Raw genomic sequence first — 72,089 nt, 5'->3', positions numbered from 1 at the left:
AATTGTATTCCACCCAATCACTTTAAATCTGGAAGTATCTTTGGGTCTGAAATGAGCTTCTTGTAGATAGCATATTAATTTTTTTTTTAAAATCCATTCTCATACTCTGTGTCTTTTGATTGGGGAATTTAGCCCATTTACATACAGGGTAACTATTGAATGATATGAATTTAGTGCCATCATTTTGCCTGTAAGGTGACTGTTAGTGTATATTGTCTCTGTTCCTTTCTGGTCTACTACTTTTAGGCTCTCTCTTTGCTTAGAGGACCCCTTTTGATATTTTGTGTAGAGCTGGTTTGGTGTTTGCAAATTCTTTTAGTTTTTGTTTGTCCTGGAAGCTTTTCATGTCTCCTATTTTCAGTGATAGCTTAGCTGGATATAGTATTCTTGTATTTAATAGTATTCTCGTATTTAATAGTATTCTTGGCTACATGTTTTTCTCATTTAGTGCTCTGAATATGTCATTCCAGTTCTTTCTGGCCTGCCAGGTCTCTGTGAATAAGTCTCCTGTCAATCTACTATTTTTGCCATTGTATGTTATAGATTTCTTGTCCCAGGCTGCTTTCAGGATTTTCTCTTTGTCACTGAAGTAAGTTTTACTATTAGATCACGGGGTGTGGACCTATTCTTACTGATTTTGAGGGGGGATTCTCTGTGCCTCCTGGATTTTGATGCTTGTTTCCTTTGCCATATTAGGGAAATTCCCTACAATAATTTGCTCCAATATATCTCCTGCCCCCTTCTTCTTCTGGAATCCCAATTATTCTAATATTGTTTCATCTTATGGTATCACTTATCTCTCAAATTCTCCCCTGTGGTCTAGTAGTTGTTTCTCTCTTTTGCTCAGCTTCTTTATTCTCTGTCATTTGGTCTTCTATATCACTAATTCTCTCTTCTGCCTCATTTATCCTAGCAGTGAGAGCCTCCATTTTTGATTGCACCTCATTAATAGTTTTTTTGATTTCAGCTTGGTTAGATTTCAGTTCTTCTATTTATCCATACAGGGCTTTTATTTCTTCAGACAGGGTTTCTCTAATATCTTCCATGACTTTTTTGAGCCCAGCTAGCACCTTGAGAATCATCATTCTGAATTCTAGATCTGACATATTACCAATGTCCATATTGACTATGTCCCTAGCCTTTGGTACTGCCCCTTGTTATTTTTTTGTGGTTAGTTTTTTCCAACTTGTCATTTTAACCAGATAAGAATAAATGAATGAGAGAATAAAATACTAAAGAGGTGACAAAGACCCCAGAAAAATGTATACTAACCAAGTCAGAAGAGACCCCAAATTAGGGGTAGAAGAAAGGGGATAAAAAGTTTAAAAAATTTAAAATATATATATATATACATAAAATATTTATTTATTAATTATTTTTATTTTAGATTTTATTTTTATTTTTTATTTATATTTATTTTATACATAAATATATGTATAAAATATTTATGTATTATTTATTTACATATTATTCATTTATTTATTTTTAATTTATATATATAATATATTATGTATATATATTTATGTATGTATATTATATATATATACATAAAAAATACTTAGACTGGTGAATAGAACAGAGCCACCCACTTGATTTTGTGTGTATTTTGTGTGTACGTTATATATATATTTGTGTATATTATATATATATATATATATATATATATATATATATTTAGACTGGTGAATAGAACAGAGCCACCCACTTGATCTGTATGTACTTTGTGTGTATTTTGGTCCCTCAGAAGAAACTTCCTCCCAAAATTTTAAAGAAAGAAAAAGTTATATATATAGAAAAATAAGGGTAAACATGATGAAATAATGGAATATGACTGTAAAGATGAAAATTTTAAAAAATTCTAAAAAAGGAATTGATGAGAGAAGTTGGTTGGAAAAAGAAAGAAAAAGAAAGTGGAAAGAATTTGCTCAGGCTGGAGACTAGAAGAAAGTCCTGTGCTAGATTTAGGGTAAAGTTTGATCTATTAGAAGAAATCGTATCCCAAAATTTTTTAGAAGAAAAAAACCCTATATGTATATAAAAAATAAAGTTAGATACAATGAAGGATAAAATATGTCTATAATAATGAAAGTTTAAAAAGATTTTTTTAGAAAGATATTATTAAGATAAACTAGTTAAATAATGTTAAAAGAGGAAAGAGGTAAAGTTAGAAAATTAGAATAAGAAAAAAATGAAATTAAAAAAATTTAATTGACTTTGCAAGGCTAAAGAAACATGGGGAGAAAGCCATGAATTCCATGCTTTGCTTTCCCCTCCTCTGTAATTCTGCTGTTGTCCTTGATCAGTGAGCTTGGTCTTGGCTGGATCTTCTTGCTGATCTTCTGGGGGAAGGGCCTATGTAGTGATTCTCAAATGTCTTTGCCAGAGACAGAATTGCTCTGCCCTTGGCAGGGGCCAGGCCAAGTAATTTGTTCATGTTCGCTCTTGGGAGCTTTTGTTCCCTGAATACTTTCTGTAGAGCTCTAGAGGATGGGAATAAAAATGATGGCCTCCCAATCTCTGGCATAGAGGATCTGAGAGCTCAGGGCCCAACTCCTCAGTGCACCCTTGGAGAAAAGTGGTCAATCACTCCCATCTCCCTGGTTTCCTGGCCGTGCTCTGGGCTCACCTGGCCTGTGACTGAGCGTTTCTCTCTCTAGCACATAGCCCCATTTGGAGTCTCCAAACCCAGTAGATTCCTGCTGCTCTGCTCTTCCAGTGGATGACGGTGGGTCTCCCCAGATCTGCCACTTGTGTGGTCCTTGCTCAAAGAGCAGTGGTCTGACTGTGCCATGGATCAGTTTAAGGTAACCCCAAGCTGAGAGCTCACTCCTTGGCTCTGTCTCTGTAGCCAGCTTCCCTGCTCTGATACCTGAACGATCTGCTACACTCAGATACCCCCAATCTTTCAGTAACTGTGGGACCTGAGACCACACTGTCCCTGTAAGGGCTCCGCCCTGCTTAGCCTCTGGAGTGATGTCTCTCAGTGGAGCAGACTTCTAAAAGTTTGAATCTTGTGCTCCATTGTTCCACCACTTGCTGGAAGCCAGTCTGCCCCCACAGTATATCTTCCTGTTGCTTTGGATTCACTTCTCTGCACGTCCTACCTTTCAGAAAGTGGTTGATTTTCTGTTTCTAAAATTGCTGCTCTTCTTCTCTCCCTCCCTGCCTTTGCAGATTGGATCTGTTAGGTTAATCTTCCTACAATTGTGTAGGCTACTTACTTCTCCACAGTTAGCAAGCACTCTCAAAATAGTAAGAATTTTCATTCACTGCTGAAGACAGTGAGACTGGTAGCACCAATTTAAAAAACAATTTGTCACAATCAATTGTGTTGAAGACATGTAAAATCTATGATCTAGATTTCCATTATGAACATGTCCACCCAACAGAAGACTGTTACATATGGTTGAGGAAAGAGTGCAAGTATATTAATAGCAAAATTATTTGCCATGTAACAAATAATCTATATGGTCATCAAAATTTCAATAGATGAATGAAGAGTATATCATATGAATAGCATTTTTACTTTATTTAAAATATGTGTATAAAAAAACCTCTACAAAATATTTTACTGGAAAAAGATGGACAAGGGTTTGTTTAATTAGGCAATGAAAAGGTCTCTGGGATGAAATCTTGCCTAAAGACACCAGTGACAATGGCTCATCAATTCTGGCTGAACTTCTAAAATATGTCCCGTAAGGCCTGATTATATTTATCCAAGATGATGGATATGTATTTCATAACACAAGACATTTCATGATCTTTATAAAACCTTTAAATATTAAAAAGGCATTTGTTATATTGAGCTAAAATCTGGTTCTCTGTTAATCCACCTCATTTATTTACAGTTTTGTTTTTGATGATACAGGGAATAAATGAAAACCTTCTCCTGTATTTCAGAACTTCTGTTAGAATCAGCAGATCCTTACCTCATTCCTCACAATTGTTGAGGTTACAAAAAGGAATTACAGTGCAAAGTGAAAGAGTGAAAAATTTTAAAGTCTCTATAGCTTCAGAAATGTTAGTGTAAGAGAAAAGGGAAAGTAGTACTGAAAAATTCACAGCCTTGCTGAAATGTTTTCTGTTTGTCTTTTCTGTTTATTTCCTATTCCTTATGTTAACCTCACAAAGTATCTGTTTTTTTTAATGAACATTTCCTGGGGGTGAAAGTGGGGTACAGAACCAAGAAGAGGTGAGATATTGAATTAAGTAAATAAATAAATAAACAAACAAACAGTATTTTTTAGCATTTTAGAATACCAAAGTCAGGTTTCAATGAACAAGGAAACTTTGTGGAAGAGGGAAGAATTCACAATAAAACAGAACAAAGCATGAGTAATAAATGAGAGATAAGATGGAGATTGGCTTACTCATATTCATTGGGGATGAACAAGAGAGATAGAAGAAGGTGTTATGATGTTGCAAGCTCTCCAGATACCCCTTACTTAGTTATGACTTGATCAATTGAAATGTGTAGGAGTAGGACATCTAGATTTGGAAAAGGATGCTTGCTGATTTCTTGGTTTGCTCTGATATACATAGGAATAGAAAGATTCTAATTGAAAAAAAAAAGGTGAATGCCTTTCCTCTTTCTTCCCTCTGTGGTCTGTACTTCTTTGTGTGTCTTCTTTTCATTCTTGGCATTTCTACTCTGGAAAACAGTATGGAGTTTCCTCAAAAAGTTAAAAATAGAGCTATCCTACAACCCAGAAATTGCACTACTGTGTATTTACCCTAAAGATACAAATGTAGTGATCTGAAGGGACAGGTACACCCCAATGTTTATAGCAGCAAGGTGCACAATAGCCAAATGATAGAAAGAACCTAGATGTCCATAAGCAGATGAATGGATAAAGAAGAGGTGGTATATATACACAATGGAATACTATACAGCCATCAAAATAAATGAAATCTTGCCATTTGCAATGACGTGGATGGAACTAGAGTGTATTATGCTGAGCAAAATACATCAATCAGAGAAAGACAATTATCATATGATCTCACTGATATGAGGAATTTTAGAAACAAGATAGAGGATCATAGGGGAAGGGAGGGGAAAATGAAACATGATGAAACCAGAGAGGGAGACAAACCATAAGAGACTCTTAATCTCAGGAAACAAACTGAGGGTTGCTGGAGGGGAAGGGTCTGGGAGGGATGGGATGGCTTAGTGATGGACATTAGGGAGGATATGTGCTATGGTCAGTGCCGTGAATTGAGTAAGACTGATGAATCACAGACCTGTACTCCTGAAACAAATAATACATTATATGTTAATAAAAAAATAAATCTTGGTATTTCTTTTTTTTTTTTTTTGACAGAGAGAGATCACAAGTAGGCAGAGAGTCAGGCAGAGAGAGAGGGGGAAGCAGGCTCCCTGCTGGGAAGAGAGCCCAATGTGGGACTCGATCCCAGGACCCTGAGATCATGACCTGGGCCGAAGGCAGTGGCTTAACCCACTGAGCCACTCAGGCGCCCCAATCTTGGTATTTCTTACCTGAATTTTTAATCCTATTCACTTTTGCCTTCTTTCAGCCAGAAGTAAAGAGCACTATGCTGTCTTTAATTGGCAGGAAGCATGCATAAAGCTTAGTGGCCCATGTAAAAATCAATGTGGTGAAAAAGAATTTAAGATGCCATACTGTGCAAGACCTACAACTCTCTGCTGCATGAGATGATGTGACCACATTGAATAATTTAAGAGACCAAGTCACAAAAAGAGGATAAACATTAAATTTCTCTTTAGTTCATTACCTCCATTACTTCATTCATGACCTAGTATTTCTGTCCATACATGTCTTTAATGAATAAAAATATAAATAAAATGTATTTCAGCCTGAATCATTCATGAACATTGTGTCTGCTTGGAAAAAAGAGTGGAATACAGAATGGGACTTTGAACTCAGTAATAGAAACAGTGGAGAAGAAAATTCCATGATGGGACTACTGTGTTAAATGTGATTCTTGGGCCAATCCTATGTTGATTTGAAAAGCATGTTGTAAACAATTGGTGATATGTATCAAGCATTCTTTGAGGAGAGTCAGGAGTGGGGATAGAGTTGAAGAAAGATGGAGGTTATGGATTATACCTGAATTATTACAGAGTCCTGATAATATTCTCATATTAGCTGCCCTTTCCTGTTTATTGATAGAAATCTTACAATAAAAATAATTCAAGTGTTTAGCCATCCTTTGAGAAGAATATCCTAAAGGGTAGGATAGAGGACAACTACTGTAAGGAGAAAAGAGACATAAGATAAGTCCTTGTACCCTGTAGTAGTAATAATCATAATCATAACAGTTATTATATTGTAGTGTTATGATTACACTTAACTTCTTTTTGTTTTATCTTGTGCTTTTAAGATATTCCTTATACCATCCAATTATTTTTATCCTATTTTTATCCTGATAGCAATTGAAGTCTCAGTGTGTTTGCTTGTATGTACTAAACTCTGGGGAAAAATGCTGTAATATATGACATATATGAGATATGTCACATATATGGTCAATCATATATACATACACACATGCATATATATACACATGCATACTTCATATATAGAATTTTATATGTGCATATGTATGTGCATGTGTGTATACATATGTACTTACACATATATATATAAATATATATACTTGTATGTACTTATATGTACTAAATTCTGGGGAAATACTACAATAGAACTATATATATATATATCATATATGTGACCAATAATATACATACACATATGCATACATGTGCACTCGTTCTGTATATATAAATTTTACATATATAAATTCACATGTATGTGCATATGTATATTTTGATGTAGTTATATATGCATATATACTTATATATACTTACACATACACATATACACACATATGTGCGTATATACACACATATGCAAATATATGTGTGTATATACACACATGCTTATACACATATATGTATGTATACACACAGATGTATATTTGTGTATACATATGTGTATACACACATATGTGTGTGTGTGTGTGTGTACATACATATAGAGTTACACACACACACATCTTCACTGTACAAATTAACTCCACAACACAATATTATGGCTTGTGCACTGAAAAGGCTAAATTAGAAAAGATGAGGTATAATCAAGTATATCCCATATATTGGTGAGTATATAGGAGTGAGCAGGTGGAGCTTTTGGAATTAAATCGGAATTGCTAAAGCAATTAAACATTGCTAGATGAAGTATAAATGTATAAATCTATAAATATATTATAAGAGATATATAATATATATTATGTATTATATATTACATTTTATATATAATTTATAGATACAATATATTTATATGTAATATATATTTTATATTATGTATAATATAAATTATAGTATAATATAAAAATTATTGTAAATGTATGTGTTAACCCATTTCTTCATCATCATCATCAAAAGGCATAAACTAAAATCTCATGACATTTTTCATAAATGTTTCTAGTTAGAAGAATGCAAATTGCCAGTGAGACGGAAAACTATAATGTGTTAGTCACATAATGGAAGACCATATGAAAGTGAGAATGAATGGTAAACATCTACACACACAGTATGGAGGCATTCCACAAACACAATCTCAAGCAAAAATGAAACAACAACAAAAAATACATGCAAGAACATAACTCTATTTAAAAGTAAAATTATTTGCAAATATCTTCTCCCATTCCGTGGGTTGCCTCTTTGTTTTTTTGACTGTTTCCTTTGCTGTGCAGAAGCTTTTGATCTTGATGAAGTCCCAAAAGTTCATTTTCGCTTTTGTTTCCTTTGCCTTTGGAGACATATCTTGAATGAAGTTGCTGTGGCTGATATCGAAGAGGTTACTGCCTATGTTTTCCTCTAGGATTCTGATGGATTCCTGTCTCATGTTGAGGTCTTTTATCCATTTCGAGTTTATCTTTCTGTACAGTGTAAGAGAATGGTCGAGTTTCATTCTTCTACATGTAGCTGTCCAGTTTTCCCAGAACCATTTATTGAAGAGACTGTCTCTTTTCCATTGTATATTTTTTCCTGTTTTGTCAAAGATTATTTGACCATAGAGTTGAAGGTCCATATCTGGGATCTCCACTAAACCCATGGAATGGGAGAAGATATTTGCAAATGACAGTACAGACAAAAGGTTGATATCCAGGATCTATAAAGAACTCCTCAAACTCAACACACACAAAACAGATAATCATATCAAAAAATGGGCAGAAGATATGAACAGACACTTCTCCAATGAAGACATACAAATGGCTATCAGACACATGAAAAAATGCTCATCATCACTTAGCCATCAGGGAAATTCAAATTAAAACTACATTGAGATATCACCTTACACCAGTTAGAATGGCCAAAATTAGCAAGACAGGAAACAACATGTGTTGGAGAGGTTGTGGAGAAGGGGGAACCCTCTTACACTGTTGGGAATGCAAGTTGGTCAGCCACTTTGGAGAACAGTGTGGAGATTCCTCAAGAAATTAAAAATAGAGTCCATAGTCTCTTATGGTTCGCCTCCCCTCCCCAATGTCCATAGCCCGCTCCCCCTCTCCCAATCCCACCTCCCCCCAGCAACCCCCAGTTTGTTTTGTGAGATTAAGAGTCATTTATGGTTTGTCTCCCTCCCAATCCCATCTTGTTTCATTTATTCTTCTCCTATGGACTCTGAAAAACAACCTGAGGGTTTTGAAGGGTCAGGGGTGGGAGGTTAGGGCAACCTGAGGGTTTTGAAGGGTCAGGGGTGGGAGGTTGGGGGAACAGGTGGTGGGTAATGGGGAGGGCACGTTTTGCATGGAGCACTGGGTGTTGTGCAAAAAGAATGAATACTGTTACGCTGAAAAAATAAATAAAATGGAAAAAAAGACAAAAAAAAAAGAAATTAAAAATAGAGCTTCCCTATGACCCTGCAATTGCACTGCTGGGTATTTACCCCAAAGATACAGATGTAGTGAAAAGAAGAGCCATCTGTACCCCAATGTTTATAGCAGCAATGGCCATGGTCGCCAAACTGTGGGAAGAACCAAGATGCCCTTCAACGGATGAATGGATAAGGAAGATGTGGTCCATATACATGATGGAGTATTATGCCTCCATCAGAAAGGATGAATACCCAACTTTTGTAGCAACATGGACAGGACTAGAGGAGATTATGCTGAGTGAAATAAGTCAAGCAGAGAAAGTCAAGTATCATATGGTTTCACTTATTTATGGAGCATAACAAATAACATGGAGGACATGGGGAGATGGAGAGGAGAAGGGAGTTGAGGGAAATTGAAGGGGAGATGAACCATGAGAGACTATGGACTCTGAAAAACAACCAGAGGGTTTTGAAGGGATGCGGGGTGGGAGGTTGGGGAACCAGGTGGTGGGTAATAGAGAGGGCATGTATTGCATGGAGCACTGGGTGTGGTGCAAAAACAATGAATACTGTTACACTGAAAATAAATAAATTAATTAAAAAATTAGTATAATTATTTCATCATTATCAGCATCATTGTCAAACTCATCTATGTTGTTAAATGTCAAGATTTTGGATGCTCTTGGAGTGAGGACGCAGTGATTGGCCGATATATTGAGGAAGACTCCAAGGTACTTGGTAGAGTTTTGCTTTTTGATCTAGGAGCCAGTTACATACTGAGGTTAATTTGTGGGTTTTTTAAAGAGCTGTATACTTACACATGCACTGTTCTGTATGTATATTGTACTTCAACAAAGAACTTAGAGATAATAAAACTACTGTGCATTAATTACCTGTTTTCTTTCTAATCAATTTCTTCCTTTATTGGATAAAGAATATTTTCCAAGACCCCTTTGCTATCTCTCTTCTGAGTGAGTTTAGACAATCAAAAGCACTCAAGGAAGAATGCCTGGTGGATAGGTAAAGCCCAAATATTTTCCCCTTCTCCTCTGTTTCAAGGCATTATTTCCTGGTACTGGCTAATTCTCCTTTTGGTTACAGGTACCCACTGGACATGGTCCTACTTCCTGTCAGGTAACACCTAACATAGTTCTAGATCCAATTGAATAACCATAACTTTTATATTCTGGACATACAACTTCTCTCTCTGTTCCCTAGCTCTAGACACAGTACCAGTCACTTGCTGTGCTAATCTTCAGATTATGTGACTGTTCTATTTGGCTTCTCAACTTCTCTATTATCAGTATAACAAATTATGTATTTTAAATTCCCAGATGGGTTGTTTAGAATAGCTTTGTTTTCCTGATTGGAAATAGGTTAATTAAACTAAAAATAACTTTAAAAATAAAATTAAATAAGTAAATTAAATAAAACTGCATAAATGCAGAAAGGAAAACATCAGTCTCTACTTTGAGAAGCTTATATATCAGTGTAGGCAGCCAGCTTAAAAATTATAAATATGATGTACAGTACTATTGAATATGGTAATAAAAAATTAGACTCACCCAGTAGTTTGAAGAGGTTACCTGTTTTTGCCAAATTTATTTTGAAAAACGTAGAACTTAAGAAAAAGTTGTAGACTGGTTTACCAATGAATGCCTGTATACCTTTTGTCTAGATTCATCTAATCAGTTGTAAACATGTTGCTGTTTTGGTACAGATTATGTGTGTATGAGTGTATGCACACGCATGTGCATGCAGTGTTCTTTTCACTTTTTTAAAAAATTATTTGAGAGTAAATTTTAGCTCTCATTATAATTTATGAAATACCTTAGCATGTATCCTCTATATATAATGATATCTTCCTTTATAACTACAGTGTCATTACTATACACAGGAGAGTGACATTGATAAACAACACAATATCTAAAATAATCTATATTCAAAGTACACTTTTTAATAATGTCTTTTCTATCTATGAGGCTAATACTCTGAAAAATGGAAAAAAAATAAGAAAAGAAATATAATAGTTGGCCCTTTACTTTGTTGTCTGTAAACATCTCCCCAGACTCTGAGAGCAGTTTCTCGAATATCAGAAACATGAATCTAAGATCAGAAGTGAGCACTAGAACTTTGGAACTCTGGAGAGACTGCCCACAGCTGGTAGCTTCAAGGAAAAGGAAGTGATAGACAACTTTGGTGATGTCCTGTTGTTCTTATCCCTGAATTCATTTAAATCCCTGTGGGAGGAAAGAATGATGTCCTATGGCTTTGTTTGATTTAGCTAGAGGTTATAGATGGTAAATTAGCTTTCTCTTCTGTCACAAACCAGTTAGGTCCTATAAAGGAAAATTAAAGTTACCTCTGAAGGTTATCTCTTTTTTATATCTTTACCTTTTTTTTTTCAGGTGATCTTACTAGTATGAGCTTGCTAGATTTATCTTACTATTTTCTTCTGGAAAGTCTGCAAAACATTTTTATTGACATAAGCGGTAATGAAGACTTTTAGTGGGGAAAGTGCAAAAGTAATTTGTGTTATAAATAAACAGAACTCATTTGTTGGCCTAAAGATTTTTTTCTCCATTTAACCAGCAAATAGATTATACATTTTTCTTACAATTTTTATTATCCAAGATGCTGAGATTTTTTTTTTTATAATTCCAAAAGGATTGGATACCATACTACTAATGGAATAGATCATTTGTTTTATCCTGTAAGTGGTGAAGAGTATTGAGTCTATATGTCATCAAATACAAAGAGGAAAAAACACCAGAATGAGGATAAAATGTGTGAGAAAGTCCTTCAAACTACTTCTATTTGACATGATATTTCTTGAATCTATTTGTGTTCCAACTTATATAACTTTATGCTGCTTAAATTTGAATAAGATTTTTTTTGTAATGCTTTTTCTTAAAATGTACATGGTATGGGATTTGATTAAGAAGAGCATTTCGGTTAAGAGGTCTAGTTCTCATGTAGACACAGGGATTGCTATCTCACTCCCCCAAATCTTTACAAGTCACTTAATCTTTAAGACTTTTATTTTCATAATTTCAAAGAAAGTTCTCTACGAGCTATAAAGATTCATTGAAATAATAAAATACTTATTTTTTTTTTTGCCTGATAGACTTTTAACACTCCTTAAAACTGTAGAAAATTTCCTTCTGAATATCATTGGCTGGAATCTTAACTAGCTGGAATCTTATAGATCTACTACATATGTGCACACAAACACATAAATATTTAATTTAATCTTAAGCACACCTATAAGAAAATATGGTTGAGATTTCTTCTTTTTTTTAACAGATAAAACCCTGAAATTAACAGAAGTTGAAAAAAAAAAAAAGAAGTTAAGTAACTTTTCCAAGGTCGTTCATTTCTTTTTTTTTTTGAACTTTATTTTATTTTTTCAGTGTTCCAAGATTCATTGTTTATGCACCACACCCAATGCTCCATGCAGTACGTGCCCTCCTTAATACCCACCACCAAGCTCACCCATCCCTTCCATCCCCTTTCCCTCCAAAACCTTCAGTCTGTTTCCTCAGAGTCCAGTCTCTCATGGTTTGTCTACCCCTCCAATTTTCCCCAACTCCCTTCTCTCCTCCCAATGTCCTCTGTGTTATTCCTTATGCTCCACAAGTAATTGAAACCATATAATTGGCTCTCACTGCTTGATTATTTCACTCAGCATAATCTCCTCCAGTCCTGTCCATGTTGATACAAAAGTTGGGTATTCATCCTTTCTGATGGAGGCATAATATTCCATTATATATACAGACTATATCTTCTTTATCCATTCATCTGTTGAAGGGCATCTTGGCTCTTTCCACAGTTTGGTGACTGTGGCCATTGCTGCTGTGAATATTGGTGTACAGATGGCCCTTCATTTCATTACATCTGTATCTTTGGGTCAATACCCAGTAGTGCAATTGCAGGGTCATAGAGTAGCTCTATTTTTAATTTCTTAAGGAATCTCCACACTGTTTTCCAAAGTGGCTGCACCAACTTGCATTCCCACCAACAGTGTGAGGGTTCCCCTTTCTCCACATCCTCTCCAAGGTCGTTCATTTCTTAAATGGCACCATCCAAATGTGAAAAGAAACATGACAGATTCTGAATTCTCTCTCTCTTTTTTACCTCTTGGATGCATAACATATCATAACATATCAAAATTTGTGGTGTAAGAAATTTTATACCCGTAAGTGATTATGTTTTTGAAAAAGAAGATTTCAAAATAACGAGCTATGTATCCTACTTAAGAAGTCAGAAAGGATCATAGAGCACTTGCTGTTATACATATTTAATGAATAATTGAACACTACATCAAAAACTAATGATGTACTATATAATGGTTAACTGAACATAATAATAAAAAAAACATAAAATGCAAAACTGAAAAAAATAAAGAACCACAGATAAATCAAGAAAATAAAATGAAGAAAATGAAGATATGAAGAAAAATCAAATAAATAGACAAGATACAGTAGAGGATCAACAAAGGCAAATAATGTTTTTTAATTATCCAAATTAATAAAATGTATAAACTCCTAGTAATCCTAACCAAGAGAAAAAGTACATCTAAATATTATCCCATATTCTTTGACTCTGTGATTTTCCCATTACACTTAGCAAGAAGGGTAACAACCACTGAGAGACATATAGCTTCAGTTGATCTTTAATCCCAGCTTCTGGACTCTGTGTAGGGTGTTAGAAGAAGAAATTAACGAGAATTAATAACTAATGAGAATTGGCTTCTGATTTTTTATTCTGGGACACCTGGCTGGCTCACTTGGTAGAGCCTTCAGCTCTTGATCTCCAGGTTGTGTGTTCGAGCCCCATGTTGGGTATAGAGATTATTTAAAGTAAAAATTTTAAAGGAGAATTTTTATTTTACATGTGAAATTTGGGGTGGGAGTATGAATACCAAATTCATTTGAAAGGAATGATACAAGGAAATACAAGAGTTTGGTTTGGGAAAACTTACAAAAAAAAAAAAAAAGGCAAGGCAAACATGCATCTGCTTCATTGACAAGATACTCCACTGGATAGAGGCCAGCCAGGTAAAAGTGAGCTCTTTACTCCACTATCTCCCTGTGTGCACCTGTCAAAGAGATCCTCATACCAGATTCTGTAGCCCCGTCTTGGGCAAGTTGGTTACATGGCCACCCAATTCCATAATGGATTTCACCTGTTCTCCACCTAATAAATTTCAAAGACATCACATAAGTGCGATCACTTTTTTCAGTGGCTTGTTTTTACAGTTCGTTAGGAACTAATTCACATCTTTTTTCCAAGTGTCATGAACACCCACATTCTGCTCACTCTGTCTTCATATTCTGGTTTCTTGAAATCCTGAAGGAAGATTCAGCCTTCTCATTGTTCTGGATCTTTATCCATTTCTTAGTATGTTTTCTTTCTTCATAACTTTAGTAAAACCACATTATTATAGTCAAAGTAGTAAGACATGGACAGGTAATGGGAGGTATAGAACTTTGGCTGATCTAACAGTTGATGGTGTCCTCCATGTTCTGTTGTTAATATTGTTTTTTGTGTGTGTCAAATATGGAAAATGGTTCACATGCAGACTGGATCAGAAATACCTCTGAGAAAATACAGCAAAAATCAGAGCACACTACTGGGTTTCATGAATAAGATTTTTGTGCCATGATAGGCACAATTCTATTTAGAATGTTATATGTAAGTGGGTTAGGATGACTTTTGAATTGTTAACAAATGCCCATTCTTATATTATATACTTTAAAATAAATATACATAAAAATAACTGTGATAATTCACTCATCTTCTCTAGTACATCTATCAACAAAAAAATCTCTGTGATGAATGCTAATTCTATGTTCTTTGGTGTAATAATATTGAGCATTTTGAACATTTTGGTATCAGAATGGGAAGTGTCTTTGAAACTTGTAAAAGATTGATGGGATCACTGAGGTATCATTTTTACCTTGATGTTTTAGGAAGTTAAATCCACTACTAGTGGAATTATAATGCCCTTTAGGGTCTTCTGCAAAAAAAGGACATTTTAAGATTAGATGATATTTTATATGAAAATAAAATAGACTTTTCCTCATTGTAAGCTCTTTGCACATGACACTATTCAACAAAGAATGCAAATGGTCTCAAAAGTGATAAACCTCAGTAGTCAGAACTACTTGCTAGGGAATGCCTGCAAATTAAAAGTATTTAATGAATAACTTTCTCTTTCTCTGTGTGTTTTATTCTAGGTAATAGAATTCATTCATTTTGACCATACAATTTGGATAGTCATGATATGGGAGAAAAAAAGAAAAAGTGAAAATACAGCAATGCAAATGAAGTATGGCTTATAGTTAACCAATACATGATGGTTAGGTTTACATTAACAACATTATTTTCCTTTTTTTTACAGCATCTTAACAGCTATATTTTTTCTTGTAGCTTTTTGGAGGCTTAAACTTGCTGTTCAAAAGTGAGGTAGGAAATTTCATAGGAATAGTTTTATGATATAGCTCTGGTGAGACAGATGTCTTTACATTTGCTCTGTAAAGAAATTTCCTAGCACGTATTTTCACTGTCTTTCTTCCTTTTCTGAAGTTTTAGGGTACCGAATCAGGGGAATTCCATATCAGGGTAAAAAGTAGTAAGTGCCATATGAGTGATTCAAATAAAATACTATGACAAGTAAAGGGGGTGAAAAGATACAAACTTGCAATTAGAAAATAAATGTCATGGGTATGTAATGTACAACAGGATGCCTATAGTTAGTAATACTGTATTGCTCATTTGCAAGTTGCTGAAAGAGTAGACCTTAAAAGTTATCATCACAAGGAAAAACTTTTGTAACTAAGTATGGTGATGGATGTTAAGTAGATTTACTACAGTGATCATTTCACAATGTATATAAATATTAAAATCACTGGGTCTCCTGGGTGGCTCAGGTCACGATCCTGGAGTCCTGGGACCGAGTCCCAAATCGGGCTCCCTGCTCAGCAGGGGGTCTGCTTTTCCCTCTGACCTCTCCCCTCTCATGCTCTCTCTCATTCTTTCTCTCTCTCTCAAATAAGTAAGTAGAATCTTTAAAAAAATCAAATCATTATGTTGTATACATAAAACTAATATCATGCCATATGTCATTATACCCTAACAACAACAACGAGAAAAGAGAGTGAGAGGCAGAAGGACATCTGACCTACTGTAGCTAACCTAAGGCATCCCGTGAGGAGTCTTCAGGAAAGATGATAATATATATTAAGATGGTTTATATACTAGGGAATTTATTAGAAATGCCTTCCAACCTTTAAAGTACTCCCATAGAAATAAGGAGAATGATTTTTTTTTTTTTAAATCTCAGCAAAGATGAGCATCTGAACCAAATCTAATTTGACAACCTGGAGTTGATGTCACTGGAAGGTGATTCTGCATGCAAATTAAGAATGGCTGGATGACAGTTTATTCCCTCTGGACAGCGACACGGTCTACCACACTGGTGCCTGTTATGGACTGACTGTTTTTATTCTCCCAAAACTTACATATTGAAACCTAATCCCCAATATGATGGTATTTGGAGGTAGGACCTTTAGGAGGTGATAGGTCAAGAAGGGGAAACCCTCATGAATGGAATTCATGCCATATAAAAAGGGTCTTATGTAGTTCCTTCTGTGCTTCTGCCATGAGAAGATACAGCAAGAAGACTGTCATCTGTGACACTAGAATCTGATCCTCACTATATGCAAAATCTGCCAGCATCTTGATCTGGTACTTCTCAACTTCCAGAACTGTAAGAAATAAATTTCTGTTGCTTATATGCAATAAATATGTACACACATAAAATAAAATAAAATAAATCAAAACAAATAAAATAAATACTATTGTTGTCAAAGGCTGAATTAACTTTCCTAAAAGTATTCAAGGACTACATGACACTGGATGAATGAGATTTGGTATTGAACAAGCGCTATGAAGGCCAAAGTATCTGCTTGTTTTCTCGGTCTCCTTAGAGGACAGCAGATGATGTGACATTAGTAAAAGCCGAATAAATATTAATGGAATGACTGGATGGACATGTGGATAGAAGAAAAAAGCAAAACTGAAGACACAATCTTTTGGAATCCCCACTTTATGGAGCAGAAAAAGGAAAGGTACAAAGTAAGGAACTTTTAGAGAAGTGAACCAGGAACAAACATGGACCCATACAAAGGATACGATTGTTTCCAGGAGGACTGGCAGATAAATAGTATCAATCATTAAGAATTACCAGGTGCCTGGGTGTATCAGTCCACTGAGGGGCAGACTCTTGATTTTGGCTCAGGTCATGATCTCAGGATCATGAGGTCAAGCACTGTGTGGGGCTCTGTGCTGGGTGTGGTACCTGCCTATGATTCTCTCTCTCCCTCTCCCTCTGACCCTTCCCTTGCTCACTCTCTCTCTCTAAAAACAAAACAAAACAAAAAGAATTGTCAAAAACGAGTCCCAGTTCGATTAAGTGAGCATAACTTACCTTTCTAATTTTGAGAAAATTCCAAGCATGCTTGATTGTTTGATCCTCTGAGAACTAAATTACAGGACAAATAATAACATGAGTTTAAATAAGAGTGCTTAAATAAAGATAAATGTTTTTCTACTTCTATTTAGCTAAGTCTTGTGTCTGCATCACTTGAGTTCATGAACAAAAAAGCAAGTATAACAGTTTCTAGTCTCTGTGTCCAATGACCACTTGAGCTTTGGGTTTACACAGTCCCCAACAGGGGTTTTCAATAAGAATAGCACAAATAGAAGGTGTTTCCATTTACATGTATTGAATCTTTTGCCAGGTGTTTTACTTGAATTGACTCTGTTAATCTTTATAAGAGCTCTATGAGATTGTCTATTAGTGGATTTAAAAAAAAAAGTGTATACAATGGGCTTATGCCTCCTTAACTCCCTTTAAAGACAGGAGAAAAAAAATATTCTTCCCATTAATTTTTTAACTACTCTTTTTCTTCATTTCAAAACATGCACATTTTTTAAAGATATCTTTCCAATCATTTAGCAATGATTATTTCACTATATCTTTATTCACTATATTTACTCACTATATTCTTATTTCACTATAATCAAATCCAGTCTTTGGTAGTGTAAGTAATATGTTGAGTCACATATTTCTCCTATGAAATTTGGAGAGGCCACGTATAAACTAGAGGAAAACAATGTTGCAAATATGAAAAGTAATGTCTTTCACATTATGATTCATAAAAATGTGTTGATGAAACGAAACTAAATAAAATCAATACCATAAATATTTTTCTTGTGCCAATATGTGTAAAGTCGAAGTTTTAATTTCTTTTTTTAAATAAAAGATTTTATTTATTTGACAGAGAGAGAGAAAGCACAATCAGGGGGAGTGGGAGAGAGAGAAGCAGGCTCCCCACTGAGTCACTCAGGAGCCCCTGAAGTTTTTATTTCAACCTCCCTGTCACCTTGTAAAATTTCCAAAGGCCTGTCATGATTTTGTATAGCTTTGATATATATTTCTTATCATGACAAGGTAGTGTTGTGTTGAAAAGATTTTCACAGTTTTCTGATCCATTTGAAGGAAGATACAATTATCAAACCTGAAAGAGAAAATACAGATGAGTGACAAAATAAAAATTAGAGATTGTGATAATTTCACCCATTACAGATCCCCTTTTTGTTCAAGACTTAGAATATTATTTCCAAGAACCCCTAACCCAGGTACAATGACATACAAGTGGAATGAGTGAAATAAAGAGCTAAGGGAAGGCAAAGGAAGAGGTAGCCATGTTTGTGAGAAACTTCCAGGAAGACTTTCAGAGAAGGGATAATACTGAAGCAAAGGGCTTGTACCCCACTGTTTTTGTCTTCCATTGATCCTGAAGCCAAACTTAACATTTGGTAGATTCTTAATAAGCAGTTGTTGAATTAATAATGATTAGAGAGGATGAAAGAGGAATTCAGGATGGAGAGATGAAGAAATGAGAATCAAAGTTGTAGTCTTAGGATGTGCTGACATTTTCTTTCCTGAAATACTCTATAGTACTAATGCAAAAACCTAAATCAAGGATTGGTGAACCTTCTCTGTAAAGATGAAATTTCAGATAGTAAATATTTGGGCTTTACGGGTAACAGCCAGTGCAGTATAATGCATTCTGCCAAGAACAAGTGCAGTCTAGACAACATATAAACAAGTGGGAGGAGCTGTGTTCCAAAAAAACTTTATTTATCAAAACAGTCAATGAGCCAAATTGGCCTGAGAGCTTTTTTCTGACCTCTGCTCTAAATCCACAGGGCTCAGAACACTGCACTGGTCTTGGCTGGATTACAGATTTCATCTATTCTTATTTTTTAGTAGCCAGAACTAGAAAAAAGCACCATAGGAATATGGCTGTGGATGTGAATTGCAAAAGGTTTAATGGGCAGGGAAAAATGCTCTGTAATGAACAGGAGAATATCTCTTTCTGCCCTGGATCTGTAACATTTTTTATGCCATTATATAAGAGTGTTATAAACAATGGATGACAGAGTGGAACAAAGAGATATATGAATCTAGGACAAGATCCTTCCCTAACATCGTTCAGAAGTGAAAACATCTGCTCTTATATCTTTGTAACGAATAAAGAAATACAATTTAATATTAAAGCTTGAACAGTACCAAAACAACTGTGATGAAGGCACATGGCAAGTTTGCATTGCAGTCTTTCTTGGATGTCTTCATACATACACTCAGAGTTGATTCTAAGGCAGTGTAGAGCCAAAAGCCAGTTTCATCTACCATGGAGTTAGTGGCTTACAAGTACATCATGGTGAACCCCAGGTAGCCGAAAAATGTTGAAGAGGCATAACTTTTAAAAACAATCTTTCAGTAGACCCACCCTGTTGTGGTCTCTACAGAAACAACTTTGAAGTTAACAAATAAAAGATTCTAGATTCAAGTGACTTCAGACACTTTGCATGTCAAAATCAGATGTCCTCATGGGTGATCTGGAACAAATGCAAGAAAATTGAAGAGTATAGAATGTCTAAAACACTTGTGGCATTTCCTTGCTCCATTGTAATTATTTATAAATACATGCAGGAACAATCAATTAATATAAGGTTTTATGATCAAGGGTTTAAACTCATAAGGAGCAAGGCTTACATCACATTTCTAGAAAAAAGCCACCGAACCTGCTGATGTGCTAAGGTGAAGGATATTTGGGATGGACAGTAGAGGAGGGAGAGGATAGGTGCCATTCAAAACCCAGCAATCAATAATAATGACAAGACTGAGATTTATCTCACAAATCTTCTAAGTTTGCTTTCAAGAAGGATCCAAAGGAATCATGGAGGAGCTGCTCCTCAAATGTAGAGGGAGAAATAAATTTACATGACATAAAGGGCAAATTTAGGTAGCCATGAAATGTGACTGTAATTGATCACAGGCCTCAGCTGACAGACTTTGAGATAAATCTCTGTGTTTGTGCTGAGGCCACATTCTTCACAGACTGCTCCCAGCTAATGACTGGTTGTAGCAAGGTTACTAAAGCAGACACTTTCCTGAGAGACACAGGATTTCTTGGATTGCTGATTTTGTGGAGAGTAGTCCTTTATGGCTTTGCTGAACATTTTGTCATTTGCCCAGGAGCCTGGGGATGCATTCTTCTAAATGATTTTTGTCTACTCCACTCAAGATCAGCTCTGCATCCCAGTCCGATGCTCTCCTAACCTTTCCTCAGTCCCTCTTTCTATTCCTAACAGGTATTTCCCCTTATAAAATCCTAGCACATTTAATTCTGTACCGGCACATGTTTCCTACACACATAGACTATATACAGTTCACCACTAATTTAGGTAAATACTTTAAAAGTTTTACATCTTCATATGCAATATTGTAAAATACACAAACATTTATTTATTTTTTTTTTTAAAGATTTTACTTATTAATTTGACAGACAGAGATTACAAGTAGACAGAGAAGCAGACAGAGAGAGAGGAAGGGAAGCAGGCTCCCTGCTGAGCAGAGAGCCTGATGCGGGGCTCGATCCCAGGACCCCAGGATCATGACCTGAGCTGAAGACACAGACTTTAACCCACTAAGCCACCCAGGCGCCCCTACATAAACATTTATAATAAATATTATTACATGCAAATAAATGAGATGCATGCATAACTAGCAATGCTTTTTGACAGTTCACACTTTATTGTGTTCTCATAACAGTAAATGCAAATTAACTGCATATATTAACGTATCTTACTCAGAGTGGATATAACAATACTTATCACTTCAGTGCAAAGGTATTGTGGAACTGAAAAAAATATCCAGCTACCTACTTTTGGATCAAAATTTGTAAGCACATAAGATCCAAATCCACCCAAGAAAAACACATAAACATGAGCTTATCATCCTTACAGACAACTGAAAGAAAATATTGTCACAATACATGAAAGCCACAATCAATATTTCAATATGAAATTAATATATTTTAATAAAATGATTAGAAATTTAATTTAAAAAGAATAAATAAATAGATGTTTAATAGAATGAATGAATCAGGTTTCCTGAAGTAATATGTGGCCCCTTCTAGCAGTCTTAGCATTCCAAGATCTTGTTAGAAATGCAGTTGTTAGGCTCCATTCTAGACTTACTAAATCAGAAATGCTGGAGGTGGGGCCTTGCGATTTGTTTTTAACAAGCCCTCTAGGGGATTGTGATGTAGCTGAACTTTAAGAACTATTGTCCTAGAAAATCTCTTGACTCTCTGGTAGGAGAGGATCAATTATTTGTTCTCTGTTTACAGCATTAGCTTCTGGGTATTGTGCAAAACTTCCAGCTTTTCCTCCTGTATCTGAAATAATAGATGTGGGCAATATGCAAATTGGATCAGAATGCACTTCCAGTTCCATGCACAGAATTAGAAACATTAGACATTAGAATGGTGAAATCAGATGTTTTATTATAAGGAATCTATAAGTCATACTTAAAAATCTAGTGGGTACAGTATTTCCCATACTTATTAGTGAATCCAAATTTCTTGATCATGTTGCATTTAAATAATTACATTGTATATGAATTGAAATAAATCATTCAACCTTCCTGGTTCTCATCTGTAAACAAAAGTGATCTCAATGGAAACTTATAGCTATAAAATTCTATGTTTCAGACATTCAGTAATTTAATACTAAAAATATTAGAATATTTAGCATCATATGTAACATATAATAGAGGAATGTATTGCTATAACATTTCCACTCTGATGTTTCAGCAATCCAAATGTATTTCCTCAACAAGTCTCTTAAAGTTTGTGTTTTCAGGAGAGTCTAAGGTAACACAAGCAGGTTTTACTTTTATGGGAAAAATTTAGTAATAATTCTTATGACCATGTTCTTTGAGCATGCACAATTCAACCAAGCATACAAATGTTCTCACTATTGATAAGCCTCAGTAGTTAAAACCACTTCCCAGGAGAATCTATAAATAAAAGGATTCTCTGTTTTCTTATTTGGAAACCCCTGACTTGAACAAGATCTGGCTATACACACACACACACACACACACACACACACACACACATACATATATATATGCATGTATATATATTTTTTTTTCCTGAGAAACTCCACCATGAAGATTCATCTCTTTTTCTTTATTCTGCTCTTTTGGGCCACAATTTTACCAGGTAACATGAAAATGTTTATGGGCTTATTTGTGCAAATGAATTTGAGGAGACATAAGTTGTTTCTGATTTAAAGTATGGTTTAAAAGTATGGGATTAAAAGATTTTTATACTAACTGCAATCTGGTATTCTGGCTTGGACCCTAGAATAGAAAAAAATATATATATATTATTTTTTTAAAGACAGTAGTGGGAAAATTGGTGTGGTGTGAGTAAAATTTGCAGTTTAGTTGATAGTATTATACCAATGTTACCAATGTTCATTTCTTAGTTTTTATAATGTAAGCCTGATTATGTGAGATGTTACCATAAAGGGAGTTTCACTTCTATTACCCTCACAACTCTTCTATAAATCTAAACTTCTATAAATCTAAACTTTTGTTTCAAAACAAAAAGTTTAAAATAATTAGATCAGTACATTAGTCTCATCAACTTCATCCTGAAGCAATTTGTTAGAATCTATTTTCACTGGGAAAAAAAAATGTTCTTTAGCATAATTAACTTGGTAAGGGATAGATGGTTCAGTGCTATAATCAACTTGGTAAGGGATAGATGGTTCAGTGCTAGAGAAAGATCTATTTACCTTTTGCTTCTTTTTTTTTTTTAAGATTTTATTTATTTATTTGACAGAGAGAGATCACAAGTAGGCAGAGAGGCAGGAGGAAGCAGGCTCCCTGCAGAGCAGAGAGCCCGATGCGAGGCTCAATCCCAGGACCCTGAGATCATGACCTGAGCCAAAGGCAGCAGCTTAATCCACTGAGCCACCCAGGCACCCCTTTTTGCTTCTTTTTAACCTATGCCAATATACTACTTCCAATGAGCAAAAGCCTTTCTTACTATTCTGTTCTCAGTATATAGGCAAATCATGTCCATTTTTGACCTTTCTTTCTGTATTTCTGGTCATTATCTTTCTGTCTTTGACTGCTACAGATCACATGGATGTTGAGTGTAATACCTTGTACACAAGCTATTTTTTTTAAGAGATTTTTTTCTACCCTCAAAGGCTACCTTTTTACATCAGGTATGTAACAAGATTCTCTCCTCCTGAGTTAATGGGCAAGTATGAATTGTACAGAAATAGAATAATACATTTTGGAAGAGATCATTTATTACCTCTTTTTTAAAGAGATTAAGTGAAAGGATTAGTTAAAGTCTACCTAATTGGCACTAAAATTAGGCTCAAAATCTCTACCTCTCAGGAAAACATTCCTTTTTTAGTATCTGATTGATTTCTTTAGGCCCAATAGAAATCATAATAGAGGTCTAGGAAAGTAAACTAACATCCTTTCATTGTGAATATTATAGAGTCCATCATGGCAATCTAAAAATGTGTATAATGTATACATAGTAAACTGATAAATTATCATTTAAAATTTGCCAGTGGATAAAATTCAAATAGAGATCAAGTATTATTGAAGTAACAAAGAAATACAATTAATTGCTCACCTAACTAAGAGAATAACTTCCTTTCTCTCCATTCAAAAATTTCCTCCGTTCAAAAATTCAAAAGGATCTCTGGATTTTTGTTTTCTACTTCTAGACAGGGCTAAAAAGATATTCTATACAGATTCATACAGCTTTTGACATGTGATAAATCCTTTTCTTCTTTTAATTTCAACAATAACTAGCATGACTGGATCACTATGTCAGGCCTGTCTCTGTTTTCGTCATTTTTTTTTCATTTTTTAAAAATTTTCCTTATTTTTTTCTTTGTAAGAGTTATATCAGGTGCTCTTACCAATAATTAAGGCTATTAATTCATTTATCAACAAATAAAATATCATGTGTCCTGTGGATTTAGAAATTCAAAACCAGTTGGGGATACAGTAGCATAGATTACAACATCAGTGTTATTAACTTTTTGTATATTTTTTCTTGTATTATCAAAGTAAGACCATTGTCCTTGTTAATCACACATCAATCAAACTTTTAGAAAATATAATACTGACCAAAAAAAAAAAAAAAAAGGTCCAGACACAAATTTAGAAAAGATTTGGTAGGAAATATAGATGTAGAAAGTAGTAAAGCAATAAGGATGTTGTCTTTCATCTTATGTATTCACCAATGTATAGTTATTCATTTAAACTGCACAAAATGTCATATGTATGGCTTTTAGAGTTCTTCAGTTGTCTTTTATATCTCACCTGCAAAGTATAAAAGTCCTTATTCAAAACAGGTAGAAAACCTCATTGTTTTCCCACTCAGACAGTTACAGATGAAGAGATGTCCAGTTAAAAGCCATTAAACTGTCTATACAGGGAAATGTCCATTGAAGTCACTTAACTTTCCTCTTCATTTTTAGAGGCTATAAATGTATCAAATGTCTAGAACTGAGGTATGGTTTCGTTCTCATGTATTATTTTACTTCATCTGCCAAACTGATGATTTTTGATGATTATTGCCAATAATCACTTCTCTTTATTTAGGAAATATCTTGCCCATTTCTGGCTTATATATTAAGCAAAATTTGTATACTGTTTAAAGAAATTCTCTAGCATGTGGACATGTTAATGGATGCAGGCTGAATGAGACATAGGAAGCGCCTAGGAAGCACCGTGGGGGAGCAGTGGAAAGAGAGGTTACTTCCCTGAAAGTGATCAGAAGAGACTCCAGAAAGAAGACCATATTTAAACAATATATCAGAGGCTAGAAACAATATGTTTGACTTATCACAGCATCACAAGAAGAGTAGTTTTAGTCACTGAAAACAGTATTTTCAATTAGAGGCAACTTCACACCCAAGGAGTCATTAGGCAGTGTCTGGAGACCTTTTAGGTTGTCACAACTGGTACTATTGGTATCTAGTTTGTAGAAGCCAAGGATGTTGCTAAACATTCTTCAGTGAACAGGATAGCATCCCACATCAAAGAATTGTCCAACTCAAAAGGTCAATAGTGTTGAGGGTGAGAAACCCTGCACTAGAGATTAAGTCAGAGCTTAACAGGGAGTATACCTAATAGTGGAATGAGTGGGTGGAGGCTTACAAAGATGAATATCAGCAATCCAAAAACACAAGCTTGGAGATACTTATATTTAGAGCTGAAAATGAGAAGAAAGAAGACAATATTTTTAGAAAGGTGAAATAAGACAACAATAAGAATGGGTAAGAGAAGGGGTGAGGTCAGTTTAGGGGACAATACTGAACAATAGTGTGACGAGTGTGACAGTCCTCTTGTCTAAAGTGAATATAATTCAGGTTTCTGTCAATGGCAAATCATCCATGGGTTTGATGATAATAACTTCTTAGAAGTTATACAATAAAAAATGACGTTCAGAAATTAACATTTAATCTGTGCAAAGTAGCTATTTTTTTCTGCTATAAATTGTGTCATATTCTGCATTGCTTCAATTATCATTAGAAGAGAGGTAATTTTAATAGAAGAGTTAGGTTTTATATCCGCTATTTATACCAGTAATATAGATAATGTTGCTCTGAGTCTAGGTTTCCATTAAGAGGTATCACCACTCACCACCAATTCTTGGAAATGCAGACGGAATATCTAGGTAAAAAGGGCTGGTCTTTAAAAGGACCAATTAGAACACCAAACCTAATTAATGGTTGAAATTAGTGGAAAAATTTATTTATTTTCATGCCATAAGTATACAAAAATATTTGAATCTGACCTTTGGCAGTATTTAGAATTCTCCTACACCAGTTCCCCTCAATCTCACCACATGAGTTACGTGATTACTTATCAAAAGTAATGTGTATTTAAAAAAAAACTTGAATATATAGGGTTTCTGAAAACACATGGACCTGCACATATTGTGAAATATAAAATTAAAATGTATTTGGCTTGGAATGAATCTTACAACTACCAGACCAACATATCCCAATTCCCCAAATATCTCCACTTACCATAAATACAAACTTCAAGTGAAAGTCAGTCTCCAAGCTACAAGATAAAACGGGTTGTTCAGAACACCGATAATCTTAGCAATCTTGTAATGGCCAACAATGGTCCTACCTTCTAGTCATTCCATTTTTTAAATCAATGTTGTCATCAGACATGGGTATGAGTTAGGTAATTTCTTTGTGGAGATAAATCCCAAAATACCCAGGGTAGTTGCAGGAATTCAGTCAAATTGCTTAACTTTACCTCTATCTCAACATTTTGGAAAAGTAAAATCAAGCTGCAGTAGAAATCTCTAGAAAAACTGGAAGAGTACATTTTTCTAAATAATGTTTGTGAGAGATAAAAGGGAGAGCTCAAATGCAACTGGATAATTATAGAGACTAAACCTGAGAGGTCAATTATGAATACTTCTTAATCTGATTGGGGAACTATCCTAGAGTTACTATGCAGTCATTTGTAAGGAAGCAAACTGGCATACCTAACTTAGGTCCAAGACGCTTCCATGATTTTCAGGTACGTTCACTTAAGCTTTGCTCAATTAAGATTTGCCCTGGTCATTAATTAGAATGACATTTTCTTTTGAACTATACAAAAATCTTTTACTTCTTAGACTTTCTCCTTTTTAAATGTGGGTGTGTCACAGTTAAATTGCTAATTTCAGTCATTCTTTCCTTCTTACAGCCAAAAAGAAATATCCCCAATATGGTAGCTTGGATTTGAGGAGAGAGTGCAGAAAGGGTAATGGCCGATGTAGAGTTGAGTGCCATGAAAGTGAAATTAGGATTGCTTTCTGCATACGACCTGGATCCCATTGCTGCTTACAGAAGTAAAGCTTACAGAAGACAAGAAAGAGATACATGCTCCACGAAGAGAGGACCAGTGTTACTAAGTCTTCCCAGAATATCCTTCAAGGCCTGTGTATCTCAAAGAATTAAATAAAATTTAATATTGAGCCATTCAGAGTTGGTTCTATGTCACATATGTATCTGGTGCCTTTACATTGCATTTTCTCTTGATCTCTTGGTGCCAGAAGTAAGCAGAATTTACTTTATTCAAGTTCCCCAAGAACTCTTCAAAGTTTTATCTGCTTTGTGTTGGTTGACATAAATAATGTTGTAAGAATCCCTAAGTCAAAGAAATGGGAGAAACATATTTCTGAGATGCAAGCCTGCAGTGGAAAAGTGCTGCCATTTTATCATTAAACATTGCTCTATAGACTAAGCCATGAAAATATATAAACACATGACTTGTGAGACTGTATATAAGGAGTGAAGATCCTGCTCATGACAGAAAGAGCTGAGGTAAGAGAAGGATTAGTATAAGAACAGAAGAACAAAGGTAATCACAATCAGCTCAAATTTCTGTCCTTATATATCATTTTATTTTATTTTATTTTATTTTAAGATTTTATTCATTTGACAGAGATCACAAGTAGACAGAGAGGCAGAGAGAGAGAGAGGAGGAAGAAAGCTCCCTGCTGAGCAGAGAGCCCAATGCGGGACTCGATCCCAGGACCCTGGGATCATGACCTGAGCCAAAGGCAGAGATTTAATAAATTGAGCCACCCATGTGCCCCTTACTTATCATTTTTAAAAGATATATTTATTTATTTGAAAGAGAGAGAGCCCCAGGGGGAGGAGCAGAGGGAAAGGGAGAGAGAATCTCAAACAGACTTTGCTCTGACTGTGGAGCTGGATGAGGGGCTTGATCTCAAGGCCCTGAGATTATGACCTGAGCTGAAACCAAGAGTTGGACACTTAACTGACTGAGCCAGCCAGATACCCCTGTCCTTATGTATTGTTTAGTGGAGGATAAGTGTGTATCAGGAAATACAAGAGAGAGTAAAATTGGAAGGGTCTGAATTCCATGAAGAAGATGAGACTCTATGTGATTAAATTTTTTGTCAAAGACAGAAACTATGACTAATAACTGAGTTCGGCTTCCCAGTCCTGGGGTGATCCTGTCTGAGGCTACACACACAACAGAAAGGAGGAGTAGCCTGCACTCTTCTGCTCTACTCTGCCTGAGTTGTTCTTGCCACTTCCTCTGAGGGACCACAGTATTTTCCCCTATAATACTCTCAACAATACATCTGTATCATAGAGTTGCTATTCAAAAATACACATTCTGCTTCTTTTATGAACTTAGGAATGCAGCTTAGTTATTGATATTAATTTGGGATTCTTTTTGGGAAAAAATCATCAATAACACAGCATAGCAGTAAAACAGAAACTTACCTTCCTCCCAAATAAAATTAAAATATTTTTGATAACTTAACAAGTAAAATGAAATTTATTGAGTGGATATATATGATCCAGACTTGGACTCAGAGGAGATGAGAAGTCAAAGAATTTCCAGGCCCCAGTTACCCTCTGAGTATATTTTATCTTTCTCTCCTCCATTCCCTTCCCTTCCATTCTCTTCCCTTCCCTTCCCTTCTTTTTCTTTTCCTTCCTTCCTTTTGTTTTTAAATATAGTTGACATACAGTATTATATAAGTTTCAGGTATACAATATAGTGATTTGACAATTCTCTACATTATAAAGTGCCTACCACAAGTGTAGTCTTTGTTACCTCTCTTTATGTTTTTATTATGGCATCTCATTACATCTTCTAAATGCAGATATGAGATATAAGGGTCTATGTTCATACTAAGCATTATCTATCATGGTGACACGTACAAAGAAAGAAAGAGGTTTTTTATATTTAGATAAAGTTTCTGGATATTTAGATAATAGTTTCTTGCAAGAGACTATTTACTTTTATGTTTTATTTTAATAAAAATATGACTTCCCATTATGAAGCAATGACTTGCTAAGCACACACTGGAGCTTCACATGCATTATCTTTCATATATTTTAATAACTTAAAATAGACTTTGAGTTCTCAGAGTGTTCCCTTACAGTATAAATATCTCAAAAGTATCTTTACAGTATTTGTTTAAACAGTTTTCAACCTGAGAACTATTGATATTTTGATCCAGACAATTCTTTGTTGTGGCAGCTATCCTATGCATTATATCTTTTGCAAGAAGATATTTCTTAGCATCCCTAGCCTTTACCCACCAGACGCCAACATACCCCTTCTCCTAATTGTGACAAAAATGTCTACCTACATTGTGGAAAATCCCCTTTGGAGGATACCTGGGTGGCTCAGTTTCTTAAGTGTCTGCCTTTGGCTCAGGTCAGTTAACTGACTGATTCGTTCAGTCAGTTAAGCATCTCAGGTCCTAGAATAGAGCATTGGTTGGGCTCCCTACTCAGCAGGGAGTCTGCTTCTCCCTTCCCGCTGCCCCTCCTCCCCACTTATGCTCTATCAAATAAATAAACAAAAAGCTTTTTTAAAAACAAAAAAAAAATTATCCCCTTTGGAGGCAAAATCACTCCTGATTTAGAACAACTGGCTTATAATTAAGCACTCATTCTCACAGAAATTTAAAAATTAAAAATAGAAACAAAAAAAATCAATGTTTCCATATAGCACCTTTTATGTCTTATTATGAGAATTATCTATTTGAAATTTTCATATTTTATTACATATGGGATAGAGATGATATATTGGTGGCCCAGAAAAAAAATTTATTTTTTATTTTTTTTATTGTTCAACTTTTGAACAATAAATGTATTAGTCTTGTTGAAAAGAAATGAATGTTTGACTTTTACCTAAGATAATCAAGACCTATAATGTAGAATTGAAAACCTTAATATACTATTAATATGGGACAAATAAGAATTGAGTTTTTAATTGGCCACCAAGAAGTGGTAGGTGATAAGAGTTTTTCTGAAAGATACCCAAGGCATGTCTGCATATGAACTAATCTGTACTGGTAGACCCTCCAACCTTCAGTGCTTGACAGAGAACACCAAAACCATCTGCATTTCTAAGCTAGTCTCTCTTTGTGTGGTCTAGGCCACCAGCTTTCCTTCAGCCCAAGGAACAAATATGACAAACTTGAAGGAGAATATAAGCCTATGGGCATCAACTATGAAATTAATATTCTTCCCTGAAGAAATCTTTTAACTGTGTGCTGTATGTGATATTGATGAAATGTTCTAGAAGCCCTTTTGATAAACTTCTGCATCCTATTTCCTTAAAGAGAAAGAGGTGTCACTAATTATTCATACTGACCTCAGAATTTGTTTATAGCAACAGAAAGAAAGAATGAAGGAAAAGAAAAAAAAAAGGTAAATACATAAGGGAAGATATCTGGCAAATTTCTTGCTAATGCATTTTAACTTTCATTGGGTTAATTGATAAAACATCTTGATAATCTGAAACTGCAGTTGACCCTTGAACAACATGGGTTTGAAGTGCATGAATCCATTTATAGTTGGATTTTTTTTTAGATAAATACAGTTCAGTATTACAGATGTATTTTCCCTTCCTTATGATTTTCTTAATAGCATTTTCTTTTCTCTAGCTTAATTTATTGTAAGAATACAGTATATAGGGGCACCCAGGTGGCTCAATCAGTTAAGCCTCTGCCTTTGGCTCAGGTCAGGATCCCAGAATCCCAGGAGAGAGCCCAGCATCAGGCTCCCTGCTCTTCTGGGAATCTGTCTCTCCCTCTCCCTCTGCCTGCCACTCTCACTGCTGTGTGGTCTCTCTCTGTCAAATAAATAAATAAAATCTTAAAAAAAAAAAGATGCAGTATATAACACAGACAGGATATGTAATATACGTTAATTGACTTTATATTATCCATAAGCCTTCTAGTCGACAGTGGCTACATAAAGTTTTGGGGAAGTCAGAACTTACATGTGTATTTTCAACTGTGTGGGAAAGGGGAGGGGCCATCAATGCCTCCAAGCCTCGCATTGTTCAAGGGTAACTGCACTTAGCTCTAAAGAGCTGAAACTTTCCCATTTTTCTCTCCTTTGGTCCAGAACCGAAATTTCCACAACACTGTGTGTCTTCCTCCATTTTAGTTTTCTATGAGTCAGGATTAGCAGCGACTCTGATGAAATAGACACTACCAGGCATTGGATATTTTTGTTGTAGTTAGTAGCTCAGTACACACCTGAATCAGTTAAAAGCATTCCGTTGAAATGAGATTTATCACCATCAAATTCCAGCATGGAACTAGCAGCAGATGATATCACACACTCAAACCCTCTCCATTTCAGGATTTACTTTACCTCAATGTCCTTGGGCAAGAACAAAATCTTACTCCAAATAGTAATTTATTTATGCAGAAAACATTTGACTAATGGCTTGCCTCTTCCCCAGGTATGATGTTTTGGGTTTGGGACATGAAAATAAAAAATTACAGCTCCTGTCTTAAGGAACTGATATTTACTGATTACAAAGTGAATTTTAAGTAACCATACAATTTGATAGAGTTGAAAAATGAGTAAGACATGGGATCCGTCCCCAAGAAGAGCAATGTCAATATGTCAATTCAAAACACTGACAATATGCCAGGCACTGCATCTCACAACCCCTCTCTCATTTAGTTACCAATTCAATAATATTCCTTGAGAACTGACTATGTGTAGCCATAATGTAATAAGATTGGGACACATTAATAAGACAGACAATATTTCCTATCTTTGTAGGAGTGCATATTCTAGAGGTGGAGAAAAATACAGGCAGTAAACATAATAAACAAGCAAATTAGAAAGTAGCTTAAAGAAAAAAAAATCTCATGAAATCCGACTAATTATACCTTGAATATATCCAGAATCCTACCATTCCTCATTGTTTTTATTGTTAGCACTGTGAACTGAGCTACCATCATGTGTTGCTTATATTACATTAACATCTCCTAACCCAAGAAAGTATCTCAGAGAGGATGTTGGAAGATGATAAGTTAGAGTTAAGGGACTCAAAAATGAAATTTTAAATAGGATTTTTCAGGAGGCCCTTACTGAGAAGGGAACACTTGAGCAAAAAATTGACAGAGGTCAAAAAGCATCATGGGAGCTCACATGAGATTTGTGGGGAATGCCTGTGATGGGTGCTGGAGAAGAGTGGGTGGGGAGGAGAGTCCTGCGTGAGCTAGTCGGAAAGGAAATGTGTTGGCAGATCACCCGGAGTATTTTAGGAATGAGAAGGGATCTTGCCTTCTGTGAGAGAAATCCTGTGGGCTTTTAGCCATAGGAAAATTTGAATTTCATTAAAAAATAATAATAATAAAAAGAAAATCCTCTCTGAGATACTTTAATGAATTAGAAGATACTAATGTAATATAAGTAACACATGATGGTAGCTCAGTCCATGGTGCTAACAATAAAAACAATGAGGAATGGTAGGATTTTGTATATACTAAAGGTATAATTAGTCGGATTTCATGAGATTTTTTTTCCTTTAAGCTACTTTCTAATCTGTTTTATTCTATTCTTCACCAAACTTCTTGAAAAACATCTTAGACTCCTAGTCTCCACTCTGTTCACCAATACATTCACCCCCTCATCAATTAACAAAATCTTCATGCTAATGTGATCAGTGTTTTTTGTTTTTTTTTTTTTAAAGATTTTATTTATTTATTTGACAGACACAGATCACAAGTAGGCAGACAGGCAGCTGGAGAGAGAGGGGGGAAACAGGCTCCCTGCAGATGCAGGACTCCATCCCAGGACCCTGGGATCATGACATGAGCTGAAGGCAGAGTCTTTAACCCATTGAGTCAACCAGGTGCCCAGATCAGTGTTTTCTTTTTCTTTTCTTTTTTTTTTTTTTTAAAGATTTTATTTATTTATTTGCCAGAGAGAGAGAGCGCACAGGCAGGCAGAGTGGCAGCAGAGGCAGAGGGAGAAGCAGGCTCCCCGCCGAGCAAGGAGCCCGATGTGGGACTGGATCCCAGGATGCTGGGATCCTGACAGGAGCCGAAGGCAGCCGCTTAACCAACTGAGCCACCCAGGCATCCCCAGATCAGTGTTTTCTTAAAAGCAAACCCAAAGCCCTATTTTTATTCTTCATCCTGTGGACTTCTGCACACTGCTAGAATTTATCACTGTTTTGACAATTGTCTGACGATTATTTGATGGTCTCTTAAATGCAGTGGCCTCCAGTACTTTGTCCCTGAATCCCTTTTCTTCTTGTTTCATATGCTTTCCTGAGATTATCTTTGTTCACTGTAGTGAATTCTGCTATCAACAAATTTTTTTTCTCAAATCTTCCTAAACCACAAAGTTGTGTTTATGTCTAGTTGTGGAATTTAATTACCTTGCTGGTTTCTAAATTCTTTAATCCTGATATGCCCAAAATATAGCTCAACTTATTCACAAAGGCTAAAGTTTGCATCTCATTTTTTTATTCTCTGTTTCACTAATTATTAACATCAATGGCAAGACAGTGGAGTCTCAAGAATGCAGACTAGCCTAAAAGATAATTATCCCAATAAAAGTTTTTTTTTTTAAAGTAAAATGTAACCATGCATCACACTCTTCTCTACTTTTCATTATATCAAATATGGCTCTGAAATAACTTTAGATTTCACCAAAATTTACTGGTGAGCAGGGATTCTGTCATGGTGAGTCACCTTTCCATTCCAAAATGACATATATATATCCACATGGCAAAACCCTCCTGACAATCTCTTTCATGTTATGCTTAACTTTCTTTTATTTTCTACTAACTTTATTAAGAACCATAAAGTTAGTCCATTTGAAGTCTTCTCTACATTTGAAGTTTTTGACTAGTTCTCAACCAAATGCTTAGAGAATACTATGCACTCAAACACCTACCACATGGAAATGAAACATCATTCTGAATTTCATTTAGGTTCTGGGCAGACAATTAGGTTCTATGAGTTAACATTATATAATTTTAATCTAAATTAAATTCAATTTGTTCTCTAAATTTTAATGACATTATTTTGCTTTATTTTTCCTGACATACAAAATTTAATATTCAAAATATATTTGTGATAGCTATGCTTATTATATTCTATCATGCAGATAGATGGAATGACTAATCAAAGAGAAGTAAATACGATGATAAAATTTGGGGTGGGGGAATAAGCCTGATTTCCAAGTCTCTTTTCTAAAGACATTATTTGCAGTACAACTGAATCATTAAAAGAAATAAAATTCTAAGTAACAAAAATATTTGCTTCCATTTTAATGTATGACCCCAAATCTATGAATTTGCAATCTCAGGACATCCTTCTTTGCATTGTGTTAGATGATTCACTAGAAGACTAACGTGGGGATCCTCTTTTTATTAAACACTTAATATACAACAAAACTGTGTTTCCTGAGCATATTTTATGTGTTTTTTCCCTTAATAAATTACTCTATCAGTAAGTATTTCATGCTTACTATATTACAATTATCATGATATACAGGGTAGGAAATAACAGGGAATCAGAAGAAACCATTACTATCATAAAAGTTTTATATTTTGGTGGCAAGAATAAAAGGATCATAAAAACATTTAAGAAAAATACATCTATTAAGTACTAAGTTATGTTTTTCATTCATTATTACTGCAGACTGGTGAAAAGGACATATCCATTTGCTCTAATATAATAAAAGAAGATTTCAATTAGGAGTAAGATCTGGAATTGAGAAGAAAGCATTGAACAAATAACACTGTGAAGAGGCAATCAGACTAAGTTTAAAACATTGAAAAAGCATGAAAATAAAATTCATAGGTTTTTAAAGAACTGCAAATGCCATCTTAATGAAAGCATAGGAGAGCAATGTGGTCCTAATAAATAAAGAAAAAAAGATAGGAAGGCAAGAGCCTTCAGGAGCCAGCTAAAGCTTATTACCAAGTGAACTGTAAGATAAGGACATACACATCTGTGCAAGGAAAATGTTTGTAGCTTCGTCACTTTCTGTACCAGCAGCTACCACAATTTAGTGCCATGAAACTGCTTCACCAAACCCTTCACACATGATCTTATAACTAAACAGATTTTCTTCTTCCCTAAGAAGAAGACTCTCAAGTGAAAAATTAGACTGATGACTTATATGTCTTCTTTGCCTGCAGCCAGAAGTGACATGGAGCCCAAGTATCGATTTCAGAGATGTGAAAGAGTGAAAGGAAGATGTAAAACATTTTGTGATGATGATGAATATGATTACGGATCCTGCATTAAATGGAGATATCAGTGCTGCATATAAACTCTGGAAAAGAGAAGTATGATTGAGCATCGAAGTCTGGAACAGAGACACATATTACTGACTCAAGGGTGGGCAGAAAGAAAATGCAATGTTAATAAACATATTCATTTCTATATTCTCAGTACCACTGCTTATGTAAATAAAAATAATTTGGTTTCTCTTCTGTCTATTCATTGCCTACTTTCTTTGTATTTCAGATGGATAAACATATTCATTAAATAAGACATCAGACTCTAATTGTGCTTATAATGTCATTATGATCACGTTGCCATCCAGCCATTCATGGTAATCATCTGAGTTGCTCTGGTTCATCTCTAAATATATGTGTGGGACTTTACTGCCAGTTTTACTATGAGAATCATGGTTATCTTCATACTTGCTTTTTTCCATGTTGAAATATCTCCAAATAGAGATATAATTCTTTCTTAAAAGAAAATGCATGTTTTCTCTCTTCCATATGTGAAGGCTTCCAATCTTGGTTCATCTACTGATTTTTTTTTTTTTGTATGCATTTAACCAATTCCTGTAAGATGACAGTTTGAGATGACACAGTTTAATAGTTCTCTCAGTAGAGCCATGAAATACTCTTATTGGTACTGCAACAGGATAAATTGTAAGGTGTTAGAGAGAGAGAGCGAGAGAGCTCCTTTTACCCATGCAATCATTTATTCCAATAAAATTCCATGAGTAAGCTAAGTAATGGTTGTTCTTGTTCCAGCAATTTAGGACTCTGTTCAGCTGGCTCAGTTGGCAGCTCCCAAAGAATGTGTCCTATTGAGAGAATCTTTCATTTTGTTGGAGAAGGAATTGGGATGCCACAAGCAGTGTAGAGTCTTATGGTAGGAAGCTCAGTTTAAGCTGATGAGTGAACCTGACCAACTACTCAGAACACCAATCTCCAAGGTCCACCACGAGATCTGACAGGATTAGTTTTGTCTAAGAGAGTGATGTGAGAGAGGTTTAGATGTTCAAGAATTTCAGTTTTCAAAAGCAGCTTCCACGACTGTGCGCGTGGCTAACTCGGGAATAGTCACCGTGAGCCTAGGAAAGATGAAGACACATGCATGGTAGCAAAAATGAGGACTCCCCTGGCCACCGCAAAGACTATATTATTTACACTAGAGACCGGCTTTTGCATTTCCAAAAATTGTGCTGCTGTGGGGGCCAGGGATGAGAAGGTAGAACTTAGTTTAACAAAGGTTGTTGTTGGGGCACCTGGGTGGCTCAGTGGGTTAAAGCCTTTGCCTTCGGCTCAGGTCATGATCCCAACGTCCTGGGATCGAGCCCCGCATCGGGCTCTCTGCTCTGCATGGAGCCTGCTTCCTCCTCTCTCTCTGCCTGCCTCTCTGCCTAGTTGTGATTTCTCTCTGTCAAATAAATGAAATATTTTAAAAAAAGAAAAAAAACCCCAAAGATTGTTGTTGTTACATTACACCTATGTGCTTAAAACTGTTCATGCTACTCTACCTGAAATATTTAAGTTATATTGTGTGCATAGATTGGTACACATCAATACATAATATGACTTCATTTCATTGAGACACAATGTTTCTAAACTGATATGTCGAGAAAAATGCATTGTCTTTGTGAAAGTGCAGTATTCTCCCTGACTCTTTGTTCTTTGAAGATGCCGCTAACAAAGGATTGAACTTTTCTCATACTTAGCAAGCCCCAGGAGGTAAGAATTCTCTGTTTCTTCATTTTAACAACACATGATATGAGAAGGAATGTCTTTTAATCCCTTTCTATTAAGAAATTTTCTACTGTGAGAATTTTTCTCTTTTTTCCTTTTTTTTTTAAAAAAGCATTCTCTTCTATATGGTCAGAATTCCATGAGCTAATTCAGACATGTTTATATAGATATTTACACTTCCAAATTTTGAAAGTAATTACTTTGTGTCTTGAATGATAATATTCTAGGTGTCAAAGACCATTAGATTAATCCGATTACTACCACTTAGAAACAGTCAGCTATATTCTAATCTTTCTGGACACTGTAGCTAGTTGGAAAAAAATTTGAATATAATTTTTAACACCATATACTTATCCATGGTGATTGCTTACAGTTAGAAAAAGATCAACTTGCCAATTCTTTTTCTTTATTATTGCTTTCTTGCCAGTGGACTAATTCCTACCAAGAGGAATACCAGTTTAGTATACTCTTTTGCATACTTCAGGGATATCATGTTCACTGATGACTTCTCTGAATATTATTTGTTCTATCTTTCTAATGGTAAGTGAAACAGATTCTGTGAATACTGAATGTATTAGACCTCATAGAACTACTTAGTAAAATTTCTTCATCTAGTGGCTATGTCTCCAAATTCGCTGTTACCAAATATGCATTAAGTACTGTACATAAATACAACTTTTAAGTAATTTTTACTTGAATTTTTTACTGCAATTCATGACCTGTACTTTTTATTTATTTATTTATTTATTTTTTAAAGATTTTATTTATTTATTTGAGAGAGAGAGAGCATGAGAGAAGAGAGGTCAGCAGGAGAAGCAGACTCCCTGCCGAGCAGGGAGGCCGATGCAGGACTTGATCCTGGGACTCCAGGATCATGACCTGAGCTGAAGACAGTCGCCTAACCAACTGAGCCACACAGACACCCCATGGCCTGTACTTTTTAATATGTGTCCCAATATACCACCGCCTTAAAAAATCTCTGGTATATGCTCAATTAATAACTGTTAAATGAGTGTTTCCCAGAGCTGTATGGATTTTCCTTCTGTCAGCTGATTCCGAATTTTCTTTTGAATCAGTAGCAATAGGCAACTGATTCAACTTCCTTACATTTGATGATGAAGTTCTTTCAGTTTTTATTTATAGGTTACAAATTTGTTGTAAAGAATCCTTAAGCAAGTTTTTTTCATCACTGTGGATCTCACTTCCCTAACCTGTCGTGTAGAGGGTTTTATTCTTCAAGCATCCTTGTATGTGTAATTACCTATTTATCACTTTGTAATTTTCTTTTTACTGTTACTGTATTGCAGAGGTTAGCAAACGACAGCCTATGGGCCAGACCGAGTCCTCCTCCTTGTATGGCCTGTAAGTAAAGGCTAGTATTTACAGATGACATTGTAATTGATTTGATGGTAGGAACTACTAACTTCCAACATCAGTTAAGAAAAATGTTATCCCATCTTTCTTATCAGTAGATCTGTATTCCCCCCTCCAAAATATTATATGCAATCATTCTTCCTACCTACTGAATTTTTAGCAGTTCAAATTTATGGAAAATTGTTTTCTATCTTCAATTTAAGTTCCTACAAAATATCCTTGATTTCATATCATGGCCAGTGAAGCCTCAAATATTTGCCCTTTACAGAATACATTTGTTGGTCCCCATACAGAAAAGAATGAGTAACATTTCCAGGTGCAAAATGTGGTCTGTGCAGCATCTCTTTAAGCATTACCTGAGAATGTGCTAGACATGTTAATTCTGAAGGGACTGAAGACACTCTGAAGGTGGGGCTCAGCCATATCTGAGCCCTCAATCTTCCCTCAACTTGATTGTAATGCACAGAAAATTTGCTAACCATTGCCTAGAAATGTTCTTTACTATTGAATTTTGAAGCAAAATCAGGATCCTTTAATGTCTTTAGTTAACTTGGATCGAATTTTTCAAACCCCTTGACATTGCTGATAAAATATTGTCCAGTAGGAGAAGCAAGATGCCAAGTAAAATATCTTTCTTTAGAGAGGATAATGGGCAAAAGGAAAACACAGAGAGAAATTTTAGATAAGGAAATTAGAATTCTGTCTCCCATATGTATAGTTTGTCAATAAGTATTGCGTGACCTAAACTAAGTAAAAGTAAAATCAACCAGTACATGCCATTTTATTCTACTTTCTCCACTTCTCTACTTTTTTCTACATTGATGTCGCTATACTTTGGGCACAGAATACTATATAGTTGGGGGGAGGTGGGATTGGGAGAGGGGGAGCGGGCTATGGACATTGGGGAGGGGAGGCGAACCATAAGAGACTATGGACTCTGAAAAACAACCTGAGGGTTTTGAAGGGTCAGGGGTGGGAGGTTGGGGGAACAGGTGGTGGGTGATGGGGAGGGCACGTTTTGCATAGAGCACTGGGTGTTGTGCAAAAAGAATGAATACTGTTACGCTGAAAAAATTAATAAAAAGGGAAAAAAAAAAAAACAGCAGTGCTGATTTTCTTGCTGCCTCAAAGGATGACATAATGGTCAACCAAAGGAATGTGATCAAGATAGCTTTCCCCTCAGCTTTGACTTAACTTCAGATGGATCTCTTCCTGAGGAGAGACCCCTGACCCCACTTTTCTTATTGAATTCACTTTAGAAAACTTGCAATTGTAAATTCTTTCTCTATTCATTTGAAAAATATGTAAATCTTCTCCCAGCCTCTCCTCAGTATTACCAGAAATGTCTTTCTCAAAGACCTGAGAACCATCCCTTTGAAATATACATTTCAAAGGACATACACTTCTATCTCAGTCTCTGTAAGAGGCTAAAAGTCTAACTTCAATGGGTGCCAGTTATCAAATGCAGATAGCCTAATCACAGAGGAAAGTACTGGCAAACTATGAGATAACTTGCTGTGTTCTGGGTAGCCCAGTGATCAAACTCCTCCCCACTTGTCACCACACCAGATCCTAAGAACCTTCTTTCATTCTGTTTCATTGAAATTGAGTTCATTTTCTCTCCTCTATTGCAATAGTCTTCAATAAAGTCTTCCTTGGCTGTTTACCTTTGTCTAGGGCAACTTTTCCTTTATCAAATAAAATAACAAAAGTTTGAATTCTGGGTTTGAAGGATTTGCTTAGGAAATATCCTGCCCAATATAGATAGAAGACATTATTAAGAGAAATTCCCTTTTTTGGTAGAATGCTATATGTCCCATAGGAGTTACACATATAGATGTTGTGAGAGGACAGGGGAGATTAAGATAACTTTTCTTTGAGTGGTCAGGGAAGACTTCAGAGAGGAGGTGGTATTTGGGGGCAAGGAGCACCTCATGTGTTTCAATTACCAGGAATCCCTAGAATCTGGCACAGAGATTGACCAAGGGCAGATGCTTGATACATTTTCATAGACAGAGAATTGATAGCTGGATGCACACATAAATAATGAAGATCCAAAGACCCCATCTCAGAGTACTCATATTGAAGAGCATACCATGGAAAAGAGGAAAACAGGGAGTTTTCAAATAGAACCAAAATAAAGTTAGAATTAGGAAAAGCATTTTCAGGAGGAGGGGTCATATATAATGCCAAATAATACAGGCTATCTTGGAAGGTGTGGTGTTTTGGATAAAGTGATGTGGGACACAGAAACAGAGGAAAATCATTAAAATTCCTTACCTACTGACAAGCCCTTGAAACAGACAGAGTGGCTCTCCCCTGGGGACTCAACTGTCCTCACCTTGAGGTTTTGCTAAGGACAATCCTAGCCTGACAGACCCCCTACCCCAACAGGTCCAACCAGGATCCTGTAAGTCTACTTTAACAATTCCTTTAGGAAACTTTATCTCTAAACCTCCAAGGTAGTGTCAGCAATCATTCCCAAGCATATGACCCACTGATATACATCTAAAGGGTCTCACGAGAAGACTTTTATTACTGATAATAAATAACCTTTCTCCCAACAGTAGCTAGCCCCTCAAGGTCCTGGAGACCTTGCTTCCAAAATTCCTTAGAGACTTACATCATCCCTAATCCTCTTTGTCCTCACCTACCGCCGAGTTCACCCTACTCTGCCTTTAAAAACTCTGACTGTAATTGGTTCTGGGTCCAAGTCCCTACTCCACTGTGCCGGGTGTACTTGGACCCAAGCTTAAGCTTGTCAAATAAACCCTCGTGTGATTGCATCAGTGTTGGCTCCTTGGTGGTCTCTCATATGTGAGTACAACAAAAGTAAGCACATAGTTATACAAATCATTTTAAAACTCTGTTTACAAAAATAAAATAAAATAAAATTAAAATAAAAATAAATCAAACTGTTTACAAAAGGATTAAAATTCAATATAAGAGCATAAATGCTAACATTAAGAAAGAAAACTTATGTTTTGGACAATCCTCTGATTTCTTTGCTTGTCTTTGCTAGGCTAGTTGTCATCTATCACTGACACATGTCTTCAAAACGTCTCCTGAAGAACATTGGAAGTCCAGGTTCTTTTGGTCATCCTGCATTTTCTTAAGTGCTTTATGTCATATTGCTGGTGCCACTGCCCAGCTTTTTAAACTTCCATTGATCATTATGTTATTGGATTTTTGGTTTTTAAACTTTTTGCTTTTTAAACTTTCATTGATCATTATGTTATTGGATTTTTGGTATTTATATTTTAAGTTAAATTTCTCAGTGGCAGTAACTTCTCTATGTCTAGACTGGAAATTTAAGTTTCATGTGTTTTTAAAAATTTTGAACATCTTTACTGAAGTATAATTAACATCAATTAAGTGTCTATGTTTAAATGTTCTTATATCTGGAAAAGCATATGAGTATCATTTCTGTCTCTTTCCCTCATATGTAAAGTAAGGAGAATGATTCTTTTTTACCTAAAATAGACACCAATTTATTTACTTGTTACATTTGTAACAAGTTCTCTATTGCTGTGTCCATGCTGTACTTCCATCTTTGGGGGACTTTCTCCCATCATTCTCATCTCAGGATTTAATCAGGAGTCAACATTTTCTTATAATTCTTGCTTTTAACTATGGTAATATTGAAAGTTCAACCTCTGATCACTGTGGCCCAATCAGTCTTTACCTGGGATTTTTTTTTTTAAGATTTTATTTATTTATTTGACAGAGATCACAAGTATGCATAGAGGCAGGCAGAGAGAGAGGGAGAAGCAGGCTCCCTGCTGAGCAGAGAGCCCCATGGGGGGGCTCTATCCCAGGATCCTGGGATCATGACCTGAGCCAAAAGCAGAGGCTTTAACCCACTGAGCCACCCAGGTGCCCCTTACCTGGGATTTTTAACACCTTCCTCTCTATTCACACTTCCATAACAAAATGAGTTTGGTGCTTCTACTAACAAAATAACCCTCCCCATTCCCCAACTCTGATAGGCTAGAAGACCAATGTGAAGCCAATATGGAGAGAAATAGATATGAGAATTACTGGGGAAGATAACTGTGAATGAATCCCTTACTCTCTTTCCTAATGCAAGTCCCACATTTGGCTTTCCTCTTTTGTTCGGTTCAGCTGGCTTTGTATGAAATCCACTAAAGTCTACATTGATATATTAATACTTAAGCTACTTTGAGTTGGATGTCTGTGACTTTCAAACAAAACCTATACCTCACAGATTTCATTTGAAGGCTGTTGGAGAATCATAATAAAGGTATGTAATAACTGAAAACACTTTTGAGATATCACTATTATTTTCACAGTAACTTGAAAAATTCTTTTCAGATTTCTCTGAGTTTTAGTTTTCTCATTTTCATTTATTTATTTATTTCTAAAGGTTTTATTTATTTATTTGACAGAGAGAGATAGAGCACAAGCAGGCAGAGCAGAAGGCAGAGGGAGATGGAGAAGCAGGCTCTCTGCTGAGCAGGGAACCCAATATAGGATTTGACCTTTGGCTGTCAAGCTGGGGCTGTTTTCATGCAGGTTGCTTTCATAGAGATCCTCAAGATCAACCATCACCTTGCACAGTTTCACCGTGGTTCTCTTTGAACTTCTGCTTTATCATGAAGTTTATTTTTTCAGTGCCATAATGTGTATGAGATTTAGGATACTCACTGGCAATTTGGCCTAAACTGTTTAATACAAGATGCCAATTTTATATCTATAGTTAAGAAATTATATTCTTGGGTTTATTGATCATTTGTATTGGCTTGACAAATGCATATTTTCCCTGTAGGCAATTTACATGGGAAGCCAAGTTATAAAGAAATTTCCTTATGAGCAAAGAATAAGAACGTTTGGAATTAGAAGAGGGGTTTGAATGTTAAAGGCCTTCAGTATGAAAGCCTAAGGTTTTCATATTCCAAATAAGTTTACTACTACCAGGCAGAAAAAAATAGGCATTTCAATATGTACATATTCTTAGGATGCTACTTTCCCTAGAAAAGTTAATTGACGGGTGTAATCAGTTTTTGTCTCATGGGTTCTGCTTCATAAACACTCTCACCCTAACGTTTGCATGTTCTGATTGACCCCATCCTGCTTTAGATGTGTTGCTATAGAGAGAGTAGACAAAGTAGCTGGAATATAGGTCTTCATGTCACACTCCCTGGAGTCAGATGATCTAGGAGCTAGCTGAATATTATTCTTGCTAGTTGTGTAACATTGCGCATGTTACTTAGCTTGGCTGCATTTTTTCTTATATATAAAATGGTGGTAGCAACAAGTCAATTTCCAATTCCCAGTGCCAGGATCACTCAATAAATTTAAATAGCAATTGCTCATAAATGTAAACAGCAATACTAATGTTAAATCAGATTTTAATCATCTAATTTCTTACTGGAATAATTTTTGTTTCTTTTTTTTTTTAAAGATTTTATTTATTTATTTGGCAGACAGAGATCACCAGTAGGCAGAGAGGCAGGCAGAGAGAGAAGGAGAAGCAGGCTCCCCGCTGAGCAGAGAGCCAGACGCAGGGCTCGATCCCAGGACCCTGGGATCATGACCCGAGCTGAAGGCAGAGGCTTTAACCCACTGAGCCACCCAGGTGCCCCAATTTTTGTTTCTTTACTGCAGCTGCATATCTTTTATTTGACTCAAGATGCATGATTTATATAGTTTATATATATGAGATCACTATATAGTGATCTATATAGTTCATATAATTAATGTATCAGTTTATGTAGTCTATATATGAGTCATTTGGATCAGTGTCAAACATAGGCATTGAAGGTTTATGTCAAATCAGGTTGGGGATGATATGATACTACCTGAGCACTAAGGGGGTAAGGAAGTTAGTTGTGAGACAAAGGATAATGGGACAGATGAACCTGCAGATTAAGAAGCCAGGAAAAAGAAGCCATTGAGATGTGTTACAAATCCACCATTCTCTCTGCCTCTTCTTAAAACCAGCTTTTGCTGAATTTATACCTCGTATTTTTTTTTTAGCCTTAAAATATATGCTTCTTTGGGGTAACTTGGTGGCTCCGTTGGTTAAGCATCTGACTCTTGATTTCTGTCCAGTTGTGACCTCAGGGTCATGGGATCAAGACCTATGTTGGGCTCAGTGCTTAGTGAGGACTCTGCTTGAGAGTCTCCTCTCTCTCTGCCCCTTCCCCCTACTCGCACACTCACTCTGTCTAAAATAAATAAATCTTTGAAAAAATATATATTCTTCAGTTTTTCTTGAGCTACTTTGAGAGGTTTACTCTTTCTTGAAAATAATAATTTAGACCAGAGTGGAGAAGAACTTGATGACTTTTCTCTATAGGTGTACGTGTATGTATATGTGTGTGTCTTGGCAAACAGCCTACACATATCAGTTGTTGCATTCAGCTGTCATCAACCATGATGAGATCAGTCAACAGTGGGCATTATACATTCAAGAGCTGAAAGACACCAGTTCAAAGCCCAAGTCCCATAATCTTTCAAAGACTAAATGTAAATTATTAAGATCAGACATTTGGTTTTATTAACAAATAAACTCACAGAAGAATATTAATTATTATTGCTTTGACTTCTGGTTCACATTAGATGATAAAAAAATTCCAAATTTTAGACCCCCTTTTCTTATTTTTTTCAGACTGTTTCATGTAAATGTCCTGGCTTTTAAATAGATTTCCTTTCCACATTCGTGTTTAAGACTTCGTATCATTGGGCAAAATCATACTTTAAAAAATTAAAACAAAAACAAAAACAAAGAACATACAGAGACTTCTGGTTCTGATAATGTGGCAGACAGAGAATTCAGAACCCTTACTGAATAGTTAGAAGCTTTAGACAAAGTGCAATTTTAAAATTGTCAATTACCCAGTTGGGATCATCGGGATGAATTCACTTTACATACAAGACAAAAGAGAAAATCAAAACCTAGGGTGATAAAGGCCAGAGGTGAGGGGGCCCCAATGTAGGGTGGAGGTGGGGAAAGTCCAACCAACCCAGCAAAGGTCTTGGTGTTTTTTTTTAATTAATTAATTTTTTTTTATTCATAAAAGACAGAGAGACATGAGAAACAGAGAGAGAGAGAGAGAGAGAGAGAGAGGCAAACAGGCTCTTCATAGAGCAGGGAGCCCAATGCAGGACTCAATCCCAGGACCCCAAGATCAAAACCTGAACAGAAGGCAGACACCCAACCGATTGAACCAACCAGGCACCCAGCCCTTGGTGTTCTACAACTAGATTATGAGAGATATGATCCATGTTCTATACAAGGCAAGGAATTGGAAAAACACTGTTTATGATTAGTGACATGAAACATTATAGTTGTCACACTGGGAATGTGTAGGAAATTCACACTGGGGAATTTGTGGACCTTGAAAAATGAGGTATGACACTGGCCAGGAAAGAAGATCCTCGACTTCAGCTGGAGCAGCAAGGGTAGTGATAGAAGAGGTGGGGAGAGGTGACCCCCAGTCTGAGAAGTTGACATGGGCAAAATCACTGAAACATCAATGAGTATCAAAGCCATTAACAGACAGAAGAGTTGTAAGTAAACTCACAGAATGGTGGAAATTGGCTAGCCACTTCAAAGGAGAACAGATGGACCATCAAGCAGAGCACAGAAACCACAGAAGGGCCCTGCGGAGGACAAAGAGGAGACCTGTGGGCTGAGACCTGTAGTACAAAGTCTGTGACTCAGACAAGTTGTCCATGAATTGCCCACATAGTATCGATTTCCACAGATAACTATATTAGCTGGGAAAATAGTTTAGAAAACCAAGGGTAATAAAGTTTTCTCAATGAACACTAGAGATTCAGAGATCAGACACTTAAAACCACTACCCCATAGACTGCCTGGGAATCATTACCGAGCTTAACATTCTTGAAAATCACTAAGATTTGCATGATATGTGAAGGATTGCTTTAGTTTTTTTGAGGCATGTTGGGGAAGTTTTTCAGCTGTAGTCTTGCTCAGTAAGTCACAGATTTAATAATATTCAGTTCAGTAAGTTTCAGTAAACTAAACTAGGAGCCAAACAGGTGAACTACAAATATGGATATGTCTCTCCTCCCAAACTCTAGAGCTTCATAGATATAATCTCATTGTTTCTTGCTTTAAGAAACTGCACCTGCCATGAGAATTTTTTTCTAATGTTTTCCTTCTTTTTGGCACACATCCCTGCAAATAAGAGTAACATACTTATTGGGAGGGCTCCTGGGTGGCTCAGTCAGTTAAGCGACTACCTTCAGCTCAGGTCATGATCCCGGAGTCCTGGGATAGAGTCCCACATTGGGCTCCCGACTCCACGGGGAGTCTGCTTCTCCCTCTCACTTTCTCCTCGCTCATGCTCTCTCTCACTCTATCTCTCGAATAAATAAATAAAATCTTTAAAAAAAGATATATTAAAAAAAACATACTTATTGGGATTTTTCTGTGAAGCCTATTGAAGGGCATTCTTGAAGCTAACCCAGTTACTATGTATGAACCAAGTAAATACAGTAATAGAGCTGATAAATAATACAGGATTAATTCAGAAGAACAGGGCTAAACTTGACTTAGAACATTAAGACTGGAAGCTTTTTGGAGCTAACCTGAAGATTATGGTCAAAATAGTAATCCTTGGGCACCTGGGTGGCTCAATGGGTTAAGCCTTTGCCTTCAGCTTAGGTCATGATCCCAGGCTCCTGGGATTGAGCCCGGCTCCAGGCTGCCTGCTCAGTGGGGAATCTGATTCTCCCTCTCCCTCTACTTCCCCCACTGCTATTGTTCTCTAAAAATAAATCAATAAAATCTTAAAAAAAAGGTAAAAAGAAAACAAAACAGAACAGTAATCCTTTATCTTTTAGTATCTTAAACTCTCCACTGAGATAGAAACCTAAATTTAAATCACTGTTTTATTTTCACTAGTAATATCTCTTCTCCATTACCTATTCTTGTTAAGGGTTTTCCTTTGCATCTTATAAGGAGAAAAGTTGAAGAGATTTGTACCCTTCTCCAATTGATTTTTTTCCCCTCCAAACTGTATTCACCCTTCCTCTCCCAGCTGAAGGACAGAGATAACTGAAGAATTTCATTTTCCTAAAAACTATGTAACCAAAATTCGTGTTTATATTCCTGCCTTTATTTCAATTTCCACTGCAACAAAGCATACATTGATGATGGATGAAAGAGTAATTGTCATTGTACCAGTGTACTTCTGCTCTCTGGTTATCACCACACCGTGGGAAGCTCTCTTCCCAGGAAGACGGTGTGAGAGAGGACCAGCAGCCAACCCTGGAACAGCAGGTGCGCTAGGGTCTCCATACTCCGAGGGTACCACAGACCAAGACATTTATACCATGAGAGAGAGCATGTAAGAAATGGAACATCTCTGGCCTGTTCCATACCTACTGACATAGAACCTGCTTTTCAGCAAGAATCCAGATTATTCACACGCACATTCAAGTTCAAGGAACACTATCTTAACACATCAGAGCTTCATCCATCTACCAGTCAATTTCTAGGGTAATTCCCTCCCTCTCTCTTCCTCTTTTTTCTTCTACCTCTCTTTCTTTTCAACCATTTATTCTCATCTCTCAGTCAACCTGCAATTTTTCCCAGGGGTTGAGGCGGTGGGGGGAGGGGGGATGGGGGTGGGGGGAGGGTGGGGAAAGCTTCTGTTTGTTTGTTTTCCCTATGTGTTAAATAACAACATTGCTGGGGGATATCACTATCCCTTAAAATGTACACATATTATGAGATAAAAAGAAAACTTTCTCCTCTAAACTCCCACACGGCTCAGTATGACATATTGTCAGATTGTACCTTAAGAAAGCACAGGGAGTCCAATCCAAGGGGACTGGAAGTGAGGAGAAGAGGACAGACTTATCAGTGATCAGTGGTTTGGCAATGGGTTAAAGTTTCAGGCACAGGCTCACCTTATCTGGGGTAAGATCTGAAAGGTAGGAGGTTAGGCCAGTTCCCAGGGAAGAAAACTGAGCAAAGCTGCTGAGGGGAGGGGAGTGGAGTAAAGGGCCAGGGGAACACGGATAGGCAGCTCACAATGGATAGGCAGTGTCCCTTAGATAATGACACTTTATCTAAACCACATCTGTGTCTCAAGGATCACTGAAATAGTCTCCAAAATTACCTCCCACTCTGGCCCTCTTCCTGCTCCCTTCCAAACAGTTCTACTAGAGCCAAAGTGAGCTCATAAACTCTTAAATGGCTTCCATCAGACATATAATAAAATTCATCACTTCACTGTGGCCTAAAAAGTGGGATTAGACCAATCCCCTTGCACTCTCTGACCTCCCGCTTCCCACTCATGCTTCCGTTGCCCACTGAGTGTGAGCTCACTGGTCTGGTTTTTGTTCCTAACACACATCCTGCTGTCAGGAATATCTAATTTGTATCTCTGTAAGGGACATGCTTTGTGGGCCACCCCTTTCTCAGGGCAGTAGAATTCACCCCTGATCACTTATTATAGTGCCTCTCTTGATAGTCTCTCTCCTAACGTTCTTGAATTTTATGAAGAGAAATTCAGTCTGAAAACTAAATACCAAGTATGGTTGTAACCATGTTTATCTTGCCTACTGCTTTATCCTAGACTCTTGAGTTGTACCAATGCATAGTAAGAACTCAATTATTTTTAGAGTTCTTAATGAGTGTCTTCTTTGTCAGCTTCATGTTATCTCATTTAATTCATGAAGCAATAATTTTGATATTAAGTAGAAGTAGCAGTAGAAGCCAATAAGTTTGTAGAAGCCAGTAAGTTTGATATTAAAATCACCATTTTAGAGGCACCTGGGTGGCTCAGTCATTAAGCCTTTGGCTCAGGTCATGATTCCAAGGTCCTGGGATGGAGCCCCACATCGGGCTCCCTGCTCAGCGGGGAGCCTGCTTCTCCCTCTCCCACTCTCCGTGCTTGTGTTGTCCTCTTTCCTGCTCTCGCTCTGTCAATTAAGTAAATAAATAAAATCATTTTTTTTAAAATCACCATTTTATAGATAAGGAAACCGACCTCAAAAAGGTCACTTAGTAAAAGCATGCCTGAGGTTCAACTCCAAATTTTGCTAATGTGAAAGAATTGGCTCATTCTAGCTCTGAAAATCATTCAGTCTAGTCAAGCAGTACCAGATGGAGATGATTTGTCAGGGTATGAACAACCAGAAGGAGTGAACTGTATTATGGACTTGAGAAATACTTTATAAATCTTGTTTCTTCATTTCTGAGAATCTGTGGACCACTTTATAAAGGATATGAGCATACATTTGACCAACTTTCTGTATTCTTCAGTTTGGTTTCAGCTCCTAAAGTAAATCTTTACTATGTGACACTGAATTAGATTCCTGTAGCACAGTAAATGTAGAGGGCAGGCTAGCAAACAGAAGAAGCATTACTTTAGGTCAGATCAAGTCTCCATCTTTGTCATTTTTTCTTCACATCATGTACACAGGTGACTAATTTTATTCCCAGTCCCCCTAATAAAGCTGAGACTCAGAATGGAAACACCCTTTGCACAAGGGGCACGTGGCTAGACAGTAGTAGAGTGGCATTCACACTTGGGTCAGTCTGTCCACACTATTTCACTGCCACAGTAGAGGACTTGGACAAGCCCATTCCAGGGTATTCATGTTATTCTGAGCCTGGTGGGGAGAAAAGTATTTTTTCATTTCGCATTTTGAAAAGGGCTTAAGTAGAGCAGGGACAGTGATGAGACTGACCATAGGAAGGGAAGAAATAGTGTAGATGAATTCACTCTGAGAAAAGCAGAATGTGTGTAAATTGGTGGTATGTATGTATGTATGTATGGGTAAGCATAGGAAATATTTGAGGAAATTATTTAAAAGTGCAAATTTCTGGGCACCTGGGTGGCTCAGTTTGTTAAGTGACTGCTTTTGACTCAGGTCACGATCCTAGGGTCCTGGTATCAAGCCCCACATGGGGTTCCCTGCTCAGCAGAGAGTCTGCTTCTCCCTCTCCCTTTGCCTGCTGCTCTCCCTGCTTGTGCTTTCTTGCTCTCTCTCTCTGTCAAATTAATAAATAAATAAAATCTTTAAAAATAAATAAATAAATGTTCAAATTTCTGACCCACAGAATGACAGAATGTGACTATTAGGGAGTGGCACCCAGAAGTACAGATTTTTCTTTTTCTTTGATTATCCTAATGATTCTAAAAATTATGACATTCAGAGAGCCATGGATTCAACTAATCCTTCTTCTGATTCGGGGCATGAATTTGCCTTTTAGTTTTAGGGTCAGTCTGTTGTCTACAATTTACTAAAGATTAATAACTTTAGTTCCGTGCTATAAACAGAAACGAAAAGAAATTAAAGAAACTCAGTATGGCCTTTCAGTGATCTGTTCATTTACAAATTCATTGATCTAGTGTAGCAGGTAAGACCTTGGGTTCAAGAATCAAATTGCTTTGGGGTCTAATATCAGCAACGGAAATACTAGTACAGGGATTTTAACAGGCTACTAAATGAATACCTCTACGCCTCTTTTACCTTGTTGTGAGATGACCTTCGAGTTAGTGTTATGTTCAACAGAAATCATAAATGAAAAGCATTCAAGCATTACCTTATATTTAGTAAATGTTCAATACATATTCACTACTACTTATTGAGCACCTAGTAAGAACCAAGCCCTTTGCTAAATATAAAAAATAAAATAGAAAGTGGGATTGTAATGATATCCTTTGTGTACAGTCTACCTACTTTCTCAGAATATTTCTCTCATGACTGTCCTTTATACAAGCTGTATACAGAAGGGTTAGTCATAATTCCTTTCTAAAGTTTAGAAAGAAAGACCTAAATTAGTTCCTGTCATCCTCTTTTCATACCCACCAAAAGGGAAAGAAATGGATAAAAAAAATCTTTGTGAATTGGTCTTTCATCCCTTAGGATTAGAAACTGAATTGTATATTTTGACATTCACTTTCTCAGAAATGCCATTTTCCAAAAATTTTTAGATAGGTAAATGATAGATGCTACAATTGCTACTATAACTTTATTTCAATCTCCATTCAGTAAGTGTAACTTTATTTCAATAACTTTATTTCAGTCCCCATTCATATGAATTAAATGCCTATTCTATCCTAAACTCCACCGCATAGCTGTCAAAATCCCTGCCCCATGGAGTTTGCATTCCAGTGAGAAGTTAAAGATATTATTAATAGTAATAATAATCATACCATAATATGTGGGTAAATAATTAAAGAAGCTAATAATGAACAAACTAATTTCAAATGAAGACAAATGACGAACACAGCCCCACCCCTCACACACAAATTGGAATGAAGAGTCACTATTATTAGAATAGACAGCAAAAAAGCCTTCAAAGTGTCTGATAAGATGACATGTGAACATCAGGGACCAGAATAAGACAAATTCTGGGTAAAAAGGTGGAGGACTTGAATGATGTGATTGAAACGCTTGATAAAGAGTCCTAAATATCACGTATCAATACATAACACAAACATACACACACACACACACACACACACAACCAAAATCCTTCTGAACAAAAGAGAACATTATAGTTAGGTGAGTTTAAAGTACCATGTATTCAGTGAGGAACTATTCTTCAGCTGAGTAAAATTAAAATTGACACAGAGAAGTGGATCATATGCAAAATATGTGAAATGAATATTAATGGCTATTGAATTTATAACCTATACCTTAAAATTCACTCAGATGTAAGAAGATGAGGCAAATAATAACATATCCCAGTAGATAATCAATATTCTATTTTCAAAATTAAAATGTAATACTTTGGGACACCTGGGTGGCTCCATCCATTAAGGGTTTGCCTTCAGTGCAGGTCATGATCCCAAAGGCCTGGGATTGAGCCACCTGTTGGGCTCCCTCTGCAAGGAGTCTGTTTCTTCCTTTGCCCCTCCCGTCACTCATTCCCTCTCTCTCTCTAAATAAATAAATTTTTTAAAAAATGTAATACTTTAACCACCACATGGATTTCCTTAGTGTGAGATAGCTCACTGATACATAATACCAGAAAATAGTAAGCGTATCCTTTTTTTTTTTTAAAGATTTTATTTATTTGACAGAGATCACAAGTAGGCAGAGAGAGAGGGGAAGGGAAGCAGGCACCCCACTGAGCAGAGAGCCCGACGCAGGGCTCGATCCCAGGACTCTGAGATCATGACCTGAGCCAAAGGCAGAGGCTTTAACCCCCTGAGCCACCCAGGCGCCCCTAGTAAGCGTATTCTGACAGTTGCAGAATGCCGTTGTTCCAAAACACTAACCAAAGTACAGTCTAACAAACAAATATATTACTGGGAGGCACCAATAGCAGCAAAAAATATATTTTCATTACGTAATTATTGCTTAAACATCTACTAAGCAATGACTACTGGGCATAGTTTCAGATTAATATTTCTAAATCACTGTATAAAAAGCTATAACTGTAAAGGGCCCTACCGACTTGCTTTGGTTCTTTTATATTATCTCTTTCAATATTTATTAATCTGTACATTTCCATGCCTCTCTCCTTTACCTTCCCGTCTTCATTCCTACTACCCAAGCTTCACTTACACCTAATATCTATAACTGTGAGCTCAAAGACGCTTTTGAAAGTGTGGGTTTTAGGGACGCCTGGGTGGCACTGTCGATTGTGCAACCAACTCCTGATTTCAGCTCAGGTCCTGATCTCGGGGTTGTGAAATTGAGGCCCGCATTAGGCTCCACACTTAGTGTGGAGTCTGTTTCGGATTCTCTCTTGCTCTGCCCCTCCTGCTCATGTTCTCTCTCTCTCTCTCAAATAAATAAACAAATCTTAAAAAAAAAAAAAAAATGTCGGTGGTAACCATCATCCTACCCACTGGAAGAGGTAATTCCTGGAACCAAATAACTTACATAAACATACCCATTCTACTGATATTTTATTAGTAGTTAGTAATGGTAGCAGTAGTAGTAGTAGTATATTCTAAATATATGAAGCACCAATAATTGTTAGAGCTTGCATAAAAGCTTTTTAATAGTGGAAGGAAGTAGGAACTGTAGCAGAAGTTCCAGCTGCTGATATTGCTGCAGTCTTTTGTTTTCGTTGTAATTTAATGCTCATTGTCCTCATCTGTAGAAAGGTTTTTATGATTATGACCACTTTGAAAACTTTCCAAAGTGCCAATCAGTCTGCCACTGGTGTATAAAATTGGTTCCATAATGTATTCTTTAAACTTAAAGCTTTGTAGCCACCAGTGAATTAAAATAGTCAATTTTTTTTTTTTTTTTTAGTTTTACTGGAAACTCCTATAAGGGAATAGTTTTTCTTTTCTTTCCTTTCCTTTTCTTCTTTTATTTTCTTCTTTCCCCTTCCCTTCTCTTCTCTTCTTTTTCTTTTCCTTTCTTTTCTTTTTTTCATTTCCTTTACTTTCTTTTTTTCTTTTCTTTTCCTTTTTCTTCTCCTTTCCTTTCCCCTCCCTTCCTTACTCTTCCCTCCCTTTCCTTCCTTTTCTTGGCCATCTGTCTTCTTATCATCATACCCTCTTCTGGCACTCTCAAAATATAGGCATTAGCCTGGAAAAGCTCCCTTGTTAGGCACAAATCAACCCCAAATCCCGAAAGCCTAGCCACACTCTTTTCACCAAGGACTGACAACTTCAAGGGTCCTTACCTATGACTTTGAAGGGTATAATTATTAGCTATTCTCGTCTAACATGGTAAAAAGGAAGTAACAACACTTTTCATCTAAGAATCCAAAATTCTTACTTAAGTAGAAATATTTTGGACAAATGCCATTTGGTTCATACACTTTAGGTCAATTCTTTAACCTTTTATTTTTTATTTTTTTAAAGATTTATTTTATTTGACAGACAGAGATCACAACTAGGCAGAGAGGCAGGCAGAGAGAGAGGAGGAAGCAGGGTCCCTGCGGAGCAGAGAGCCCGATGCGGGGCTCGATCCCAGGACCCTGGGATCATGACCTGAGTGAAAGGCAGAGGCTTTAACCCACTGAGCCACCCAGACGCCCCTGCAATCTCATTCTTGTCCTTTTCCCCACACTTTGTATCTGTCTTTCCCTCTTTAAAAGAGTTGTAATTAGTAGAAGTCTAGAATCTGGATCTCTCTCAAGTCAAGCCCTAAAAATATCAATTTTAAGCAATAAATCAATAAATTCTCTCCTGTGCATTCATTTTGACTATACTTATATCACTTCTTGGCTGAATTGGGGTGATAATCATCCAATCCTTATCTTTGTTCTGTGTGATTCAGATGCCACTAGTTACAACCTTACATTTTAGCAGAGAAAGAAAAGAAGACCGACCAATTTATAAGAATTTGGCGGATATTCCAGCTTGATAGGAGTGACTTATTTTATACAGAGAATGGATACAGCTGCACTGAAGAAAAATGGGCCATTTTGTTCTAGGTCATCTTCTTATCCATGCCACCACTATGCTAATGCCAGGCCTGTTAACTTTCTATAGTATTTCTTGTATCTGTTACTTTGCTGTACTTACATACAATAGGTCTTAGTAAGTCTGCAGCAGTTCAAAGTGTCTTTTTGTATATGTGTTTGATTTTAGAAAGAGGATATGAAGAAAATAGATTTTCCATGATGCAGCTATAATACATAAGCAGATAAGAATTGAAGCAGAGAATGAACAAAACTAGATAACTTCTTTTAAAATCCAGATGACAGAATATCCTTGTAATTTATTTTTCCTCAATGACACAAAACTTAAATCATTAAGTTGTAAGGACGTATCTTTTTGGATTTTCATGCCCAAAGTATTTATATTTATATGTCAGTTACTTATAAATCCTTTTTTGCATATGGTGTCTATTCAATTCTTACCTTAAACCCGTGAATGTGACTGGTCCTACCAATCCAGCCTTCAGAGGGAGCATCTTGAGGCTTAGTCAGTGAATATTTGTCTCGAATGTACAGCCAGTAAACAGAAAAGCCAGATGCCAAGATGAGTTTTCTGTATTTAATCCAGTGCTCTTTCAACTTTTAATATGCTGCTTCCCTCTATGAATGAGGTAGTCAGTCCTATGAATAAGTCATTACGTGTAAAGAATTACTCTGATTATTCATATAACATCACTATGGTAATTTTTAATGTAACCATCCCCAAACTGCATTTTAAAATATTTTCTTTTTGTAGAAAAATTGCATCATAGGAACTGTCTAGTTCAGGCCAGTATACAGAGGATAACTTCTTAGGATAAAAAGGTTCTTACTCAGTTAGGAGGGTGAAGAAGGTGGAAGTTGACTCCACATTACCTTGGAGTCCACCTAAGGTCTTCCAGGTCTTTAAACTCTACCAATCACTACATGTCTGATTTGAGGCAATCACATAATCCCTCTTTGCCATAATTTCCTCAAGTAGAAAAGAAGTTCCTATGTCGTAAAATTTGTCATGAAGATTAAGCTAGCCAATCTATATAAAGTTTTTAAAACAATGCCTGACACATAATAGATGCTCAAGAAAGCATGTGACTGACAATATAGATGAGACTAATTGTGTGTTTTCAATTAAAAAAATTAAAAAGACTTTCACCCTATCATTTGCTTGTGTTACTGAAACTGAGTTCATATTTGGCTCATTGAAGTCATAACAGAACTAAGTCCTCTATTCTGTTTGTTGCTATTACACAATACATGAATATGTGCTCAATCTTGAAAGGCAGCATTAATCAGAATAGTAATTACCCTGAAAAGGCTATAAAAACAAGAGTTCATCTTTATTTTATCAAAGAATAGCACAACTCTCAGACATTTTGTGGTCTGCCTCAACTTCACTGAAGTAACAATATCAGCGATGAAGATACTTTGTATTTTCCTGACCTTTGTCTTCACTGTGTCTTGTGGTCCATCAGGTAATATTTGCTAATATGAAAAAGAAGGGAGGAACAAAGTGTTTTTTATGAATATTTTATTCTGGAAAAAAATCAAACAATTAAATTGTAGTTAGGAGATGCCAGGTGAACCTATAATGCAAGTCACTCTATTTTCTTGAAAGAAGAAATGAGTGGAACTGATAGTTGAGAAGATAAGGGGAAAAAAGTCCCTGGGTGTAGAATTAAACCTGTTTGTTATTTTCTTTGATGAGAAGATGACTTACTTCCTACTGCCTTCTCATTTTAAATATGATTTAATGAATTGATACTCTAGCTGTTGTCAAAATTAAGCTTTCTACAACTAGTCCAGTAGTTTGTGGGGTGAGAGAGTATTGGAAGTGGATGGTTATTTAGAACACAAAAGAGTAGAGTATTTTTTATACATTTTTTTTTCTCTTTACTCTTGAGGAAGCATGCACAGATTAGATACTTAATGATATTCTATTAAAAAAAAAGTTAGTGGCCAAGGGACTATTATTCGATAAATAAGTATTTATATTGTCACTATTTGTAGAGGATAAAATGTGAACTTTTTATATAATTGCCTGGACATGATTTTAGAAACAAAACAGTTTAAACAACTTTATATGGTTATCTGTCTAACTATTATTTATCCACCTATCTATGCAAGAGGATTAAACCTGGATTTGTGATCATAGATACTTTTTCCTAGTTTCACAGAAAAAAACAAAAGAAGATGCAGAGAAAAAAATAGAATGTTACCTTGTTCGTGGTGCTTGCAAGACTTCATGCAACACTTGGGAGTATATATACAATTACTGCAGTACAGAGCCCTGCTGTGTTGTGCGGGAATACCAAAAGCCAGTTCTTAAACCTGTCAATACCACAGGGGATACACTGTAAATTATAAGTCTACCATACTACATAACACTAAATTGTAACATTACTATTAATAAAAATTAACTTTCTATTTTTCATCAAGCTATTTTCGTGTGGGTGTCTTCTGGCCTTCTGGATTACACACTTATATCATGGAGATTAGTGAGTTCAATGTTGGGTTAGGTAGGAGAGATGTAAAGAAGAGTGGTAGCTGATTTGTGAAACTGGCAGGAGTTCTCCTCTACCCACATTACAAACACCTTTCATCTTTAATGCTTCCATTTACCTTTGGCCTGTTTATTTGCCCTGGGCAGTAGCCTTGCTATTTTCATGTGATCTTTTAGGCATCATTCATCAATCATGGTTTATGCTACCTTTCCGTAATTTCACCAAAATGTGCTTGAGTCTTAGATACAAGGTCATAAACACCTTAATCACCTAATAGACACTATTGGTGATGTATTTATGAGTAAGAACAATCAATCAAAACTCAGCAGGGAGTAAAATGTGATGAGAATAAAGCACGTTAAAAACATTTTTAAGGTTTTTTTTTTCTTATCATAAAGTATAAAAAATTTGGAGAATCCAAAAATGTCCAAAAATTTAAAAAAAGATCTTTTCTAATTCTAAAGCTAAACTTTTATCAGAATGAATTCTTAACATAGTCAATATAAGGGTCTTCTCTCCAAGTCCTTAAGAATTTTATTTAATTTCTTCATCTTATAATTCAGTATTTAATACTTCTGTCCTTATCCCCATCTTCAATGAACTCATTATGCTTCTGGTTTTTCACATTCCACATTAATTCTACCATAATACTGCATTAATATTGACCATAACTTTCTTGTGAATTATAATGTTTTCTATCCACAAATCCTTGATGTGTAGAATTTAAAGTCTCCACTCAGGGGCACCTGGGTGGCTCAGTGGGTTAAAGCCTCTGCCTTCGGCTCAGGTCATGATCTCAGGGTCCTGGGATTGAGCCCTGCATTGAGCTTTCTGCTCAGCAGGGAGCCTGCTTCCTCCTCTCTTTCTGCCTGCTTCTCTGCCTACTTGTGATCTCTCTGTCAAATAAATAAAATCTTAAAAAAAAATAATAAAGTCTCCATGCAGTGTATTTTTTTTTAACCTATAGCTACGGCACAGATTTGGAAAATATAAAAATTTAACTATGAATTCTGATTTAAAGAAAATGCCAGAAGTTCAGTGAACTTGAGGTTTAAGAAAAAACGATAATTCCAAGTTTTCTTACTTGGATAAATGCTGAACACTGCAACCTTTCATTAGGAAATATAGCAATAGATATAGAATTTTGGAAAGGAACATATATGGCATATCAAGTTTATACTTTTTAGCTATATACAGGTGTGAAGCTTAGAAAAGAAAGATGTGCTTCAAATATAGATTTCAGGATCCATTAACTGAAGCAATGAGATAAAATCACCCACGTGACTACTACAGATTGTTGAGAAGAAAAAAATGTCCAAAATTCTAAGGAATAACATTTAAGTATGTTAAGAAAAATTAGATTCTATAAAGGAGGATAAGAAGGAGAAGTTAGTCAATGAGACCCCACTCCCAGTCTTCATGTCTTCCCAGATAAGTTTCCAGACATATAAGAAAAGAGGCAACCCATTCCTACTATACTCTGTGTTAATTTTTGACCCATAGGCTCAATGAGCATAATAATACGTTTTTTGTTTTAAATCATCAAATTTCAGGGTAGTCCGTGGCACAGCAATATTAGCCAGAGGTTTATATAACTTTCAAACTATAGAAATTTTTTAAAAAGAAAAAAGAAACAATACATATGAATCATAGGCAGGACTTCTGAAATGATGGAATAAAGAGGTCTAAAATTCTGTCCCTTCATAAAAGCAGCAAAACAGTGGCAAGAAAAAAACTTTTTAAGAGCTCTCCAAATTAACCATAAACTTGCAAAATTCCAAGGAGCATTTATTTATTTATTTAAAAACAAAACAAAACAAAAACGAATCTCAGGAAGAACAGCTAACTCTGGGACTATCAGTACAAATCTGCTTGAGATTCTTTCCCCCTCCCTCTCCCCGCTCCTCTGCTCTTCCCCACACCCCCTTGCGTGCATACACAAATGTGCACACTCTCTCTTTTCTCAAATAAATAAATAAAATCTTTAAAAAATATAAGAAATGTTTCAAACCAATGATTTAAACTTCCACTTTAAGAACTTAAAAAAAGAAATTAGAAAAAGAAGGGTAAATTAAACTTCATTTTATAAATTATATATCTCAATGAAACCCTTATTTTTACTCAGAAGAATGGAAATAATAAAATAAGATAGACAATTAATTAAATATAAAATCAAAAAGCAATAGAAAAAAATCAATAAAAACAAAAGCTTTTTTTAAAGAAAACGTAGAAAATTGATTTTCAGAAATATCTAGTCAGATTGATTTAAAAAAGAGAGAAAAAGAAGGCACAAATGACCAATATCAGGAATGAATAAGAGAAATCACAACAGTTATAAAAAAACATTAAAAGAGCAGTAAGACAATATAATAAACAATGTTATACCTATACTTTGATAACTGTTATGAAAAAGAAAAATTCCTCAAGTTATGTAAAATGCTATGATTCACTCAAGAAAAAATTTGCAACTTGTATAATTTTATATCCATTTTCAATAATGTCTATTCACAAATCTTCCCACATAGAAAATACCAGGTATAGATGGCTTCACTGTTGAATTTTTCAAAATATTTAATAATGAAAGTATACTTATTATACACAGATCTTTTTGTACAATAGAATAGGAAAGAACATTTTCCAAATGATCTTAGGAGGCCAGCATTATCCATACCAAAACTCAAAAAAAAGAAATTTCAAGGAGAGGCATCTGGGTGGCTCAGTCAGTAAATGACCCTGCGGCTGAGGTCATGATTTCCAGGTCCTGGAATGGAGCCCATGACAGGCTCCTAGCTCAGCAGGGAGTCTGCTTTTCTCTCACCTTCTCCCTCTCCCCATGCTTCTGCGCTCTCTCTCAAATGAATAAATAAAATCTTAAAAAAAGAAAAAGAATTGAATGCACTTTGTCTAAGATCAGGAACAAGGTAAGCATAATGAATTTCAACACCTCAATTCCAAATTATAAGAGAATTTTAGAAAGTACAATAGGAAAAATAAACAAAGGCATATTGATTATAAATTAAAGACAAACAAACATTTTTATTTGACAACATGATTGCCTATAATGTAAATCTAAGGAATCTAAAAATGAAGGTAAAAGAACTAATTATTGAATTTAGCAAGGTTATTGCTACAAGAAAAATATAAAAACCAATTAAATTTCTATAAACTTGTTATAAATACTTGGGTGATAAAAATTTAAAGATACTATATATGAAAGGATTTAAAACAGAAAGAAATATATCCAGTACTTCTCTATACAGTGGCAAGTACATTGCTGAGAAGAATTAAAGAAGTAAACAATGAAGAGATACATTTTGTTCAAGTATTGGAAATTTTAAAATGCCGAATCTCATCAAATAGGTCCATAGAGTCAGTGAAAAACCCAACCCAAATTCCCCTGCTGGGTTTTTAAATAGGTGTTGACAATCTTACTCAAAAAATTTGTGTGGAAAAAAAAAATGTGTGGAAGTGCACCTGGGTGACTCAGTCAGTTAAGCGTCTGACTTTAACTCAGGTCATGATCTCAGGGTCCTGGGACTGAGCCCTCCATTGGCTCCCTGCTCAGGAAGGAGTCTGCTTGTCCCTCTCCCTCTACATCTCCCCCTACTTCTGCTTTCTTTCTTTTTTTTCCCTCCTTCTCTATCTCTCTCTTTCTGTCAAATATGTAAGTAAATTTAAAAAAAATTGTTTGGAAATTTACAAGACCAAAAATAGCCATGATAAATTGAAAAACTGAGAACTAAGTTGTACAGCTGATACTACTTGATTCCAGGCTTTACTATAAAGTTTCAATAACTAAGAGAATTTGGTATGGACATAAAAGAGAGAGAGAGATTGATCAATGAACCAGAATGTAAAGTCTTGAAACAGATGCCAATATATGTAGTCAATTGATTTTTTTACAAAATTGTTAAAGATATTAATTTGAATTATATTGTTATTTTTGGAGTTTCTACTCTAATAAAAACATTCCTACACATTGGAGAGTCACTGTCAAACAAGAGAAATACAATTCTCCCTTAACAGAGTTTTTTTTTTGTTTAACTAAAACTAAAGCCCAATTGAACAAATCATGTGTAGAGATCTAAGATTTCTGGTATAGGAACTTGTGTCCCAGAAAAAAAAAAAAAAAAAATTTGTTTTGTTTTTTTTTTTTTCAAGACATTGAGAGCTCTAATTCCTTCTGCTCACATTAAAGAAGCCCATTTAACCTATATCCACAGACCTTACCTTGAGGATTCCCCGAAACAGAGTTTTTTTTGGGGGAAAAAAAGATTTGTCTAATAGTCAAGGAAATCCCTAAGAGGTATCTAATTCTTCATCCTAGAAGCAGTGCTTGGACAACATGTAAAAGTAAAGGCATGAACAACTAAGATAACACCACCAAACAGAACACTAGGTCCTGAGAAAACAGTTCAAGGAAAACAGAATCTAATATGAACAAAACTCTCTTCAATATATTTGCAGATGGATTCAAGAAGATCTTACATCTCAAAAAAAAAAAAAAAACAAAAAAAAACAAACAAAACCAAAAACAGCAACAACAAAATCTGCTCCAGGGCAAAAGAGCAATCAAAGAGATAAGGGCATTAACATCCTAAATATATTTGCTTAAAAAAAAAACAAAACGTAGAAAAACTGAAAGGTGAAACATATTTAAATCACAAAATAACAACATAAATAGATATAAAAATAAGATAATAAAGATAAATCTATAGAGGAAAATTTCAACCCCTGACTAAAAGAAATCCCCCCAAAAGGTAAGATAAATATACACCTAAGGAGGGAAAGACTTTATCAGAGAAAGATATAGAAAAAGAGAAGAAAACACATCTTCCCAGATTTGTAGAAGTTCACCCAAAGGCCAGACAAAACGCATAAAAAAGAAGTTTACACTAGGAAATGTAGGAATCATAAGATGTGGGGTACAAATTATGAAGAGAATATCCTGTAAGTGTCTAGGGAGACACAAAAATCAAACTATTTAAAAGGACCTAGCTTAGCATTGAAATTCTGATCAAGAAGACAATGATATGTTAGTAATGACTTCACATGATTTTGAACCAATATTTTACATTCAAACAATCAGATATGAGGGCATAATAAATATATTTCCCAGCATGGAAATTCCTATATTTCCTATCTTTTTGGAGCACATTTCTGGATGGAGAAAAAAAAAAAAAAAAGATATGTGAGATCCAAATAACAGCAGATTCAGAAATTCTTAGAATGAAGCAGAGACAGGTATAGCCTATGATACTAAGGTAAACCTAAGGATGAGGAATGACCACCATTTACATTTTTCATCCATATCCAGAAGAAAACTACAGGAAAAAATATTTTTCAAAAACATCATAACCAAATATTAAACAACTAAAAGACTTGAAAATATTTAAGAAAAAAAAAGTAAAAAAGAAGAGAGATGATAATAAAAGAAAATAATAATAATAATAGTAAAATAATAGTGATAATTTACTTGACTTTGAAACCAATAACATTTGTCTTTGGTTAGCACATCAAACATATTAAAAAGGCAATATGGTCCATACCACTATTTCTATTACAGGATTTCAATATGAAGCTTGTATGTCTCAATTCTGAGAGCAAATATTAACCTAGACAAGATAAAAGGAAATGTATGACAACAGGTGAATGAAATGTACAAAGTGGGGAGGGAAGTTGGAGGGAATGGCAAAGTGACTAATATCTTCATTTTAAATAGAGAAAGTTTAATGCCGTGGCTAAGGTTGATGGGGGAAAATTAGATATTTAAATGTTTATAGATAACCTACAGATTTTTTGAAAATTAATATAACTTTCAAATATTTGGGGAGAAGAACAGCACAGGAGTGTAAATGATCTGAATCTACATTTTTCTTAGTGGAAATCAAAAGATACATTCTGTAATTGCTACACAAGGACAAAATATTAAGCTAGATCCTAATTCTTATGCCATTAATAAGGAGAAGACCTAAACATAGGGAGAGTGAAAGAGGAAATTATTTCTATTATTACAAGGTCTTTTTTCAGTATTTATTGTGTGCCTGTATTACTCTGATAAAAAAAATTAAAAAATAGAGACTAATTGGGCTTTTCAAGGAAAAAGCAGGCCTCCATAACTATTTAATTTGTATCTGAAAAAAAGGTAGTAAAAATTAATGACAAAAGTAAGGCTTACTATTTGTCCTTTGTAAATGAGTAATTTGGAGAGATCAATGGGATAACTGGATATAAGTAAGAATTTGGAATATATAGATGTATTGATGAATTTGCATACAGATTAGTGACTAGAATACAGTCTGAAAAGTAACCAGGAGTTTAAATGACATGGTAATGTTCAGTTGTTTTATAACTAAAATGGTAAATATTTCTATAAACCTACTCCATACATGCCCATTGTGTCAATGTTTAATTGATCACCGTCAATCTAATGGTGTCATGTGTGCAGTTATCTTCCACATAGAGTTTCCTCTATAAAGATCAATAATTTCAAGTATTTTCAGTTTGGGTAATTCTGCCCACAGCCTAGTCAATCGTGCAGAGACAAGTACACCAGATTAAAACAATTTCCGGTTAAAGAGTCTTTCTTCCATTAGAAAACTATAAATAGTAAATGTCTCTTGGCTTTTCAGAAAGTGTGCTACTCTTTAGATTTTGTTGCTAAATCTTTCAGCAGCTTCTTTCTGCAGAATGAAGATCATTTACTATCTCCTCCACTTTCTGTGTTATGTGACCTTCATCTTATCAGGTAAAATAGATGCTTGTTTATGTTTAACATAGAGCTTCTAGCTAAAAATATAAAAAACAGATTATAAAATAGAAAATGCAATTTCATAACTCAATCAAATCAATTAAAGAAGTCTCTTGATTGTGTTGAATCTCAGTTTCCTCATTTAGAATGGTGTTATACTAATGTACTCAACTCATTTTCTTTTAAAGATTTTAATTTATTTGAGAGAGGGAAAGAGAGGGAGAGCAGAAGCAGGGGGAGGAGCAAAGGGACAAGCAGACTCCCTGCTGAGCACAAAACCAGAGCCCACACAGGGGTTCCCAGAACCTTGAGGTCAAGACCTGAGCTGAAATTAAGATTTGTTGCTCAACTGACCAAACCACTCAGGCATCCTTCAATTCAATTTGAAAATTAATACGATTAAGGTAGATCTTCTGACTTTTTAGGCCTTGATTTTTTTATGTACTTAAATTATTTTTAAAAATATAAATTAAAAAATTCATTTCTAAAACTCAGAAATAAAGACTTCATAATAAATTGAGTCTAGTAGGGGTGCTGTGTGGCTTAGTCAGTTAAGCATCTGACTCAGGTCGTGGTTTCTTTTTGGCTCAGGTCATAGTCCTAGGGTCCTGGGACTGAGCTCCCATGTTGAGCTCCGAGCTCAGCAAGGAGTCTGCTTCTCCCTCTCCACATGTCTCTCCCCAGCTTCTCACGTGCTCTCCTCTCTCTCTCAAAACTTTTTTATAAATAAATAAATAAGGCCCAGGGAAGATGAATGATTGAGAATAATGGTAAATATCTCTTGAGATGTCAATAACAGAATCTATAAAATGATCCAGGGTATAGTCTCAAAATATGCTGGGGCAATGAGGTACAGTAGGAATAAAATGGCAATTAAAGAAATAGTATCACAAAAAAAATCCTTGTTGAATTAGTTATTACATTAGTGAAGAAATTCGCAATAGCTTTATGAATCGATTAAAAATAAATATTCAGAAAAATATGTACTGCAATGAAATACATGATGGTGATTTTTTTTAAAGATTTAATTTATTTATTTGACAGAGAGAAATCACAACTAGCCAGAGAGGCAGGCAGAGAGAGAGAGAGGGAAGCAGGCTCCCCGCTGAGCAGAGAGCCCGTTATGGGACTCAGTCCCAGGACCCTGAGATCATGACCTGAGCCGAAGGCAGCAGCTTAACCCACTGAGCCACCCAGGAGCCCCCATGATGGTGATTTTAAGATATTCTTGAGAGGTCTATCCTCTGAGGCAATCCAGGCTCTCTAACAATGAATATATAAGTTGGTACCCAAAAGTGTTCCAATTTGGGCCTAGAAAGTTGGGAATTCAAGAGGTCAAAATGTAACAGAAAGAGAACTGAATTCAAACTTAGAAGATCTAGATTTTATTACTAACATCTACTTAATAGCTTCTGAACCTTGCCACTCAGAATATAAGTGATTTGCCAGTCTTTAACAACAACAAAAAAAAGAAAATACAAGCAGATCAATAATAACCACAGTTTAAAAAAAATTAAAAGTCTGATATAAAATATTGTGCTTGCTAATTATATGCACCTCAAAAGATTGCCGTTAGGATTTAGTGTAATAATGTAACAGTAAGTCTCCCTACAAATGAAAATTAGCTTACCAATTTAGGTGCTGTTATAATTATTATAGTTGCTGATGTTATAGCTATTATATTATTATTTTTTAAAGGCTTATTTATTTTAGAGAGAGAGAGAGACAGAGAGACAGCATGCATGTGTGTGTGTGTGGGGGGGTGGCAAGTGGGAGAGGGAGAGAAAGTCTTAAGCAACTCTGTGATGACAACCCTGAGATCACGACCTGGACTTAAACCATTAATCAGAGGCTTAACTGATTGCTCCACCCAGGTGCCCCAGATGTTATAGTTATTACTCATAATGAAGGGGAACTGAGGAAGTGAGGACCTCAAATATGGTTAGGGAGGATGCTGAGGCCCATGGTGCTAGTATGTCAATCAATAACCATGTGATACTGAATGACTAGTGATCTATGGAGCACAACCCTGGACATTAAGGAAACAGTAATAAAGAAAGACACAGTAAGGGTGCCTGGGTGGCACAGTGGGTTAAAGCCTCTGCCTTCGGCTCCGGTCATGATCCCAGGGTCCTGGGATCAAGCCCCGCATCAGGCTTTCTGCTCGGCAGGGAGCCTGCTTCTCTCTCTCTCTCTCTACCTGCCTCTCTGCCTACTTGTGATCTCTGTCTGTCAAATGGATAAATAAAGTCTTAAAAAAAAAAAAGACACAGTAATTCTTCAGGCATACTTAAAAGCTAGTTGAATACACTCAGATAAAATCAATGAATTGCTTGAATTAGAAGGTTTATAGAAGTATGCTCTGAATAATAAGAATAGTGGAATTATGGCATGGCAATTGTGGACATTTGGGAAAATGTCCTGAATTCTCTGATGAAGAGCTTTGAAACTGGAGGTAAGCTATTTGTATTTAGACCTTAGAAGGTAAGAGAAAGAAAGGGAAAACAAAAAGAAAATATGCGTGTCTAGCATGTGCCAAATCCTATTTCATGACTTCTCATGTAGGTTTATAATCTGATCCTCCAGATAACACTGAGATATCTGCTTTTGCCTCTTTTTATACAAGAGGAAAATGACATCAAAGGAGAGAATATTTCCAAGGTCACACCTATTACCCTGTGTGTGATAAGTGGAATATAAATATTGGAATACAGATATTCCAATATCAGTATTTGTTCTTCCTATTTCATCATGATTTCTATAGAAGGCACTGAGGCTAAAGTCCAAGATGAATAGATTATTTGGTCAAAGCAGTGAGGTCACATGGGGATATGAGTGTCCTTCAGGTGTGTAGGGACTATACCATTTGCTGAGCATTGCAGAAAATTGTAAATAATGTAATGAAGACACTTAGTGTATGAATATGTCCACAAACTTTCCTTTACCTTTTGATCATTCAAAGAGATACTAAGTTAAAATGTGTACTGAAATGGACAGAATGCCCTATATTTGTGTCAGAGTGAGTGGCTTTGAAGGCGTTCATAGAGTAGTACATATCAGTTGCACAATGGGGTGGTTTGGTTATTGGTAGAACTCCAAGGTCATTAAAGAAACAATAAAAAGTATTCAGTCTAAGTGGATACCTTGTGAAGATGTAAGATGAGTGATCCGAGCAGAGGGGTACCATGTTTGAGGGCGAGTTGTAGAAAATTGATAGAGAACAAGACTGACAATGGCTAAAACATGACAGAATGAGCAGTATATTAGACAGTATTTTAATACAAGCATAAAATAATCCATAGATAGTGAAAACAGCACAATATAGTGGTTTATAGAGTGAACTTGTTGTCATCATATAGATCAAGGTTTATATTAAGGACCTGAGGCTCCTTTGTAGTTGTGGAGAAGCTTTAATTCTTTTCACTGTACAATGGAAAGGCAATTTTATAAGGTTTTGCAAAGACTCAGAGATAATTTAAGCAAAATCTTTATCACATTCAATATCATATTTCAGTATTTCAAGAAATGGAAAAATAGAAGTAGAAGTAGAAAACAGAAAAAGAGGAGACAATGTAGTTGAGAAGGACTACAAGGTACTGTCTTAGTATAGCCAGTTGTTAAGATGTCTCAGAATGGACCTTAAATGACACAAACATGGTGGCCTTGGAAACTTTATGGTATATTGCATGTGCATGGGACTCTGAGTCTAAAATAGTGGGGGGAAAGACATTCACCTGTGTTGAAATGTTGGTGGGAAGACCATATCAGTCCGGGTGATCTCGATTTTAAATTTAAAACCAAGTCAATTTGGTTACATGAAAATATAATAAAATGTTGTGAGAAAAGTGGAGCTCATAAAAATAATCTTTTCCAAGTGGCCAGGATTTCACTGACTACCTAAGTAACTTCTCAACCAGTCCAGAAAGATGTTGTATGAAAAATGAATACCACGTGAGTGCTTCCATTGTGGCAATGATTTGTTTGTATTAATTAATTTGTACTAGTTAAGGTAACTTGCAAATTTGTCTTAATATTTTTCTGTATTTTCATCCACCTAACTTAAAGAATTATCAATATTCTTAAATAAGCTAAGGAAAAATAGAACACAAATACTAATATCATAGAACATTTTATGACTTTCACATGATGGTACTATTAATTGATAGAAAGTATCTTCAATATTAGAGATCAAGGTGCCAGACATGAGATAAGAGACAAATGCAACCCTTACCAGACTAACAATGTTTGAGAAATAGAAAAGAAAAAAAAAAAGAATTTAATTTGAAGCTCTGAATAAGATGTTGGAAAGACATGGGGAATAGAAAGTCACCTTAAATTCACAGTTATCATCCAATTTTGAGTTAAGACATCAAAATCAAGGGAATTGACAAATAATTCCATATAGAGGAGCTAAATTATTTAAAATTGTCTAAGATGAAATTTTTCCTACGTTCAGGTTGCAGCATGTAATCCCATTTATTAAGCCTATATATAGTATATTAAGTATGTATTACTAATGATTCTTTGTATGGGTAAACATATTCATCTTAATAGAATTCTATTTCGTCATTCTGTACTCAACTTCTAGTTTTCGTATCTTCAGGTTCCCCCATAGTCATAAAATACTTAAAGGTCTTAGAGACAACCAGCTACCAGAAACAATATCTAATTTGAGACAGTATTTTGAGTGTTTGTCATCTGTCAATATTTTGGATGTTTATCATATGTCAGTTTCCAACTTTTTCAATGTAGAAGCCATAGATTACATATTTGAAATGCAAATTCTGGTTTGGAACAATTTAAGATTGAACCCTTAAGCGTGTATTAGTTTTGCAAACTTGGGCAAATTATATGGTCACTCAAAGCCTTAGGTTTTTTTATCTGAACAGCAGCAATCTCAGAGTTTTATGGCAGTTAAATGAGATAATGTATGCAAAATATTTAAAACAATACCCGACACACAGTAGGTTTTCAACAAAGGAAATCTATTTGTGTTATTATTAGTTTTTGAACTTAAACATATCATATGCTCTTTCAACTCTAGGATGAAAATCACACTACTTTGTCTGACTGATTCATGGTCTTTTTATACTCCTCCTGTGCATTTCAATAACCCTTACTCATTTTTTAACGTTAAATTTTCGTAGCACTCTTCCATGATACAACGCCATGAATATAAGCAAACACTTCACTGTTCACGCATCGAACCTAATATATGTCTCTATCATGATACTTAATTACTTAATTAGCTATCTCTCTTACTCTCACTCTGGCTCTCACTGTTGCTCTGTGTTTTGCTTTAAGTCCAGAAAAGGCCTACCACCTGGTCTAAAAGTTGTAGTCAATAATGATTTAATTTCAACTACGTTCTTGCAACACAATTAGTATCAGTTCTTAATCTCTCAGAGAAGATTATGTTCCAAGCACTGTTGTACACCACTTTATGTGTTAACTCATCATGTTTCATGGAGACTCTGTGAATGAGATACCATTTTCTCCATTTTACAGTTGAAGCAATGAAGACTCATAGGGTTTACCCAAAATTATATAGCTAGCAAATAACAGCTTTAAAATTCAAGCTTAACGTCCACAGCTATAAACTCATCTTCACTCTTCAGTTAGAAAAACTATCAACTTGTACCATATAAAGATTTTGCAAAATTAGTGATTTGTTTGCTCTACTTGATGTTAAAACTTTACAATATAAAATTATAGTAGTCTGTTTCACATAGCAACCTGATGTTAAAACATGCTATAAAATTATAACAGTTTTTCATATAGACCCTCCCATGCACTGAGGGGGATAGATGCACAAACAAAACAAAACAAAATAAGAAATACAAAACAATTGCTTAAAGGCATTGAAGAGTAAACAGGTCAATTAAAAGTTACAGTGAAAAGATCAAGTTGAGATCAATCTCTGAGGCAGCGCTTCTCCCTGGAAGCATCTGACCACTCATAAAGACACAGGAAAAAAGTTGAAAAGCAGAAATTTGATAGCCTTATGCTACGGTTGGGGCAAAAATTGTAATTGAGAACCTGCAAAGGAAGGAGAACTATGGAAATACTGTTGTGCTTTGGCTGAGGATCCAAAAAAACTATGAACTAGGTCCAAGTTGAAAGGACATTAGTCCAGCTTTCCAGCTGTCCCAGGAACTAACACCCAGTTTTACATTATCTCAAGTTCAAAAATGGTTTAAGATTATCCAGTTATGTTGGTTGGTAGTCCTAGGCACCAGCAAGGAACAGTAATAAATCATTCTGGAGAAAGAGAACATCATTCCAGACCTCAAGCTATTTCCTCAATCTTTCGTTAAAAATGTATGTGACATAGTATTCCATTGTGTATATATACCACAGACCTGTACCCCTGGGGATAAAAATACTTATATGTTTATAAAAAAATAAGACATAAATAAAAAATTTTAAAAAATGTACGTGACAAAAGTAATCAGGAACAGATGAAAATATAACTATCCTATCAAAAATCAAAACCAGCATTCAAGAGAAGAGATTAACAAGGGATCCAGATAACGAAGTTACAAGACCTAGACTTTAAAATAACTGTGCTTAACTTGTTTAAATAAAGAAAAACAAAAGTAAAAACTTGGCATAGAAGTGAAGACTACAGCAAAGAAAAAAAAAATAAAATGCTACAACCAAAAAAATTTTGAACCAATATTAAATACATAATGAATGCATTAAATAGTCATTTTTACAAAGCTGGTAAGATATTTAATGATGATGAAAGATGAACCGGAAGAAAATACCTGGAATGAAACAAGAGAAAATTAGATGTTGAAAAATAGGGAAAAAGGTGAAAGAGGAAGGAGGATGAAGCAAAGCAGGAGGGAAGGTAAGAACGAGGAAGGAAGGGAGGAAGAAAGGAAGGAAGGACAAAAGGAAAGAAGGATGGAAGGAAGGAAAGAAAAGCATAGCAAACTGTTAAAAAAAACCTCAAACAACAAAGAAAAGCAAAAGTTGAAGAAAACAACATATCACTTTTAAAGGGTCAGATATTAAACTGAAAGTTGACTTCTCAAAAAAAAAAAACCACAAAGAAAGAAGTCAGAAGACAAGGAGTGATTTCTTCAGAGTCCTGAAAGAAAACAACTATGATCTAGAATTCTGTATCAAATGAAGATACCTTTTAGGAGTGACATAAGGATATTCTCAAACAAAAATAGAGAGAGAATTCAACATCAGAACTTCAGTATTAAGGGAAATTCTTAAAAGATTTTTTGGCCAGAAAGAGAATAATTTTTTATATGGAAGCTCAGAAACACACAGAGAAAAAAAGAACAACAAAAAACAAGCAATGATTTTTTGGATAAGACTGGTAAGTTGAAGCTTCTGACATAAATAGTAAAAGAAGAGTAAAAGATAATATAACTACACAATAGTGAATGGGATCATGGAATTATAAAAAATAACCAACATATAGGAAAAAATAACAGGATATATTTCATCCAATCTATATTACTGCTATAAATATTAGTGTAAAGTTAAAAAAAAGAGTGACTTTTTTGAATGTAGTGAATATGGTTTTGAATGTAACAAGTAGTTTATATGAGAAATATCTAATATATGAGAAAATAGAAAATAGAAAATCTAAAGGATTGGAAAAAATATAAAAACACAACAAAAGCATGGTGAAGTAGCTATATTAATATCATATGAGGTTGTCAGTAAGAAAAAAATACATTATTAGAGACAAAGAATGATTATTTATAGTAATAAGAGATTCAATTCAACAGGATAATATTGCAGCCATAAATTTAATGCAATAAATAATTTAGTCTTAAACTATGTGAAAAAAGATAGACAAAAAAAGTAGAAAACACCATAATAATGGGTGATGTTAACGCACCTTCCTCAGTTACACAGGAAACAGAGAAAAATAAACAACATAAAGGTAAGAATAAAAAAGATATAAACATGAAAATTAATGAAACAACCTAATTCAAAGAAGAAATATCAATGTATT

At 35.5% G+C, this 72,089-nt stretch overlaps 4 protein-coding genes across 4 annotated transcripts in view; all 4 read left to right on the top strand.

Moving 5' to 3' along the window:
- Positions 1-22,452: 22,452 nt before the first annotated feature.
- On the top strand, positions 22,453-27,191 carry LOC123941337 (beta-defensin 110). Its single transcript, XM_046004362.1, has 2 exons — positions 22,453-22,507; positions 27,043-27,191. Exons 1-2 carry the CDS (start codon positions 22,453-22,455, stop codon positions 27,189-27,191), a joined length of 204 nt encoding a protein of 67 aa, XP_045860318.1.
- An 8,082-nt stretch (positions 27,192-35,273) lies between these two features.
- Positions 35,274-35,435, top strand: LOC123941396 (beta-defensin 110-like). The gene has a single exon (XM_046004467.1). It carries the CDS (start codon positions 35,274-35,276, stop codon positions 35,433-35,435), a length of 162 nt encoding a protein of 53 aa, XP_045860423.1.
- A 20,829-nt stretch (positions 35,436-56,264) lies between these two features.
- DEFB113 (defensin beta 113) lies at positions 56,265-57,207 on the top strand. Its single transcript, XM_046004413.1, has 2 exons — positions 56,265-56,322; positions 57,017-57,207. Exons 1-2 carry the CDS (start codon positions 56,265-56,267, stop codon positions 57,205-57,207), a joined length of 249 nt encoding a protein of 82 aa, XP_045860369.1.
- A 9,286-nt stretch (positions 57,208-66,493) lies between these two features.
- Positions 66,494-72,089, top strand: part of DEFB114 (defensin beta 114) — an 8,396-nt gene continuing 2,800 nt past the window's right edge. Inside the window, exon 1 of the mRNA XM_046006077.1 lies at positions 66,494-66,557. Within this exon, the coding sequence (XP_045862033.1) occupies positions 66,494-66,557 (64 nt within the window). The remainder of the gene's footprint in view (positions 66,558-72,089) is intronic.

The sequence above is a fragment of the Meles meles genome, chromosome 5 (genome assembly GCF_922984935.1).
Source record: "Meles meles chromosome 5, mMelMel3.1 paternal haplotype, whole genome shotgun sequence".
In the NCBI taxonomy this organism is placed as follows: Eukaryota; Metazoa; Chordata; class Mammalia; order Carnivora; family Mustelidae; genus Meles; species Meles meles.
Note: the sequence above shows the minus strand (reverse complement) of the source record. Positions and strands in the feature narration are given on the sequence as shown.

Coding starts and splice junctions, on each gene's coding strand:
- LOC123941396 (XM_046004467.1), top strand. CDS start 35,274: ATGACTTATATGTCTTCTTTGCCTGCAGCCAGAAGTGACATGGAGCCC.
- DEFB113 (XM_046004413.1), top strand. CDS start 56,265: ATGAAGATACTTTGTATTTTCCTGACCTTTGTCTTCACTGTGTCTTGT. Junction 56,323..57,016: donor TGTGTCTTGTGGTCCATCAG/GTAATATTTGCT, acceptor ACTTTTTCCTAG/TTTCACAGAAAAAAACAAAA.
- LOC123941337 (XM_046004362.1), top strand. CDS start 22,453: ATGAAGATTCATCTCTTTTTCTTTATTCTGCTCTTTTGGGCCACAATT. Junction 22,508..27,042: donor TTGGGCCACAATTTTACCAG/GTAACATGAAAA, acceptor TCCTTCTTACAG/CCAAAAAGAAATATCCCCAA.